The sequence below is a fragment of the Arachis stenosperma genome, chromosome 6, assembly GCF_014773155.1.
Source record: "Arachis stenosperma cultivar V10309 chromosome 6, arast.V10309.gnm1.PFL2, whole genome shotgun sequence".
NCBI lineage: Eukaryota > Viridiplantae > Streptophyta > Magnoliopsida > Fabales > Fabaceae > Arachis > Arachis stenosperma.
The window spans coordinates 65,294,899-65,366,987 of NC_080382.1; the positions used below are offsets into that span (position 1 = coordinate 65,294,899).

Sequence of the window (72,089 nt, forward strand, 5' to 3'; positions counted from 1 at the left end):
CTGGGTCGTCCAAGTAATAAACCTTACGCGTGTAAGGGTCGATCCCACGGAGATTGTTAGTATGAAGCAAGCTATGGTCATCTTGTAAATCTTAGTCAGGCAGACTCAAATGGATATGGTGATGAACGAAAATAACATAAAAGATAAAGATAGAGATACTTATGTAATTCATTGGTAGGAACTTCAGATAAGCGCATGAAGATGCCTTCCCTTCCATCTCTCTGCTTTCCTACTGTCTTCATCCAATCCTTCTTATTCATTTCCATGGCAAGCTTGTGTAGGGTTTCACCGTTGTCAATGGCTACCTCCCATCCTCTCAGTGAAAACGATTGCAAATGCTCTGTCACAGCACGCGGAATTCAGCTGTCGGTTCTCGGTCAGGCCGGAATAGAATCTATTGATTATTTTGCGTCTGTCACTAACGCCCCCGCCTGCTAGGAGTTTGAAGCACGTCACAGTCATTCAATCATTGAATCCTACTCAGAATACCACAGACAAGGTTTAGACCTTCCGGATTCTCTTGAATGCCGCCATCTGTTCTCGCCTATACCACGAAGACTCTGATCTCACGAAATGGTTGGCTCGTTTGTCAGGCGAGCACTCGGTTGTCAGGCAATCAACCATGCATCGTGCAATCAGGAATCCAAGAGATATTCACTAGAGCCTTGGTTGCTTGTAGAACAAAAGTGGTTGTCAGTCACCTTGTTCATAAGTGAGAATGATGATGAGTGTCACGGATCATCACATTCATCAAGTTGAAGAACAAGTGATATCTTAGAACAAGAACAAGCGGAATTGAATGGAAGAACAATAGTAATTGCATTAATACTCGAGGTACAGCAGAGCTCCACACCTTAATCTATGGTGTGTAGAAACTCCACCGTTGAAAATACATAAGCATAAGGTCTAGGCATGGCCGAATGGCCAGCCTCCCAATGATCTAAGATAGCATAAAACACGAAGATAGCTACCCAGATATCTCAATACAATAGTAAAAGGTCCTACTTATAGAAAACTAGTAGCCTAGGGTGTACAGAGATGAGTAAATGACATAAAAATCCACTTCCGGGCCCACTTGGTGTGTGCTTGGGCTGAGCAATGAAGCATTTTCGTGTAGAGACTCTTCTTGGAGTTAAACGCCAGCTTTTATGCCAGTTTGGGCGTTTAACTCCCATTTGGGTGCCAGTTCCAGCGTTTAACGCTGGAATTCCTGAGGGTGACTTTGAACGCCGGTTTGGGCCATCAAATCTTGGGCAAAGTATGGACTATCATATATTGCTGGAAAGTCCAGGATGTCTACTTTCTAACGCCGTTGAGAGCGCGCCAATTGGGCTTCTGTAGCTCCAGAAAATCCACTTCGAGTGCAGGGAGGTCAGAATCCAACAGCATCTGCAGTCCTTTTCAGTCTCTGAATCAGATTTTTGCTCAGGTCCCTCAATTTCAGCCAGAAAATACCTGAAATCACAGAAAAACACACAAACTCATAGTAAAGTCCAGAAAAGTGATTTTTAACTAAAAACTAATAAAAATATACTAAAAACTAACTAAATCATACCAAAAACATACTAAAAACAATGCCAAAAAGTGTATAAATTATCCGCTCATCAAAGCCCCCCCACACTCATTCGTCAAAACGCGTCATGCTAGGGAGAGGTATCCACACCCTTATAAGGCATGCTTCGTTCCCCTCCCCAACCGATGTGGGCCTTACATTTGCTTTTTATATTCTTAATTTACTGTTTAACATTTTTGAACCCCAAAACACCAATTTGTGCTTGTCTGACTAAGTGGATCATTCAATTGTTGTTGCTTGGTCTATCAATCCTTGTGGGATCGACCCTCACTCACCTGAGGTATTACTTGGTACGATCCGGTGAACCTGTCGGTTAGGATTTGTGTATTATGAGTATATGAATTTGTATGTGGTGGGTTCTGAGTTTATGAAGTATAGGATAATGATAATAATTGTTGGGTTGTTGAGAATTGATGATGATTTTGTGATATTGACTTGAAATGAATTGGTTGGTTGGGATGAGAAGCTGTGATATGTGTATGTATATGTATTTAAGGGAAAAAGATTGATGATTCGTTGATGTTTGTGAGGAACGGTGATAATCATGAATGTCAATTGTGATCAAGGGTAAAAGTTGAGACTCCAAGTAAGATACAGTGGCGTTGTCCACTTGTTCCGGGTAAGAGTTGAGATATCGGGTAAGATGCAGTGGCGTTGTCCACTTGCTCCCGGTAAGCGATGAAGAAGGAGAATGATGAGAATTGAGTTTAATTTTGAATTTTGAATGAATATGATGATAATAATGAAAAGTAATGATGAGTAACTTGAGTATGGTTTTTGAAGTGAATTGGAACATGTTTGATAAAGAAAAAGAACTAGAAATTGAAAATGTCTGTGGGATCGTAGTGGTGTACCGCTCACAAATGGTGGAGATCGTGGTTATTTACCGCCTACGGGTGTGTGTTTTCTAATTGAAAATCTTGCGAGGATCATGGTGGTGTATCGCTCGCAATAGTGGGGATCATGATGGTGTACCTCTCACCAGGTAGGGATCGTGGTGGTGTGCCCGCCTACCGGTTTTCAAGAGGACAATATCCGGGTTAGCTACCGGATGTATCAGATTTTGGTAAAGTAAGTGACACGTGAGCTCATGGGCTCACACCCAGTAGGATAGCCATGCATCATATGCATTTGTATGTTTTGCTTGAGGGTACATTATTTTGGTTTGCTTAACTGCTTAGCTCTGAATATCTGCTATTTGTTCTACTTCTGTAATTGCCATCTATATTTGTCCCTTCTTTGTCTGCTTTGTATGTGTTTGTAATTGAAAAATTCCTCATACTGGCAGAGTTGATGATGAAGGTAGTTCCACCGGTGATTCGGAGGGTTGGAGGAGACGAAAAATAAAGTGTTAGGTTAAAGTTAGGCTTAGAATTGAATACCTTAGATAGTTTTATCTAATTTTTGGTTTAGTCGGATCTTAAGTTTATTCTAAGTGTCGAAGTGTTAGGATTGCCTCTGACTTTTCCGAGACCTTTTATATTAACTATGCGGACACCTTTACCATATTGAGAACACCCGGTTCTCATTCTATACATATACTGTTGTTTTTCAGATGCAGGTCGAGAGGCACCGCACTGAGCATTCTAGAGACTCGTGGAAGCGAAGAACTCTTGGGACTTAGTGTTTGTATTATATATATATATATATATATATATATATATATATATATATGAGAGAGAGAGAGAGATTCTCCGTATTGTATATTTTGTACCTTCCCAGAGGTCGACATGGAGAAACAGGTGTGTGTTTTATATTTTTGGGATGCTTTCGGGTTATATATATATATATATATATATATATATATATATATATATTCTGACCGGCCTTTGCTTCACAGGTCAAGTCCAGAGCTTGTTATTTGTATCTTTTGGAATTCTGGTTTTATATTTTATCCTTTTCCATTCGATTTTTCTACCTTTCTGCATTGATCCGATTGTGAGTGATGCGCCTTTCTGTTAGTGTTTTGTTCAACTTCTTTTTCAAGGCTCATAATTATAATTTATTTCGACTATATTTATATACATATTTTTATTTTTAGAGGTCATAACGCTTCGCCACCTCTTATTTACGTCCTAGGTATAAAGTTCCATATAATAAAATGTTACAGCCAGGATAACTCATTTTTACAAAAATAATTATATTTTTGCGCTCTAAATAATTTTTCGAATTAAAATCTTATCTGTAAATTTTTAAATTAAAAACTTTAAATATTTAATCAATTAACTCAAAACGAGTGGTTTAAAGCATCTTAAATCCAAATTTTAATAAATAATTGACTAAACAATTTTTCAAGTTTTACACGAATCTACTTGCATCTATTTTTTTTCCCCAATAACTTTCATCAATGGCATATCCATTCTCCAATTTTCTCTCTTTTCCTCCACTTCGGTACCCCCATTAGCTCCCGATCCTCGTAGTTTGATTCCTCCTTATGCAATTGAAGATCATCAATTTCTTGCTTTAAGTTTGATTTATTTTGCACTTAGTTCAAACGACATTGGTTAAGAATGTGAAAGTGAAAAAGTTTTTTTTTTTATGTATTCAATGCAAAAAAAAAAATTAAAGAAATTTATCTCCAATGAATAAGAAAAAATTATTATAAAAGACCATAAAAAAATTTAATTATTAAAAAAATTAATATTAAAATTATTAAAAATAATTAATTTTTATAATATTTAAAAAAATACCAAATACTTTTTGTAAAAAGACAAATATGCCTTAGATTATTTTCTTTTTAACTCTTCAATTTTGATTTCACTTAAATTTTAAATTAGTACCATGTTAACAACAAAAGAAATTCAATTAAAGAAAGAGAGAAGGATTCAAACTTGTTGCGTGATACCACATGGATCAGAGGGAAAAAGTTATGTGCCCCCCACACTGGTATGAGTTTTAATTATTGTTAACTGTTACATAGTTACATTCCATTTTCTAGACTGAATTTTCTCCAGTGCCATTTGTTTTTCCGCCGAACAGGTATTGGTGATTGGTCTTTCCGGGTGATTTGAGTTATATTATTCTTTTTTTTTTTTTTCATTGCAGTTGAAACTCCTATGGAAATAAGCAAATTATATTGCTCAGTAAAAAACAAAAAATTGTTCACTCTATGCCATAAGTAAATTAATTAATATTCTTTTTTTCTCTCTCTTAATTCTTGTCCTGCCTTTAATTTGTTGTGCAATGCTGGTTTTAGATTTGTACCCTCTACATTTTCAATTTTCTTTTAGAAGGTAAAGTGCAATTCTTCGCCTTTGAATAGTTTTTTTTTCATATTTTTTTTTGTTCGATTTATAAAATAAATTGTGAGAGATTATATTTTATTCTCTAAAGTGAAAATTCAAAATTTAGAGGATACAAATTCGCTGGCTTTTGGGGTAAGAAGTGAAATAATGAAGTTATTTATAATGCAAATTCAAATAGAACTCAAAAAATAAGGTTCATAAATTGAATTGACCCAGAAAAAGACATCGTTGCAAGAAAGAGAAAGAGGGAGAAAAAAAGATTCCACAGTCATAACAAGATTTTCAAATCACATTGCTCATACATTTTATCACAATGATGATTAAAGAGTTATAAAAGAGTTAAATAAAAGTTACAGAATTTACTAACGGTGAATTGGTGGATTGGAACAATAAATTTATGTTATTAATAAAAAATGTATCAAAGATTCCTTTTAATAATTAAAATTTTTAACTATCTTAATAAAAAATTCAAACACTAATTATCTTCCTGAAAAATGAGGACAATAACACATGAATAAAGAAAAAAGATTTATTGTCATTTTTAGATTTTTTTTTAAAGGAAAAAATTTAGTGTAATAATTTACTAATTTTTTTACATTTATAAATTCACTTTACAAGCATATAAATGCACCTGTTTATATTTAACTGGTTGATAATAAGGTAGTTTTATATTGTTGGATACTAATTAAAGTCAGTAATTACCAATTTGAAACAATAATAATAATACACATTGCATGTCCACTCATATCCAACCCAACCATGATATTTGTAGCTTGGATAATTTAAGGATGGGGTTTCAAGTATCAACCACTCATCATGAAGGAATAATCTTTTGTACTTCCACCTTTGTTTATTTATCATCAAACTAACCCTAGTGGTGCTTGTATGATATGATCTACCTCCGTATTGTTCGATGCTATATAATCTGATTATACATGAAGTTCTGTACTTGAGATGCCCATAGGTTTTGATTTGAGGGGTAAGGATTGCCAAGCAAGTAACTTTCATTTTTAAAAATATTTCTTTCTTTTTTAACTAAGTGTCACGGCTTGGGCCTTAAACCATCAACATCAAGTATTTTGGGTGGAAATTGTCGTCTCTAGCTAATCCAAATTACAGGGGGCCTACATATCGGAATCTTTAAGATATTAATTGCCTGCAGTTTTTCACTATGGTTGTTACCTTCGTTATTGCTTGGTTACTTTGGAAATTTTAGTTTTTAATAAAATACATTTCAAAAAAGGAAAGCAATATTTTAAACCTCTCAAAATTATTTTTACATGATAAAATACACTAGATATAAAAAGGGATATTTTATAAAAGACCCAAAATTAGATCATCATGCCATTTTGTTTTTGTAAACTTGATTAAAATGTTTTAATTTAAGTATAGAACTCCAATTTAATAAGCTTAATTATTTTATGGATTCTTATAATTTTACTAAATTTTTAATTAATTTTTTACGGTTTAAATATTTGTAATTGAGTCTCTATATTTTAGATAAAAATTGTCAATTTGACCCCTATTAACTATGATTTTGTTAAAAAATACGAAATATTCTTGGAATATTGTTTTTCTAATCGATTTAAGGTTGATTGTGAAATATTCTAGAAGCAAATAATCTAAATTATTGCATGTTTTTCTAAAAAATCACAACTAGCAACGAGTTGATGATTAAACATTTTTATTTAATATAGAGATTCAATTATACGCTACAAAAAATTTATTGGATATTATTGGATTTACTAGTGAATTTATCAAAAATATCCACTAGTAATATGTTTATCGTTGGAATAAATTCGATTGTATAAGGTAAATTTTTTCATCCGCTGCTGATTATCATCCAAAAATTTTTATCAGTAATTCTTAGATTTATCTCCCGATAAATTTGCTAATAATTAAATTAATAACTAGCGGCGTATTTAATCCACCGTAAATTTATTGATAAACTTAAATTTTAAATTTTTTTTTAAACAATCCAATCCAATCCGATTTAATTTCAAGTAATGCGGTTTGGATTGGATGTGAATTTTTTAAATTATATTTTTAACAACAAAAAATAAGTCTTAATGCAAATATAAATCTAACATATTAAATCTTGTAAGTGACTTTGTTATGGCATTTATCTATATCATACAATGAATTGACCTAAGTCAATACATTCATATTACTTCACTTAATGAATATCATACGACATTGCATTTTAATGGACCCTCAATCCATTTTAGTAACAAATTGACATTTAAATAATGGACAAAACCATTAATTACACCCACTGCAGCAACATAATGTAATTTAATATTATAGAAACTTATGCGAAAGACATTATGGCAGGGAAACAAACTACTTGATACACTTGCAATGTAGACTAATGGAATAAACAGAGAAATTGTAGCTCAAATTCTAGAAATCACATCATGAGAATCTTTAACTTAAGCTTGAAGATTGATAGACTTATACCACTTAGCACAGATCAAGTAAAGCACAAAATCAAAAGTAGGTATGCTAGCAAGGAAAAAGAAGAACCTATCCAACAAAAAAATAATAGGAAAAGGGAGGAGGACAACCTATTTGAAGGGAAGAAGGAGACAGCTCCGACGACATAGAGAGTAGTGGTGGCAGCAGCTGTGGTAGGAGTGGCGAAAAGAACGACAATAGAGTAACTAATATGGCGTAGAGAGCACCAGCCGAGTTTACGCAGTTTTTGGACGTTGTTAGTGGTAGTCAACATTGATGGAGGAAGCTGCCAGAGGTGGTTTGGCGCGAGGGGGGGAGAGAGAGGGGTAGAAAGAGGAAAATGTTAGAGAGAGTAGTTCAAAAATGAGGGGAGAGAGAGTTTATGATTTGAATTTAGAGTAAGATTACCGGCAGATTAATTCGACGATAATGCTTTGTGAGTGACCAAAACACAGCGTTGCACTAATTAGGATTATTGGCTGATATATCTGCCGGTAAATTCAATGGTAAACGTGCGCGCCAATTTTTTTCTTTTTCCTCCAATTATTACTGACGAATTTACCGTTGGAAAATCGAATTCGACAATTATTATTTTATCCGACAAATTTATTGTCAAATTCGCCAAAAAATCTGCTGGTAAACCTACTGCTAACGTCCGTTACTAAATCTGACGATATTTAACGTTTTTTTGGTAGTGATAAACATTAAATTGTAAAAACCTAATTCAAAATTTTGTAAGACTATATATATATATATATATATATATATACACATAAAAATCACACTCTTTCTTACTCATTTTGTAATCACACACACACACACACACTCTCTCTCTCTCTCTCTCTATATATATATATATATAGCTTAATGTAATATGTAATTAAATAATTAATTCATGTATCATCTGACATGTCATAAATTTATGTAGAGTTAAATTAATCTTTAAAAATATTAAATTAGTGAGGTGTAATATATAAGATTAAAATTAATAAAATTCAAAATTCAAAATTATGAAGGAAAAATAAGAGAAATTTATCCAATAACTAATTGACTCACTATTTAAAATTGTGGATAAAAATGAATATGTATATTTTCAAAGATTATTTTGACTCTACATAAATTTATGACACATCAAACAACAATAATAATCTTAATAAAAAGATAAAAAAAAACATTAAAAAAGAGCAAATAAAAAAGATGGTCCTACAAAGTTTCAGAAAGTCTTTATGAGAGAACTGAGTAAAGGTCTTTTATAGTTCCAACTTGGTGACCAATATATTATGAAAGGAGAACACCCTCCTCCATGTTGACAAGGACATATTTACCCTACTCTTCTCTTATGTATAAACTAGTCATTAAATGGGATAATGTTCACCGAGTGCTTTTGAGTCTTCTCTCTTATTTTAAGTTTTTTTAATCCAAAATGGCGAAAAAAATGAAATTGATCTTCACTTTCTTACGTTTCTTTGGAAGGATATTCAAAAAAAATTATACTCATGACATATGACATTAATAAAAGAACATATACAATACAAGACGCGTAAATTTTACTAATGACCATATCGACAACCAAAACAGGTAATTAATTTTATCGACGGTCGTGCTGTTAGTAAAAGATCGTGAGCAAATATTATCGATGGCCTTGAGCCTTCAGTGATAATAAAAATAATATCACCGATGGGGATGTCGTCGGTAAATTAGAGCGTGGATAAAATTATAAATTTTGTATTACCTGTCGTCGGTAAATTATGTATGAAAAAATACTAAAAAAGCAATTTAATGTTACTACTGGTAAATCACTTTTTTTATATATTCAAATATTTGATATACCATTTAAATATCTAAATAAAATTTTACACCAATAAATAAAAAAATTGAAACTAAACAAATAGTATATATACAACCATATTCCGAATTCAAATACAACAAAACAAAATAAAAACAAAAAATGTCATGAAAATTGAAAATATAATTAAAAATGAAAATCATATGGACTACATATAATCGTCTGAGATGAAGGTGTCGTCATCATCATTATTGCCCCCAGTCTATCATACCCCTCCAATGATGTTGATGGTGCTAATGGCGTCGGCGGTCGAAGACCAGATAAACGATGTAGAGGCAGCGGCATGGCAGGCACATTACTGGATGAGCTGCTCCCAAACTTCTCCCGCATGAACGAGTACATGTTGGAGAGCTAGATGTTGATGATCTACCGGAGGTTGTTGATCTCCCCCTCATATAATTTGGTTCATAACTAGATGATATTTTCTACTGTTCAAATCTAACTAATCCACTTTCATTAATTTAGTTCTCATTTAAAGAGATGAGCTCAATTTTTTAGAGTGTTATTTTAGGTTTTATCTTTTTAGTCCAACACTTATATGATGAATTTTATTCTTTTTTAGTCATATTTTAATATCATCTTATAATTATTCACATACAATAAAATTATATTTTAAGTGTATATTCATAAATTTCAATAAAACCTTTGAGGATACAAAGTATCAAAACTGTATTGAACCCTTTGCACTTCATGATATTATATTTTTTTATTATTTTTAAGATATTATTCCTTCAAATAATCAATTCTCTCCTCTTTTATTTATTTTGGTTACATATATATATATTATGATATTAAAATGCATTTATATTTATATGGTTTGAACATAATTATGTACTTATATAAAAAATGAATAAAAGAATGTGATTGTGCATAAAACTTGTTTCTTTAAAATATTTGTTCATTTTTCATAATACTACCTCATCCTATGTTTTATTTATGTTTATCATATCATTTTAGATCGATCGGATCGCTTTTTTTAGAGAGATAATTGTCCCCAAATTTAGTTGCTATAGAGTTGATGACAATACTCTCCTATGATACAATAAAACTTAAGAATTTCTTAATTAGTAATAGTAAAAAATTCTTAACTCTCTAAAACAAAGAAAATCTCTTGATAGTTGAGCAAAATATACACTTAATACATGTGTTTCTGAAAGAGTGGACAAGAACTTATTTATTATATTGCACGTAGCAATTATAATTAGTTACGTACACAAATGGTTGTGTCTTTTCTATTGCCAATAGATACAATGTTTTGAAGATATACAATTCTTAAAGAGTTGTCTCTCTTTAGCCAATAGACACAATGTTTTGAACATATACAATTCTTAAAAGGTCGTGTCCTTTCAGCCAAATGGTACTAAACGGTTAGTAACCATTTATTAATATTAATAATAATATTAATTAATCAAATTTGTAAATGCCCTTCAATCTCCCACCATTTACAAAATTTAAATGTCATACAAGTATATGCATAAAGAATGTGTCACTAAGATTAAATATTCTTTTTGTGTAAATTTTTAGAGTTCTAACGAAGTAATAGGTGTCTAATCGATTAAACCTATACTCTATATGTTAGTACCAAAAATCACACACATTACTTATACCCTCCAAGTTCAAGAGTTTATAATTTAAGCACTTATATGGCCTTGTACTCATTCTAGTTTCATGAATATTTACGAGAATAAAACATCTAAAATTCTCGATTAGAGCGGCACCACTCCTATATTCATATAGATGGAATCTTTTGATAAATAAAATTATCATTTCATTAAGAGTTTTAACTCACCCTCCTAATTTATTGTAAATAGCACTAAATCCTATATCTTAGTGCTCCAATTGCTAAATAACTTGTTATTACCCACTAAACCTTAAAACTAGTGGTCTACTAGAATAAGGTTGGGCTCCCATCATTTAGCAATAATAGGTTTTAATCCCATTTTAGCAGTAGTCTCTTTTATTTTATCCTTTGACAAACTTTTAGTCAAAGGGTCTGCTAAATTTTCTTGAGCTCTTACATAAGTGATGGTCATTACATCATCATCTATTAGTTTCCTCACAAACTCATGTTTCAAACTTATATATCTAGACTTTCCATTATAAACTTTATTATATGCTCGAAACATGGTTGATTCACTATCACAGAAGATTGAAATGGCTATCATCTGCTGTAGCCACAGCTTTATATCATATAACAAATTTCTTAACCATTTTGTTTCTTTAATGCAGCTGATAAAGCTACAAACTCAGCCTCCATAGTAGAATGTGTAATACATGTTTGTTTCTTTGAGGCCCAACTTATTGTTCCACCACCTATGGTGAAAATCCATCCTGAAGTGAATTTGTTTTCACTAAGATTTGTAATCCAACTTGCGTCAGAATAACCTTCTAAAATTGCGGGATAATCACTATAATGTAATCCCAAGTTTATGGTTTTCTTGAGATAACCAATAACTCTTGTTATAACTTTCTAATGTTGATTGCTAGGCTTTCCTGTAAACCTTGATAATTTGCACATAGCAAATGCTATATCAGGTCTAGTATAATGCATTGTATACATTAAACTTTCTATAGCATTAGCATATTTTAATTGTGCTATAGGTCTTCCCATGTTTCCTTCTAATTTAAGATTAGGATCATAGGGCTTATTGGATTCTTTAATTATGAGATGATCAAACTTTTCCAATACCTTTTTGATATAATGAGATTGACTTAAAGTAAAGACAACTTCATTCTTATGCACCTTTATACCACTACAAGAAACAGTGTAATTATCGACGCCAAAAATCGACGGTTAAGTTTTCCGTCGATATTTTTCGACGGCTTGCCGTCGATAAAATGAAAAAGAGATGACCAGAAATAAAATATTAAAATCGACAGCGATATCGTCTATTATTTTAGTAACTTTCTAACCCTTGGATTCTATCGTCACATTATCGACAAAAAAGCGGTTAAAAATTTTTTTTCTTTAAAATCGACAGACTAGTTGTCTATTTTAATAATTAAAATATCGACACTTTTTGCCGTCAATAAATTTAGACGATAGAGATCTCTTTTCTAACTTAGATGGATGGTATAGATTTATTATATAAAATAGACGACTAGGATGTTATTTTTATTTTAACAAAAATCGACGGAAAGAGCCGTCGATTTTTATCATAAAAAAACCACTCTCGCGTTTGGCTTCCCGCGTCCTTCGTTTCACTCATTTTCCCAAAATTTAATCCCAAACCTTCATTGAATCAGAGTTCAGACTTTAGAGTAAGGCTTCTTCTTCTCCTCTTTCACCTGAGAATAGAGATCAGAGCTCCTTCTTCTTTAACGCCTAAGAAAACCCGCCGGCCTCCACCTGAGCGCAGAGCGTCGTCTTCTTCTTCTTCTCCTCCGCCGAACCCGCTGTCACTCCTTTTCATGTGAGTTCCTCTCTCTAGCTCGCTCTCTCTCTCTCTCTCTCTCTCTCTCTCTATCACATTGTAATTTGTGAATCTGCATGTAAGTTCTTCTTCTTCCACAGACTCGTCGTTGCAATGTCTTTGCTGATCGCCGTCCCTGTGAGCCCGATGCCAGAGTATGTCGCCATTGCAGCTTCTTGTAAGTTCCTCCCTGTCTCTCTTTGATTATTATATTTATTTTTGTAATTTTTGTATCTACTATTTTTATCATGAAATTCTAAATTTGCGTTTGTTAAACCTAATTAGCATAATCAATTCATCACATTACTTCAGCTTAACTAGTTTGTCACAGTTTTACAATGTGATTAGATAAAATAAAATTTAAAAGAAAGAGTATTGCAGTTCTTGTGATAATCTTGAATTTGTTTTCCGACCAAAATCATAATAATAAAATCTTGAATTTGTTTATCAAAGAAAATAGTTATTATTTCTATTACAAACCAAATAAATCATTGTTTATTTTTATAAAAATCCAGATGCCTTTACAAATACATGGTGGCAGATTAGGGTACGACGAAGAGTATTGCGGTTCTTGTTATGGTGCTGATGGCAATTGTTGTAATTCTTATGAAGAAGTTCAAGAAGCGTATAACAAAAAGGAATGGGCATTGCCGGAGAACTTGGACTTGTTTGATCAGTGTCAAAGAGAAGGGTATGTTCCGAGGGTAAAGGATGAAGAAGGTGAAGGATGCAATATTCATGGATCTCTTCAAATTAATAAGGTTGCTGGAGATTTTCATTTTGCAATTGGGAAAAGTATTCTTAACCATTCAAATTCTTCATTTCTTGTTGATTTGCTTGCTTTACGAGATAATAATCATTTGGGAAAAGTATTCTTAACCATTCAACTTTCTGCGGATTATAGTAATAGACAAAGATATATGAAAGAAAATTTTGATAATTGAAACAGAGGGGTATTCTGCAACCTGCAGTTGTGTTGCTTTGTTTCACATTTGAATTAATTATTTTCTACTCTTTTCCTTTCAGGGGCATTCTAGTCATCATTCATGGGCTTAACGAACACAGGTAGTCTACTATGCTTTCTATTTTTTCTGATATATCCATTTTCAAGTGATTGTTATTTGTTAAGGCATTTGTAAGATGATAATAATAATATTAATGGTGATTGTAAAACCCGGTTAATTAACGGCTAATTAACCCATAAATGAGAATTTATTCTAGAAAGCCTAAAATGTGATTTTTATGGCTAAATGTGATAGAGGAGATTGAGACGAGAATTTTGGTACCAATTTTGTAGAATTCGGACCAAGATTGGACCGAACGGGCCAAACCGGGCCAACCGGACCCAAAGTGGGCCCTTGGCCCAACATAACTTAACCAAAACCCTAGTTTTCAGCACTCTCTCTCCTCATTTGTTACACACACAAGCTGAAATGGTGGAGAGGAAGGGAAGAACATTCTCTCAACTCCTCTCTCTCACTTGATCTTCAAATCACCATAACTTTTGATCTAGAGCTCCGATTGCCGCCCCGTTTGCGGCCACGCGTTCACCGCGGAGAGCTCTACAAAACCCATATAATCAATCTTGAGGTAAGCCACACCTTGCTGTTCGAAATCTCAGCCCCTATTTTCGAGTTTCATGGGTTAAATGTTGAGATTTTGGGTTCTTTGATGTTATAGGACCCAACTCTCTTGAAGGAGAAGGTTAATCTTGTCTCCTTGGACCTTGGAGGTGGTAAGATTCTCAACCCTAGTGTATTTTGTTGTTTTATGATGTTTGGGTTTTGAGATGTTGTGTATGGGTGTGATGGTTGTGGCTTAGGTTGTGTGTGTGTGGATATTGGAGCTTGATTGGTGATTTTGAACAAGCTTGGAAAGGGCTTGGTGGTGAAAAATCTGCTCTTGGAGGTGTTGAGGCCTTGTGAGCTTGAGGATAAGTGGTTTAGAAGTGCTCCGGTGGAGCTTGGGAAAATTGGCTAAGGTATGGTTTCGGTTTCCCGTATCTAATATGTAATGTGGTAGGAAATACTTAGGCTAGAGGCCCTAAGATAGGCATTGAATGGTTGATGTTGTTGAATGATTGAGATATATGATGTGGTCATATATGTGATGATGATTATTGATGCCTTGGTGGTATGATGTATGAGAAATATGCATGTTGTGATATATGCTTGATGATTGGTTATGGTTGAATTGTGGGTTGAACCATATTGTTGGTGAGTATGATGTTGATTATGTAAAATGATGATTTATTGGAATTGATGTTGTTGAGAATTGGCATGAGGAATAGTATATGATATGTCAATATGTTTGAGTTTGAGCCACTTGGGTGAAGTGGGCTAAATTGGTGAGATAGTGATTTTGTATATTGTGGTAAAGTGTCAATGTGTGAGTTGAGGAGGCTTGATGTTGAATTTGATACATTTTGATTGATTTCAAAGAAAAGGGATGAAATTGGTATGTTTTGATTGATTTTGGAAAGAGTTGAAAATGGTTTGTTTGAAAATGGCATATTGTGGTTTTGTATGAAATTATGGTTTTTGGGCATACTTTGACGGGACATAACTTGGACTACGGATCTCCGTTTTGTACCAAATCTGTTTAAAAATGAAATTGGATCCGGGATGTCCATGCCGTTCGAAGAACGGGTGAAAAATGATTTGAAATGATGAAGTTATGTCCGTTGGAAGATTGGGGTCTAAATCTGTGAAATTCTGCAGCTTTTAACTTAGAAAATTTTTAGCAGAATGACCCCTTGCGCGTGGGCGCACCTGGCGCGTGCGCGCCGATCTTCCGAAACATGCCATCCACGCGTACGCGTAATGTGCGCGGGCGCGCCGATTGTGCTGCACCCAATGCCAGTCATTTTCCCGAGAGTTATGCCAGAACTGTGCCGGTGTTGTGCCTGGGGCACAAGAACACCCGCGCGTACGCGTGGTTGACGCGTGCGCGTCGATGGGCAAGTTTGGAATCCACGCGTTAGCGTGCATGACGCTTACGCGTCGATGAGTTGTTGAGGCCATCCACGCGTGCGCGTGGAGTGCGCGTACGCGCGGCCCTGTTTTCATCCCAAAGTTGATTTTTGAGTTTTAAAAGCCAAATCTCATACTTCTAAGCCTCCGATCTCACCATGTATGTCTTAAATCATCCTACAATGCCTAGCTATTAGTAAGGGGCTAGTGAATGTGATAACTTGCAAGTGAAGCAAGGGGAAAATGTATGATCAATAAGGATCAAGATGATTCTGTGAGATGCGGAGGATGGTGGTGGAAGTGTTTGTTATGCCATGGGCCGAAAGGCTATAATTGTTAATGAAATGGCTGGTTATGGATTTAACCATGAGCCGGAATAGCTGTGTATGCTATGAATATTGGCTGGTTCTGGATTGAACCGTGAGCCGGAATGGCTGGTATGGATGTTGATCCATGGATGAGAATTCATGCATGTTGATGCTGAATTATTGATAATTGTGAAATTGCACTTCCACTATCTGAGTACGAGTTTCCTTGGGTAGTAGCAGTGGCTAGCCACCACGTGCTCCAGGTTGAGACTCGAAGCTCTGTTAACCCTATGTTGTAAGTGTGGCCGGGCACTGTGAAAGGCCCGGATGAGCTCGAACCCCCGTAAATATTCACCAGTGAGGGTGAAGGATATGGATCATGTTTATGATCACGTTTATAACGAGTATAACTCGAGTTTGGGGATGCACGACAGAGGGACAGTCCAATGGTTAGCGACCAGGACTTGTCGGGTTGGCTATATAACCGACAAGATGATATCATCGGCCACTAGGGACAGGCATTCATCATATGCATACTATGTGAATTGTTTGAGATTGCCTATTTGACTGCATATTACTTGCTAATTGTCTAAATGTCTTAACTGCTATTATTTGTATATTCTTTGTTTGATATATCTGTGTTTGTTATAATATACTCCTGCTGGTGGTTGGGAGGTTTGAAGGAATTGGAAAGGGAAGTATTAGTTAGACTGAAGAATCTTTAGTCAGATGCCCTTACATGGTTTAGCTTGTTTATAAGCTTTGATATTATCTGGAGGGAGTTATAGGATTGCCTTTGGCTTTCCTCTATTATTATATATTATATATGTGGAAGCTGTTACCATGCTGGGGACCTCTGGTTCTCGCCCATGCGGATTTTGTGGTTTTCAGATGCAGGACGTGAGGTTTCCCGCTGAGGCATGCTGGAGACTTCTATACTTGCGAAGATCCTTTGTTCTCGGGGCTATTTTTGGTTTATATGTTTTGTTTAGATACTTTTATCTCCATTAAATAATACAAACTGTGATGACTCCTTTTATGGGAGAATTTTGGAGAATAGGTTTTATGTATTTGTGTCCCTTTGGGTTTCCTTGGGGTTTTCCTTATTTTATCATATGTGTATATTGTTATGCTCGGACCGGTTATCTTCGCAGCCGGATCTTGAGTCTTGATATTCCTGTTTTTGACACTCTCTTGTATATATATAATCTCGCGTTGGTTTATCCTTGTGCGTTACGTTATCGATCGGAGTGTTGCGCTTTTGAGTTGCGGTTTTTGTTTACCACTTTTTCTACAAAGGCTCCTAGTTATAATCAATCATTCATACTACTATACGTACTAAATTTTTATTTTAGAGGTCGTAATACCTTGCCATCTCTGAATTATGACTTAAGCATAAGGCTAAGTATGGTAGGGTGTTACATTATGGTATCAGAGCAGTTCGTTCCTGTAGAGCCTGAGGGATGGACTGACTATGCTTCTGTGCATTCTCTGTGTGTGTTATGTGCTATTAGTATATCTACTTGATATAATTGGCATAAACGTTCATGAGCATGCATTTGGGACTTTGAAGTACTAGACTTCCGATATTGAGACTGATCAACTTAATATCGATTGTTTGGTATGTATAGGAACCAGATGGCGCCTCGTGGACGCGGTAGAGGTAGTGCGAGAGGTCGTACGAATGCTCGTGCACCGGAGAATAACCCTCATGACCCGGTGAACTTCATGACTGCGTTGGAAAACATGGCTGCTGCTATGCAAGCCACTGCTGAGGCTCTTGGTCAACAGATGAACAACCATGGTAATGATGGAGGTGGAGTTCAGGGCCCGATGACACTGGCAAACTTTTTGAAGGTTAATCCACCTAAGTTCAAGGGAACTACTAGTCCGACTGAGGCTGATACATGGTTTCAGGCTATAGAGCGAGCTTTACAGGCACAAGTGGTACCTGAAGGACAGCGTGTCGAGTTTGCCACTTATATGCTCACCGGTGAAGCGTCGCATTGGTGGCAAGGCATCCGACGTCTTCTGCAGCAGGGTGATGACTATGTCACCTGGAATGTCTTTCAAGAAGAGTTCTATAAGAAGTACTTTCCGACTTCTGCTAGGACGGCTAAGGAACTTGAGTTGTTATAGCTGAAGCAGGGTGCTATGTCCATATCAGAGTATACTGACAAGTTTGAGGAGCTGTTCAGGTTCTCTCGAATGTGCCAAGGAACTCCGGTGGAATATGAGGAATGGAAGTGTGTTAAGTATGAAGGAGGACTCCGGAGTGATATCTTCAGTTCAGTGGGACCAATGGAGATTAGGACTTTCTCCGAGTTGGTGAACAAGTGTAGGGTTGCTGATGAGTGTGTAAAAAGGGCAACCGCTGAGAGAGGGGGTCAAAGGGGATCATTCCCACAGAATCGAGGGAAGAGCTTTGCACCTAGGGGTTCGTCTTTCAAGAGAGGAAGCTCTTTCAGGAGGCCCAACAACAACAACTCCCAAGGAAAGAAGTTTGGGAAACAGCCTCAGAATGATCAAGCTTGCACTAGGTGCGGGAGTCACCATCCGGGAGCTCCATGCAAGGCCGGATGGGGTTTGTGCTACACTTGTGGAAAGGCAGGGCATAAAGCTGTGAATTGTCCTGAGAAGCAGAAACAAGGTGCTGGAAAGGCACAACAGACTGGTCGGGTGTTCACCACTTCAGCTGTAGGAGCTGAGGGATCCGAGACACTTATTCGAGGTAACTGTGAAATGAATGGTCAAATTTTAAATGCTTTATTTGATTCGGGAGCATCACATTCATTCATTGCATTTGAGAAAGCTCATGAGTTAGGATTGAAGGTTGTAACCTTAGGTTATGACCTAAAGGTATATAATGCTACCCATGAAGCCATGGTAACTAGGCTAGGATGTCCGGAAGTTTCCCTTAGATTCAAGCAGCGTGATTTTGTTCATGATTTAATCTGCTTGCCGATGATTGGTCTTGATCTTATTTTGGGATTGGATTGGTTATCTAAGAACCATGTTTTACTAGATTGTTCTACAAAGTCGGTGTATTTTATGCCAGAAGATACTGAAGGACCGGTCGTGGTGAATAATTATTACGTGAATTCGATGATGGTGAACTGTTCTGGATTCGAATGTCAGGGTATCATGTTGTTAACCGCAGGCGTTTCGGGTGATGATCAAAGGTTGGAACAGATTCCGGTTGTGTGTGAGTTTCCGGAAGTGTTTTCCGATGATATTGATGAGTTCCCACCTAACCGAGAGGTTGAGTTTGCTATTGAGTTGGTGCCCGGGGCGGGACCAATCTCAAGTGCTCCTTATAGGATGTCACCGTTGGAGATGAACGAGCTAAAGTCTCAGTTAGAGGATTTGTTGGGAAAGAATTTTATACGACCAAGTGTTTCTCCGTGGGGTGCTCCAGTGTTACTGGTGAAGAAGAAGGATGGGAGTATGCGGCTCTGTGTGGACTACAGGCAGTTGAACAAGGTGACAATAAAGAATAAGTACCCATTGCCGAGAATCGATGATCTCATGGATCAGTTACAAGGAGCTGGAGTTTTCTCTAAGATTGACTTGCGATCCGGTTATCACCAGATAAGGGTGAGGGGCGAGGATATCCCTAAGACCGCTTTCAGGACTCGTTATGGTCATTACGAGTACACTGTGATGTCCTTTGGGTTGACGAACGCTCCTGCGGTATTCATGGATTACATGAATAGAGTCTTCCGTCCGTTTCTGGATAAATTCGTTGTTGTCTTCATCGATGACATACTGATTTATTCCAAGACTGAAGAAGAACATGCGGAACACTTGAGGACCGTATTGCAGATTCTAAAGGAGAAGAAACTCTATGCAAAACTGTCTAAGTGTGAGTTTTGGAAGAGTGAGGTGAAGTTTTTGGGTCACGTGGTGAGTAAGAAGGGAATAGCCGTAGATCCAACTAAGGTGGAGGCGGTGATGGATTGGAAACAACCAACCACCATAACAGAGATAAGGAGTTTTCTGGGTTTAGCTGGCTATTACCGAAGATTTATCAAGGGCTTTTCACAGATAGCTTTGCCAATGACAAAGTTAACCCGCAAAGACACTCCGTTTGTTTGGACTCCTGAATGCGAGGAGAGCTTTCAGACATTGAAGAAAAAGTTGACTACTGCACCTGTGTTAGTGTTGCCCGAGCCGAATGAGCCATTTGAGGTGTATTGTGATGCCTCATTGAAGGGTCTAGGGTGCGTGCTGATGCAGCACCATAATGTGGTGGCGTATGCCTCACGACAGTTGAGACCTCATGAGGTTAGTTACCCTACGCACGATTTGGAACTCGCTGCGGTCGTGTTTGCCTTGAAGGTGTGGAGGCATTATCTCTATGGGGTTAAGTTCCAAGTTTTCTCTGATCATAAGAGCTTGAAGTATCTCTTTGATCAGAAAGAGCTCAATATGAGGCAGAGGAGGTGGATGGAATTGTTGAAGGACTACGACTTTGAGTTGAATTACCATCCGGGAAAAGCGAACGTAGTGGCGGATGCGTTAAGTCGGAAGTCGTTATATGCGGCTTGGATGATGCTTCAGGAGGAGAAGTTGCTCAAGGGATTCGAGAGTCTGAATATTGGTGCTCGAGAAGTATCCGGAACCTTGTGTTTGAGCCGATTAGAAATCTCAAGTGATTTTAAGTCCGAACTCCTAAAGGCTCATCAAAATGATGAAGCATTATGGAAAGTGTTACCGGCCATTGAGCAAGGGAAACAGTGGAGAGTGTCGGAAGAAAAAGATGGGTTATGGAGATTCAAGGGTAGAATCATTGTGCCGGATGTTGGCACTTTGAGGCAAGATATTTTAAAGGAGGCACACAAAAGCGGATTCTCCATTCACCCGGGAAGTACTAAGATGTACCATGATTTAAAGGCGATGTTTTGGTGGCCGGGTATGAAGAATGATGTGGCGGAATATGTTTCAAAGTGCTTAACTTGTCAAAAGGTAAAGATTGAACATCAAAAGCCTGCCGGTATGTTGCAACCTTTAGAGATTCCCCAATGGAAGTGGGAAAGTATTGCAATGGACTTTGTGTCGGGATTGCCAAGGACTAGGGCTGGTTTTGATGCTATCTGGGTGATTGTGGACCGACTGACGAAGTCAGCTCACTTTTTACCCATTCGGATGACTTACACCCTTGAGGAGCTAGCACGGTTATACATAAAGGAGATTGTGAGACTTCATGGTGTAACTGCTACTATAATCTCTGATAGAGATCCTCGTTTCACTTCAAGGTTTTGGGGTGCATTTCAGAAAGCTTTTGGAACCCGATTAAGCTTGAGCACGGCTTACCATTCTCAAACAGATGGTCAATCTGAGAGGACGATCCAAACACTAGAGGATATGTTGAGAGCTTGTGTTTTGGACCAACCGGCGAGTTGGGATCGGTATATGCCATTAGTGGAGTTTGCATACAATAATAGTTATCATGCGAGCATTGGAATGGCTCCGTATGAGGCCTTGTATGGGAGGAAATGTCAATCTCCACTATGTTGGTATGAAGCTGGAGAGAAAAGCTTATTGGGGCCAGAAATGATAGCTGAGACTACTGAACAAGTCAAGAAGATCCGTGATAGGATGCTTACGGCGCAGAGTCGTCAAAAGAGTTACGCCGATCAAAGGCGAAAGCCCTTAGAATTTGAGGAAGGAGACCATGTTTTCCTTAAGGTTACTCCGACTACTGGAGTAGGTAGGGCGATTAAGGCAAAGAAGTTGAATCCTCGATACATTGGTCCATTTCAGATCCTAGAGAGGATTGGACCGGTGGCGTATCGGATGGCTCTACCACCTCATCTTTCGAACCTGCACGACGTGTTCCACGTGTCGCAGCTTCGGAAGTACACTCCTGATGCTAGTCATGTGTTGGAACCTGAATCGGTTCAGTTAAGGGAAGATTTGACGCTTCCAGTGGCTCCAGTCAGAATTGATGATACTAGTATCAAACGGTTGCGTGGAAAAGATGTTTCACTAGTCAAAGTGGCATGGAGTCGAGGCGGTGTTGAGGAACACACTTGGGAACTTGAGTCAGAGATGCGATCGGATTATCCGCATTTATTCTCAGGTAATCGCATTTGAATTTTGTGGGCAAAATTCCCAATTAGGTGGGTAGAATGTAAAACCCGGTTAATTAACGGCTAATTAACCCATAAATGAGAATTTATTCTAGAAAGCCTAAAATGTGATTTTTATGGCTAAATGTGATAGAGGAGATTGAGACGAGAATTTTGGTACCAATTTTGTAGAATTCGGACCAAGATTGGACCGAACGGGCCAAACCGGGCCAACCGGACCCAAAGTGGGCCCTTGGCCCAACATAACTTAACCAAAACCCTAGTTTTCAGCACTCTCTCTCCTCATTTGTTACACACACAAGCTGAAATGGTGGAGAGGAAGGGAAGAACATTCTCTCAACTCCTCTCTCTCACTTGATCTTCAAATCACCATAACTTTTGATCTAGAGCTCCGATTGCCGCCCCGTTTGCGGCCACGCGTTCACCGCGGAGAGCTCTACAAAACCCATATAATCAATCTTGAGGTAAGCCACACCTTGCTGTTCGAAATCTCAGCCCCTATTTTCGAGTTTCATGGGTTAAATGTTGAGATTTTGGGTTCTTTGATGTTATAGGACCCAACTCTCTTGAAGGAGAAGGTTAATCTTGTCTCCTTGGACCTTGGAGGTGGTAAGATTCTCAACCCTAGTGTATTTTGTTGTTTTATGATGTTTGGGTTTTGAGATGTTGTGTATGGGTGTGATGGTTGTGGCTTAGGTTGTGTGTGTGGATATTGGAGCTTGATTGGTGATTTTGAACAAGCTTGGAAAGGGCTTGGTGGTGAAAAATCTGCTCTTGGAGGTGTTGAGGCCTTGTGAGCTTGAGGATAAGTGGTTTAGAAGTGCTCCGGTGGAGCTTGGGAAAATCGGCTAAGGTATGGTTTCGGTTTCCCGTATCTAATATGTAATGTGGTAGGAAATACTTAGGCTAGAGGCCCTAAGATAGGCATTGAATGGTTGATGTTGTTGAATGATTGAGATATATGATGTGGTCATATATGTGATGATGATTATTGATGCCTTGGTGGTATGATGTATGAGAAATATGCATGTTGTGATATATGCTTGATGATTGGTTATGGTTGAATTGTGGGTTGAACCATATTGTTGGTATGATGTTGATTATGTAAAATGATGATTTATTGGAATTGATGTTGTTGAGAATTGGCATGAGGAATAGTATATGATATGTCAATATGTTTGAGTTTGAGCCACTTGGGTGAAGTGGGCTAAAATGGTGAGATAGTGATTTTGTATATTGTGGTAAAGTGTCAATGTGTGAGTTGAGGAGGCTTGATGTTGAATTTGATACATTTTGATTGATTTCAAAGAAAAGGGATGAAATTGGTATGTTTTGATTGGTTTTGGAAAGAGTTGAAAATGGTTTGTTTGAAAATGGCATATTGTGGTTTTGTATGAAATTATGGTTTTTGGGCATACTTTGACGGGACATAACTTGGACTACGGATCTCCGTTTTGTACCAAATCTGTTTAAAAATGAAATTGGATCCGGGATGTCCATGCCGTTCGAAGAACGGGTGAAAAATGATTTGAAATGATGAAGTTATGTCCGTTGGAAGATTGGGGTCTAAATCTGTGAAATTCTGCAGCTTTTAACTTAGAAAATTTTTAGCAGAATGACCCCTTGCGCGTGGGCGCACCTGGCGCGTGCGCGCCGATCTTCCGAAACATGCCATCCACGCGTACGCGTAATGTGCGCGGGCGCGCCGATTGTGCTGCACCCAATGCCCAGTCATTTTCCCGAGAGTTATGCCAGAACTGTGCCGGTGTTGTGCCTGGGGCACAAGAACACCCGCGCGTACGCGTGGTTGACGCGTGCGCGTCGATGGGCAAGTTTGGAATCCACGTGTTAGCGTGCATGACGCTTACGCGTCGATGAGTTGTTGAGGCCATCCACGCGTGCGCGTGGAGTGCGCGTACGCGCGGCCCTGTTTTCATCCCAAAGTTGATTTTTGAGTTTTAAAAGCCAAATCTCATACTTCTAAGCCTCCGATCTCACCATGTATGTCTTAAATCATCCTACAATGCCTAGCTATTAGTAAGGGGCTAGTGAATGTGATAACTTGCAAGTGAAGCAAGGGGAAAATGTATGATCAATAAGGATCAAGATGATTCTGTGAGATGCGGAGGATGGTGGTGGAAGTGTTTGTTATGCCATGGGCCGAAAGGCTATAATTGTTAATGAAATGGCTGGTTATGGATTTAACCATGAGCCGGAATAGCTGTGTATGCTATGAATATTGGCTGGTTCTGGATTGAACCGTGAGCCGGAATGGCTGGTATGGATGTTGATCCATGGATGAGAATTCATGCATGTTGATGCTGAATTATTGATAATTGTGAAATTGCACTTCCACTATCTGAGTACGAGTTTCCTTGGGTAGTAGCAGTGGCTAGCCACCACGTGCTCCAGGTTGAGACTCGAAGCTCTGTTAACCCTATGTTGTAAGTGTGGCCGGGCACTGTGAAAGGCCCGGATGAGCTCGAACCCCCGTAAATATTCACCAGTGAGGGTGAAGGATATGGATCATGTTTATGATCACGTTTATAACGAGTATAACTCGAGTTTGGGGATGCACGACAGAGGGACAGTCCAATGGTTAGCGACCAGGACTTGTCGGGTTGGCTATATAACCGACAAGATGATATCATCGGCCACTAGGGACAGGCATTCATCATATGCATACTATGTGAATTGTTTGAGATTGCCTATTTGACTGCATATTACTTGCTAATTGTCTAAATGTCTTAACTGCTATTATTTGTATATTCTTTGTTTGATATATCTGTGTTTGTTATAATATACTCCTGCTGGTGGTTGGGAGGTTTGAAGGAATTGGAAAGGGAAGTATTAGTTAGACTGAAGAATCTTTAGTCAGATGCCCTTACATGGTTTAGCTTGTTTATAAGCTTTGATATTATCTGGAGGGAGTTATAGGATTGCCTTTGGCTTTCCTCTATTATTATATATTATATATGTGGAAGCTGTTACCATGCTGGGGACCTCTGGTTCTCGCCCATGCGGATTTTGTGGTTTTCAGATGCAGGACGTGAGGTTTCCCGCTGAGGCATGCTGGAGACTTCTATACTTGCGAAGATCCTTTGTTCTCGGGGCTATTTTGGTTTATATGTTTTGTTTAGATACTTTTATCTCCATTAAATAATACAAACTGTGATGACTCCTTTTATGGGAGAATTTTGGAGAATAGGTTTTATGTATTTGTGTCCCTTTGGGTTTCCTTGGGGTTTTCCTTATTTTATCATATGTGTATATTGTTATGCTCGGACCGGTTATCTTCGCAGCCGGATCTTGAGTCTTGATATTCCTGTTTTTGACACTCTCTTGTATATATATAATCTCGCGTTGGTTTATCCTTGTGCGTTACGTTATCGATCGGAGTGTTGCGCTTTTGAGTTGCGGTTTTTGTTTACCACTTTTTCTACAAAGGCTCCTAGTTATAATCAATCATTCATACTACTATACGTACTAAATTTTTATTTTAGAGGTCGTAATACCTTGCCATCTCTGAATTATGACTTAAGCATAAGGCTAAGTATGGTAGGGTGTTACAGTGATGTTGTGAGAGGCTTACCTGGTCAGCCTGCTATGGATTTTGAGCACTATGCTGGCTATGTTACTGTCAATGAAACCAATGGAAGAGCACTCTTTTACTGGTTCTTTGAGGCCATTACCAACCCAGATGATAAGCCTTTGGTCCTATGGCTTAATGGAGGTAATTAATCATAATCATAATATAATTAAAATCATGATGATGTGTTTAATTAATTGAATTTGTTGCATGCAGGACCTGGATGTTCTTCTGTGGGATATGGAGCAACACAAGGGATTGGTCCATTTTTAGTGGACTCTGATGGGCAGGGACTCAAATTTAATAACTTGTCTTGGAACCAAGAAGCCAACATCCTCCTGTTGGAGTTGGTGGTGGACGAAATTGTGATTCATATGTTCTAGGCACTGTTAAAGAAGCTTTTTCTTTCCACAACTCCGTTCAACTTAACCAGCAAGTGTACTGGGTCATCCAAGTAATACCTTACGTGAGTAAGGGTCGATCCCACAGAGATTGTTGGTATGAAGCAAGCTATGGTTACCTTGTAAATCTCAGTTAGGCAGATTAAATAGTTTTGGGTTTCGAAAATTAATAATAAAAAGAAAATAAAATAGGATAGAAATACTTATGTAAATTAATAGTGGAAATTTCAGATAAGTGTATGGAGATGCTGTGCTCCTTTTGAATCTCTACTTTCCTATCACATTCATCCAATCCTTCTTACTCCTTTCCATGGCAAGCTGTATGTAGGGCATCACCGTTGTCAATGGCTACATCCCATCCTCTCAGTGAAAACGTTCCTATGCTCTGTCACAGCACGGCTAATCATCTGTCAGTTCTCAATCGGGTGGGAATAGAATCCCTTGATTCTTTTTCGTTTGTCATCACGCCCAGCCTTCAGGAGTTTGAAGCTCGTCACAGTCATTCAATCCCAGAATCCTACTCGGAATACCATAGACAAGGTTTAGACTTTCTGGATCCTCATGAATGCCGCCATCTATCTAACTTATACCACGAAGATTCTGTTGGGGAATCTAAGAGATATGCGCCCGGCCTAAGGTAGAACGGAAGTGGTTGTCAATCACGTGCGTTCATAGGTGAGAATGATGATGAGTGTCACGGATCATCACATTCATCAAAGTTAAGTGTAACGTATATCTTGGAATAAGAATAAAAGAGAATTGAATATAAGGTAATAGTAATTGTATTGAAACTTGAGGTACAGCAGAGCTCCACACCCTTAATCTATGGTGTGCAGAAACTCCACTGTTAGAAATACATAAGTAAAAGGTTCAGGCATGGCCGAATGGCCAGCCCCCTGAGTGATCAAGAGACCGAATTATCAAAGACTGAACAGTCAAAAGATTAAACTGTCAAAAGATGTCTAATACAATAGTAACTTATCCTATTTATACTAGACTAGCTACTAGGGTTTACATGAGTAAGTAATTGATGCATAAATCCACTTCCGGGGCCCACTTGGTGTATGCTTGGGCTGAGCTTGATCTATCCACGAGCTGAGGCTTTTCTTGGAGTTGAACTCCAAGTTATAACGTGTTTTGGGCGTTCAACTCCGGATCATGACGTTTTTCTGGCGTTTAACTCCAGACAGCAGCATGTACTTGGCGTTCAACGCCAAGTTACGTCGTCAATTTCCGAATAAAGTATGGACTATTATATATTGCTGGAAAGCTCTGGATGTCTACTTTCCAACGCCGTTAAGCGCGTGCCAATTGGAGTTCTGTAGCTTCAGAAAATCCATTTTGAGTGCAGAAAGGTCAGATTCCAACAGCATCAGTAGTCCTTTTGTCAGCCTTTTTTCAGAGTTTTGCTCAAGTCCCTCAATTTCAGCCAGAAATTACCTGAAATCACAGAAAATCACACAAACTCATAGTAAAGTCCAGAAATGTGAATTTAACATAAAAACTAATGAAAATATCCCTAAAAGTAGCTTGAACTTACTAAAAACTACCTAAAAACAATGCCAAAAAGCGTATAAATTATCCGCTCATCACAACACCAAACTTAAATTGTTGCTTGTCCCCAAGCAACTGAAAATCAATTAGGATAAAAAGAAGAGAATATAATATAAATTCCAAAATATCAATGAATATTAATTCTAATTAGATGAGCGGGACTTGTAGCTTTTTGCTTCTGAACAGTTTTGGCATCTCACTTTTTCCTTTGAAGTTTAGAATGATTGGCTTCTCTAGGAACTTAGAATCTCGGATAGTGTTATTGACTTTCCTAGTTAAGCATGTTGATTCTTGAACACAGCTACTTATGAGTCTTGGCCGTGGCCCTAAGCACTTTGTTTTCCAGTATTACCACTGGATACATAAATGCCACAGACACATAACTGGGTGAACCTTTTCAGATTGTGACTCAGCTTTGCTAGAGTCCCCAGTTAGTGGTGTCCAGAGCTCTTAAGCACACTCTTTTGCTTTGGATCACGACTTTAACCACTCAGTCTCAAGTTTTTCACTTGGACCTTCATGACACAAGCACATGGTTAGGGACAGCTTGGTTTAGCCGCTTAGGCATGGATTTTATTTCCTTAAGCCCTCCTATCCATTGATGCTCAAAGCCTTGGATCCTTTTTACCCTTGCCTTTTGGTTTTAAGGGCTATTGGCTTTTTCTGCTTGCTTTTTCTTTTTCTTTCTAAATATTTTTTTTTCGCCATTTTTTTTCGCAAGCTTTCTTTTTCACTGCTTTTTCTTGCTTCAAGAATCAATTTCATGATTTTTCAGATCATCAATAACATTTCTCTTTGTTCATCATTCTTTCAAGAGCCAACAGTTTTAACATTCATAAACAGCAAGATCAAAAATATGCACTGTTCAAGCATTCATTCAGAAAACAAAAAGTATTGTCACCACATCAATATAACTAAATTAAATTCAAGGATAAATTCAAAATTCATGTACTTCTTGTTCTTTTGAATTAAAACATTTTTTTCATTTAAGAGAGGTGAAGGATTCATGGAATTATTCATAACTTTAAGACATAGTTACTAAACTAATGATCATGGAAAAGACACACAAAACATAGATAAACATGAAGCATAAAAATCGAAAAACAGAGAAATAAGAACAAGGAATAAGTCCACCTGAGTGAAGGTGGCGCCTTCTTGAAGGTCCAATGGTGCTTTTTGAGCTCCTTTATGTCTCTTCCTTGCTTCTGTTGCATGATTCCTAGTAATTTTGGTGTTCCTATCCTTAGTTGTTCCCAATAATTGTGTGGAGTACAATTTATCCCCTGAGGTATCTCAGGGATCTCTTGATTTACAGTCAAATGTTCTACCACTGAGCTATAAACCCTTTACATGAGTCTTTCCATCTCCCATGACTCAGAGGTGGAAGCTTTTGTCTTCTCTTTTTTTTTGGATGTCTCTGGCCTTAGGTGCCATTAATGGTTATGGAAAAGCAAAAAGCTATGCTTTTACCACACCAAACTTAGAAAATTGCTCGCCCTCGAGCAAGAGAAGAAAGAAAAGATGAAGAATAAGAAGAAGATATGGAGGAGATTGAGGGATGTGTGTACTCGGCTATATGGGTGGGATTGGGTGGGAAAGAGAATTTGAATTTTAAAGGTAGGTGGTGTATGGGGAAGAGTGGATATATGTAGGTGGTGAATGAAAAGCAGAAGGGATGACCATGAATGGAGAGAGAGAGGGCGAGGTAGGTGGGGATCCTGTGAGGTTCATAGATCCTGAGGTGATCCTGTGGGGTCCACAGATCCTGAGGTGTTAAGGAATTCTATCCCTGCACCAAATAGGCATGTAAAATGCCTTTGCACACCATTCTGGCGTTTAAACGCCGAGTGGTGCACATTCTGGGCGTTCAACGCCCATGTAAAGCATGTTTCTGGCGTTGAACGCCAGTTTCATGCTTGTTACTGGCGTTCAGCGCCAGAATGATGCTCTGTTCTGGCGTTGAACGCCGGCCAGATGCATCTTACTGGCGTTGAACGCCAGCCTGTGCTTCCTCCAGGGTGTATTTTTTTCTTCTGCTGTTTTTGATTCTGTTTTTAATTTTTATGATTTTTTCGTGACTTCTCATGATCATGTACCTAATAAAACACAAAATAACAATAAAATAGAATAAAATAAAAATTAGATAAATAAAATTGGGTTGCCTCCCAACAATCGCTTCTTTAATGTCAATAGCTTGACAGTGGCTCTCATGGAGCCACAAAGGTGATCAGGTCAATGTTTTATAGTCCCAACACCAAACTTAGAGTTTGGATATGGGGTCTTAACACCAAACTTAGAGTTTGGTTGTGGCCTCCCAACACCAAACTTAGAGTTTGACTGTGGGGGCTCTTCTTGACTCTGAACTGAGAGAAGTTCTTCATGCTTACTCTCTTTTGTCACAGAGGGATGGCCATGTGCCTTAAACACAAGGTAGTCCCCATTCAATTGAAGGACTAATTCACCTCTGTTGACATCTATCACAGCTCCTGCTGTGGCTAGGAAAGGTCTTCCAAGGATGATGCATTCATCCTCTTCCTTCCTAGTGTCTAAGATTATGAAATCAGCAGGGATGTAAAGGCTTTCAACCTTTACTAGCACGTCCTCTACTAATCCATAAGCTTGTCTCAATGACTTGTCTGCCAATTGTAATGAGAACAAGGCAGGTTGTACCTCAATGATCCCCAGCTTCTCCATTACAGAGAGTGGCATAAGATTTATCCCTGACCCCAGATCACACAGAGCTTTTGCAAAGGTCATGGTGCCTATGGTACAAGCTATCAAAAACTTGCCAGGATCTTGTTTCTTTTGAGGTAGAATTTGCTGAATCCAGGTATCTAGTTCATTAATGAGCAAGGGAGGTTCACTTTCCCAAGTCTCATTACCAAACGACTTGGCATTCAGCTTCATGATAGCTCCTAAATATTGAGTAACTTGCTCTCCAGTCACATCTTCATCCTCTTCAGAGGAAGAATAGTCTTCAGAGCTCATGAATGCCAGAAGGAGATTTAATAGAATCTCTATGGTCTCTATATGAGCCTCTGATTCCTTTGGATCCTTAATAGGGAACTCCTTCTTGCTTGAGGGACGTCCCAGGAGGTCTTCCTCACTAGGATTTTCGTCCTCCTCCTCCCTTGTGCATTCGGTCATATTGATTATATCAATGGCCTTGCACTCTCCTTTTGGATTCTCTTCTGTATTGCTTGGGAGAATACTGGGAGGAGTTTCACTTTCTTACTCAGCTGGCCCACTTGTGCCTCCAGATTTCTGATGGAGGATCTTGTTTCACTCATGAAACTAAAAGTGGCCTTTGACAGATCAGAGACTATATTGGCTAAATTAGAAGTGTTTTGTTCAGAATTCTCTGTCTGTTGCTGAGAAGATGATGGATATGGCTTGCTATTGCTCAGCCTATTGCGTCCACCATTGTTAAAGCCTTGTTGAGGCTTTTGTTGATCCTTCCATGAGAAATTTAGATGATTTCTCCATGATGAGTTATAGGTGTTTCCATAAGGTTCACCCATGTAATTAACCTCTGCCATGGCAGGGTTCTCAGGATCATAAGCTTCTTCAGAAACTGCCTCTTTAGTACTGTTGGATGCATGTTGCCATCCATTCAGATTTTGAGAGATCATGTTGACCTGTTGAGTCAACACTTTGTTCTGAGCCAATATGGCATTCAGAGCATCAATTTCAAGAACTGCTTTCTTCTGAGGTATCCCATTATTCACGGAATTCCTCTCAGAAGTGTACATGAATTGGTTGTTTGCAACCATGTCAATGAGTTCTTGAGCCTCTTCAGGCGTTTTCTTTAAGTGAATAGATCCACCTGCAGAATGGTCCAATGACATTTTCGAAAATTCAGATAGACCATAATAGAATATATCTAATATGGTCCATTCTGAAAACATGTCAGATGGACATCTTTTGGTCAGCTGCTTGTATCTTTCCCAAGCTTCATAGAGGGATTCACCATCTTTTTGTTTGAAGGTTTGAACATCCATTCTCAGCTTGCTCAGCTTTTGAGGAGGAAAGAACTTATCCAAGAAGGCTGTGACCAGCTTATCCCAGGAGTCCAAGCTATCCTTAGGTTGTGAATCCAACCATATTCTAGCTCTGTCTCTTATAGCAAAAGGGAAAAGCATGAGTCTGTAGACTTCAGGATCAACTCCATTCGTCTTTACAGTCTCACAAATCTGCAAGAACTCTGTTAAAAACTGATAAGGATCTTCAGATGGAAGTCCATAAAACTTGCAGTTTTGTTGCATTAAGGCAACTAGTTGAGGCTTAAGCTCAAAATTATTGGCTCCAATGGCAGGAATGGAGATGCTTCTTCCATTAAATTTGAACGTTGGCTTTGTGAAGTCACCAAGCATTCTCCTTGCATTATTATTATTTTTGGCTGCCATCTCCTTCTCTTGTTCGAAATTTTCTGAAAGGTTACTTTTGGATTGTTGTAATTTAGCTTCTCTTAGTTTCCTCTTCTAAGTCCTTTCAGGTTCTGGATCAATTTCAACAAGAGTGTCTTTTTTCTTGTTCCTGCTCATATGAAAGAGAAGAAAACAAGAAAAGAAGAGGAATCCTCTATGTCACAGTATAGAGATTCCTTTATGTTAGTAGAAAAAGAAGGGGGTAGAAGAAATAAAAGTGAAAAATCCAAACACAAGGGATATATTGGGTTCGGATTTTTAGATGAAGAGAGGTGAAGAGAAGTGTTAGTAAATAAATAATTAAATAGAATAAGAAAAGAGAAGGGAACTTTCGAAAATAATTTTTAAAAAGGGATTAGTGATTTTCGAAAATTAGAGATAAATGTAATTAAAATTAAAACATGAAACATTTAGTTAATTAAAAAGAATTTTTGAAAAAGAGAGAGATATTTTCGAAAATTGAAGAGGGAAAAGTAGTTAGGTGGTTTTGAAAAAGATAAGAAACAAACAAAAAGTTAGTTGATTGAAAAAGATTTGAAATCAAATTTTAAAAAGATAAGAAGATAAGAAGTTAGATAAGATATTTTGAAATCAAATTTTGAAAAAGATAAAATTTTTGAAAAAGATAAGATAAAAGATAAAAAGATCTAATTTTTAAAATGACTTAGCTAACAAGAAACTACAAGATAAGATTCTAGAAATTAAAGATTGAACCTTTCTTAACAAGAAAGTAACAAACTTCAAATTTTTGAACCAATCACATTAATTGTTAGCTAATTTTCGAAAATTTGATATAAAGATAAGAAAAAGATTTTGAAAATAATTTGAAAAATATTTTTAAAATTTTCGAAAATGATAAAAAAATGAAAAAGATATGATTTTTGAAAAAGATTTTAAAAAGATAAGATTTTTAAAATTGAAATTTTGACTTGACTTGTAAGAAACAACTAATTTTAAAAATTTTTGACCAAGTCAACCCAAAATTTCGGAAATTTGGAGGGAAATAAGGAAAATATATTTTTTTATTTTTGAATTTTTAATTATGAGAGAGAAAAACATAAAAATGACCCAAAATATGAAAATTTTGGATCAAACACATAATACATGCAAGAACACTATGAATGTCAAGATGAACACCAAGAACACTTTGAAAATCATGATGAACATCAAGAACACAATTTTGAAAAATCTTTGATGCAAAAAAAACATGCAAGACACTAAACTTAGAAATCTTTAATGCATGGACTCTAACAAACGAAAAATGCATATGAAAAACAACAAACAACACAAAACAAGAAAACATCAAGATCAAACAAGAGGACTTATCAAGAACAACTTGAAGATCATGAAGAACACTATGAATGCATGGAATTTTCGAAAAATGCAAGAAAAATTTTTAAAGCATGCAATTGACACCAAACTTAAAAGTTGACCCATGACTCAAACAAGAAACACAAAATATTTTTGATGTTTATGATTTTCTAATTTTTTTGGATTTTTATTAATTAGTTTTTTCAAAAATAAAGCTTGGAAAAATGAAAAATAAAAGAAAAATTTTGAAAAAAGATTTTTGAAAAGAAAATTACCTAATCTGAGCAACAAGATGAACCGTCAGTTGTCCATACTCGAACAATCCCCGGCAACGGCGCCAAAAACTTGGTGGACAAAATTGTGATTCATATGTTCTAGGCACTGTTAGAGAAGCTTTTTCTTTCCACAACTCCGTTCAACTTAACCAGCAAGTGTACTGGGTCATCCAAGTAATACCTTACGTGAGTAAGGGTCGATCCCACAGAGATTGTTGGTATGAAGCAAGCTATGGTTACCTTGTAAATCTCAGTTAGGCAGATTAAATAGTTTTGGGTTTCGAAAATTAATAATAAAAAGAAAATAAAATAGGATAGAAATACTTATGTAAATTAATAGTGGGAATTTCAGATAAGTGTATGGAGATGCTGCGCTCCTCTTGAATCTCTACTTTCCTATCACATTCATCCAATCCTTCTTACTCCTTTCCATGGCAAGCTGTATGTAGGGCATCACCGTTGTCAATGGCTACATCCCATCCTCTCAATGAAAACGTTCCTATGCTCTGTCACAGCACGGCTAATCATCTGTCGGTTCTCAATCGGGTTGGAATAGAATCCCTTGATTCTTTTTCGTTTGTCATCACGCCCAGCCTTCAGGAGTTTGAAGCTCGTCACAGTCATTCAATCCCAGAATCCTACTCGGAATACCATAGACAAGGTTTAGACTTTTCGGATCCTCATGAATGCCGCCATCTATCTAACTTATACCACGAAGATTCTGTTGGAGAATCTAAGAGATATGCGCCCGGCCTAAGGTAGAACGGAAGTGGTTGTCAATCACATGCGTTCATAGGTGAGAATGATGATGAGTGTCACGGATCATCACATTCATCAAAGTTAAGTGTAACGTATATCTTGGAATAAGAATAAAAGAGAATTGAATATAAGGTAATAGTAATTGTATTGAAACTTGAGGTACAGTAGAGCTCCACACCCTTAATCTATGGTGTGCAGAAACTCCACTGTTAGAAATACATAAGTAAAAGGTTCAGGCATGGCCGAATGGCCAGCCCCCTGAGTGATCAAGAGATCGAATTATCAAAGACTGAACAGTCAAAAGATTAAACTGTCAAAAGATGTCTAATACAATAGTAACTTATCCTATTTATACTAGACTAGCTACTAGGGTTTACATGAGTAAGTAATTGATGCATAAATCCACTTCCGGGGCCCACTTGGTGTATGCTTGGGCTGAGCTTGATCTATCCACGAGCTGAGGATTTTCTTGGAGTTGAACTCCAAGTTATAACGTGTTTTGGGCGTTCAACTCCGGATCATGACGTTTTTCTAGCGTTTAACTCCAGACAGCAGCATGTACTTGGCGTTCAACGCCAAGTTACGTCATCAATTTCCGAATAAAGTATGGACTATTATATATTTCTGGAAAGCTCTGGATGTCTACTTTCCAACGCCGTTGAGAGCGTGCCAATTAGACTTCTGTAGCTCCAGAAAATCCATTTTGAGTGTAGGAAGGTCAGATTCCAACAGCATCAGCAGTCCTTTTGTCAGCCTTTTTTCAGAGTTTTGCTCAAGTCCCTCAATTTCAGCCAGAAATTACCTAAAATCACAGAAAAACACACAAACTCATAGTAAAGTCCAGAAATGTGAATTTAACATAAAAACTAATGAAAATATCCCTAAAAGTAGCTTGAACTTACTAAAAACTACCTAAAAACAATGCTAAAAAGCGTATAAATTATCCGCTCATCAGTTGGCTTTTCCTATTCAAACACAACTAGTGATTGTGATCAATTGGGTGATCAAATGGCAGGTCCATTACTTTAAACTTAACATAATTAATACTATTTGATTTGTTACATGCAAACACATGCATGCATATCTTTGATTTGTAACTTGTTTGTAACAACTAATGATGCTTACACTTTTCTCCACAACTGGTTCCTCAAGTTCCCATCATATAGAACAAGGACTTTTTACATAGCAGGGGAGAGTTATGCAAGTATTTATTCTATATATTCATTCATTCCTACATCTTACTTATTTGTTAAGCATCTATGTGGAGCCAACAATTCTTTTCTTGCTTTATTCACTCTCAATTTACCCCTCTGTTATATATTTTCTTTCAATTTTTTGTCTCTTTAATATATCATGCCTTGGCAATGTTAGCAATATGAATTGTGATCTTAAGCTGGAGCTTGACAAGTTGAGGAAAAGGTTCGAGTTGACAGAAGCAGAGAATGTTTATCTGAACAAGTCAATTGAGAGAATGGACAAAGAGTTGCATGAAGCCAAAGACACAAGTTTCCATTTAAGTCATCAAATTGAAAACTCAAAATCTGGTTAAAAAGAAAGAAGTAGAACTATTAGCAATGGAGAAAAGGCTAAAGGCATCAGAGACATTAAACACCGAGTTCTGCAGAGCTATTGGGGAGCTGAAGATGGAACAAGAAGAATCAAGAATTATCAAAGAAGATATGGACAGAAAGGTATAAAAACACTTGAATTGAGTTAATTGATTGAAGAATAATAAGATTCTGTGAATAGTATTTGTTCATGTTATAGCTATTCCTAGCTCTCGAATGCTTAAAGTCCCTATCATCAATTGAAAAATTATTAATTTAGAGCATTTGGTTTGTCTCCTTGTTTGCACTGTTCCCACTAATGTTTCTTATAATTATGTTATCTTTAGGTGTGAGGATTATGCAATTTGCTTTTTGCTTTCAACCAAAATGGCATCACACAATTACATGGCAAGTGCCAAATCTGTATCTCTTTATTGTATAAGTTCAGGAGTTTCTCAATCTGCCATTGCTGCACTCTTTTGTAAAATCAATTTCAGACAGAAGCAATTCTCTACTTGTTGTTTTGGTTTCACTCAACCTTGTTTGATTGACAAGTTCAGGTAAGTCAGTGGTGGCATTTCGATTATCCTTATGCTAGTTGATCATATGGATAATCTGGGAATATATGTGACAACTTTGAAGATTTGGAGGTTTTTACAGAGCCTGTTTCTAACCGTTTACACCATTATCATCTACATTCCCTAAAGAAGTTTTCATACTATGTAGTATCACTGTATCAACCATATATTACTAATAATCTAATATGATATTGTTGAGATTTTTTCTCTTTTTTTTCTGTTGTTTGACAAATGATTGTTTACTATCCAGAGTTGGCAGAGATAGATGGTGCCAGAAATTGGGCTTGTAAAAGTGGCTGGATACCAAAAAGCATGGAGATTTGACCCCTTAACATCACAAACTAGTGGATTTTTTGTCGCCAAGTTCACAAAAATAGCCATTGTATCTTTCCTCAAAGAATTTATAATTATTTATTTCAGTTGCCAAATAGTTTTAGATATGCTATTGCATGTTCCTTTGATTATTATCATCATGTAGCTAATTAGTTACAGGAATTTAAATATTGTTGTCCAATCATACGGTTCTTGAGAGACTGGCTTGCTGTATCTTTTTCCAAAATTGAAATTGATTTCAAATTTTTACATATATGATCATTATTAGTTATGATTATATTTAAAAGTTTATTTGCATTAATTGTTTACTATTTTTTAAATAGAAAAAAATAATTGAAACATATAACTATTAAAATCGACGGCAGAGTTGTCGCTTTTTAAGTTTAAAATATACAAAAAAGCCAAAATATAGACACAGAATTTGTCGGTATCTAAATAATTAAATTGACGGCAAATGTGTCGATTTTATTGAATCAAATATCGACGGCAACGTTGTCGATTTTATTAAGCATATTATAGACGTAAATATTGTCAATTTTATTGAATCAAATATCGACGAAAATGGCGTCGATTTTATATAATAATATCGACAGTAGTGTTGTCGATTTTAATAAGAAGGTAAAATTCTCACACCCATATTATAGATAGAAACGCTGTCGATTTTATTAGAATTTTAAAAAATCGACAAGCTTAATAGCGACCACCTCTATCGTCTATTTTGCCGTTGAATTTTAATATTATCGACGGCTAAGCCATCGATTTTGCCGTCGATTTTAACAATGTTTCTTGTAGTGTACCTAATATTGTATCAACTTCATTTAAATCCTTCCTCTTGAATTTAGAAGTTAGATACCCCTTCGTTACACAAATTCCTTCTAAGTTTGTTCCGATGATCAACATATCATCCACATATAGACAAATGATTACTCCATAATCTTTAGTAAATTTTGAGTAAATACATTTATCCGCACTATTATGAGAGAATCCATTTGATAATATCACTGAATCAAACTTCTCATGCCATTGTTTAGGCACTTGTTTTAGTCCATACAAAGACTTAATTAATTTACATACTTTATTTTCATTTCCAGATAGCACATAGCCTTCCGGTTGCTCCATATAAATTTCTTCATTAAGATCTCCATTTAGAAAAGCCGTTTTAACATCCATTTGATGTATATGAAGCTTGTGAATGGATGCTAATGCTATAAGAGTCATAACAGAAGTCATTCTTGCCATCGGTGCGTAGGTATCAAAATAGTCTAGACCTTCTTGTTGCCTAAACTCCTTGGTCACTAACCTTGCTTTAAAGGTTTGTAATGAACCATCAGTGTTATACTTTCTTCTAAATACCCACTTACATCCTACAAGCTTTGATCCTGGAGGCAAATTAACCAAGACGCAAGTATTATTTGATAATATTGAGTCCATTTCATCATTTATTGCTTCTTTCCAAAAAACAAAATCTCTTGAAGCCATAGTCTCTTTGAACGTTTGAAGATCACTCTTTATGTTCATCACAATAGGAATCTTGTTTGTCACAAAATTCCTAGTTCCTTCTACCAAAAAGGTGATAGCCTAAGAAGAATAAAATCTGGACCCATGTCCTTTTCATTTCTTACTCTCAAGCTCTTCCTTGGTTCAATCAACTCTTTGTCGCTTAGACATTTATTATTTTGATTATTTATTTCTTGTGAAATATTAGTATCATTTTGGAGATGTTCTGATTTAGAAGTTGAATCATTGATAAATTTATTTTCAATAAATTTTATCTCTCTTGATTCAACAACTACATTGGACACTAAGTCTAATATTCTATATGCTTTATAATTTTGAGCATATCCTATAAAAGTTCCTTTTATACCTCTTGGCCCCAATTTCGTTCTCTTTTGATTAGGAACTTGATAAAAGGCTAAACACCCCCACACTTTAAGATAATTTAAATTTGGTTTCCTTCCTTTCCAAATTTTATAAGGAGAAACCTTTCTATGTCTTGATAGTATCCTATTATAGATATGACATGATGTCAACAATGCTTCACCCCACAAATTGTAAGGCAAGTTTACATTTAGTAACATTGAATTAACCATATCCATTAAGGTACGGTTTTTCCTTTCTGCCAAACCATTTTGTTACGGAGCATATGAGCGGAAGATTCATGCACAATACCATGTAATTCACAAAAGTTGTCAAATTCATTAGAACAATATTCTCCACCTCGATCAGTACGAAGAACTTTTATTTTCTTATCATGCATATTTTCTACTTCCATTTTGTATTTCTTAAACATTTCAAAAGCTTCATCTTTATTTCTAAGCAAATACACATAAGTAAATATAGAACAATCATCAATAAAAGTTATAAAATATCTTTTTTCCTCCTCTTATAATATTGCCATTTAATTCACAAATATCACTATGAATCAATTCTAATAAATGTGTATTTCTTTCAACTTTAGGAAAAGGTTTCTTAGTAATTTTGGATTGTATGCAAATATCACATTTGTTATTAAAATCCTTGTTACAAAAATCAATATAGTTATTTTTTGCATATATTCAATTGATTTGTAATTTAAGTGTGCTAATCTACTATGCCATAAATCACAAGAATCAACACTATACAAGGAAACATTCACTTTATTAAAACTATATTTAAACATGTCTTTAGTACAATATTCTTTTCCTATGAATACATCACTCTTAAACAAGATCACTTTATCGGATTCCATTACAACTTTGAATCCTTTCTTACACAAGAGACTAACGGAAACTAAATTTTTTCTCAAATCCGGAACATGAAGTACATTTATTAAACTTAATTTTTTTCTAGGCGTAAAATTTAATTGCACAGTTCCTTGACCACAAATTTTGGCTAAGTTATCATTGCCCATCAAAACTTCTCTATTATTCACTTTTTCATATGTTTTGAATTGGTTGCGATCATTGCAAATGTGAATAGTGGCCCTAGAATCTAACCACCACTCAAGTGATTTTTCTTATGTTGCTATGTTGACTTCTATAACCATGCCAATATGCATATTTTGTATTTTTTTTCTGCAACCATAGCAATTAGATCCTTCTCTTCCACTAAGTTGGTCTTTGGTGCTTCCTTTTTCAAAAGTCTACATTCTTTGATGTAATGTCCTTTCTTGTGACAATGATAACACTCTCTTTGTCTCTTCTTATCTTGCTTTGAATCTTTAGAGAACTTTATTTTCTTCTTATTGGTGATGTTTTCACCAATATGATTCACTTTAGGACTTTGAGAAAGATACACAGGATCATGTTTTCGAGTTTCCTCCTCGACACGTATATGCCTTAGTAATTTCTCAACTGTGAAATCCTCACCAAGATGTAAAAGTTTCTTCCTATAACTATTCCAAGATGAAGGCAATTTTGAAATAATTGCTCTAGCTTGTAATGATTTAGGGATCACCACTTGTAAATCACAAAATCTACTTACAAGGATTTGTAATTCATGAATTTGATCCATGACAGGCATAGTATCATTCATAATAAATTCAAAATATTTCATCAAAATATATTTATCCGTTCATGGTCATTCAGTATTGTACTTTTCTTCTAAAGATTTTCAAATCTCCAATGGTGATTGAATTAACATATAGAGATCATAGAGTCGGTTGGATAAAGTATTGAGAATATGACCTCGACATGCAAAAGCATCTTCATCACGTTTCTTCTTCAATTAAACAATCTTTTCTTTCTCTTCCGATGTAGAATTTTCAGCTCCATCAGCAATTGGTATAGTCTTTCGGTCAATCACATATGCAAGATTGAGAACTGAAAGAAGAAACATCATCTGTCCTTCCAACCGTTGAAGTTCGTCCCATCAAAGTGATGTAACTTGACAAACTGTTGATTCATGACTTTAAACGTGGTGTTTTGATCTTGTGCTATCTTCAAGTAATATCTATCTAAAATTGTTGGGTATATGAAGATGGTTTCAAAGCACGATTAGATTGCTTTCTTTAGAGGGATATTTGTCCCCACACTTAGTCGCTATAGGATTGATGACAATACTCTCCCAGGATACAATAAAACCTAAGAATTTCTTAATGCGCAATAGTAAAAAATTCTTAACTCTCTTGAACAAAGAAAACCTCTTGATAGTTGAGTAAAATGTATTCTTCATACTTGTATTTTTGAAATAGTGGACAAGGACTTATTTATATATATTACACATAGCAATTATAATTAGTTACGTACACAAATGATTGTGTCTTTTCTATTGCCAATAGATACAATGTTTAAAGATACACAATTCTTAAAGAGTTATGTCCCTTTAGCCAATAGACACAATGTTTTGAACATACACAATTCTTAAAAGATTGTGTCTCTTCAGCCAAATGGTACTAAACGGTTAGTAACCGTTTATTAATATTAATTAATCAAATTTATAAATACCCTTCATATTTCTAATTAGATAGCTTTTTCTATACTTTAAATCTAATCAATTCACTTTTACCAATTTAGTTTCAATTTAAAAAGATGAGCTCAAATCCTTAAAGTGTTCTCTTGAATTTCATCCTTTTAACCCGACATTCATATGAAGAATTTTATTTTATTTTTTTAGCCATATTTAAGTCATCTTGTAGTTATTCACATACAATAAAATTATATTTTTAGTGTACGATCACTCTTCAATATAACTCATAAGTTGATATTAAACTTGACAATGTAAGTGACTTCAAACACCTTTCTTATGTGGAGAGATACTCAAAAAATTTTTTATTATAAATTAAAATAAATATTTATTTTTTAAAACAAATAAAAAAATCTTTAACTATGCAAATTCATTTTTTTTAGTTGGAAGACGTTAGGCAATCTAAGTCTTAGGATAGTCCCCACATAAAAAAACATCATTTTTTATGGATAATTAAAAAAAATTAATAAATACTTTTTTATTATTTTAAAAGATTATATTTTATACCTACAAATATCTATATGTCATTTATAGATGTATGTTTACACTGTAAAAGATATATAGATATTTATAGATATTAAAATATAATACCTCATTACAAGAAACATTGTTAAAATCGACAGCCAAATCGACGGCAAAGCTGTCGATAATATTAAAAATTGAAAGTAAAATCAACAATATTAGCTGTTGCTTTAAAACGTGTCAATTTTTCAAAAAAAAAAACTAATAAAAGCGACATCTTTTCAGGTTGTCGATAAACTTTCAATAAAATCGACAGCTACCGTGTCGATAATATAGGTTAAAGAATTTTACATATTTAATAAAAGCGACACCTTAGTTGTCGATAATGTTATCTAAAATCGACGACACTTGTGTCGATATGATTTATTAAAATAATTGACAAATTAGCCATCGATTTAATTATTAAATTACTGACATATTTTTCGTTTTCTTTTGTCTATTTTACATTAAAAATCGACAACATTGTCGTCGATTTTTGTCTATATTAAATTTAAAAAGAAACAACATTGCCGTCGATTTTAATAGCCATATATTATTAGTTTTCTCCATATCTTGTTTCTCCTTTTACAAGATCTCTAATATATTTTGCTTCTACTATTAATATTTGGATACATTCCTTGCTTCACTAGTAACCAAAGAATCCAATCATCTTAATATATAAATAAGTGTGTCCAATGTTTTTAGAAATAAAAAAGTCTTATAAGATGAAAATGAACTACTCACAAGATATACTTTTACAAATAATTCAGAATAACCCATTGTCTTTATGAATTGCTCTAAGGTCTCATTACGCTCCATATCCAGTTTGTTATCTAGCATATCAATATAGCTTCATTTTTTAGTATCTCTAAATATTCAAGACCATAAACCTAATTTGGGAATGTGATTAACCTATCTAAATATTCAATATAGTTGCATTTTTTAGTATCTCTAAATATATCAAACATATCAATATTGCTATCAATATATCAATAAAGCTATCACATTGCTATCAAGACCATCACCATCTCTACTATCTGAGAGAAAAATTACACCAGTTCTGTCAATGGACACCATGTCTACTTTTTTTGGTCTTCCCCATCCAAAATCACTTCCATAAACCTCAAACCTTGGTGTGCCAGCAGCACCAGTAATCTTCATTTCTTCATCACTGTGTAGCCCATCATGCAAAAATGAAGACCAAGTCTTAGCTTCATTCAAAACCCCATCCTTTAGTGTCTCCAAAGAAAAACTCAGTGATTCTACAGCCACAACTACTCCACCATCTTCATCCAAGAATTCTCTTGTTTTAGCAAATGCAATTCTTGCACCAATGCAGTTTTCAAAGTATGTTTGAGGAACAGGTGGATCTAATCGTTTCCTGCAATCAACATTTATAGCCATACCAACTTTCTTGCTCTTAGTTTCTTCAACTTTCACCTTGCAAACCCAAGCATATGCAAGAGATACAACAAAACTTGACAAGTGAAGATTATGACTTCCTTTCTGTCTTGAACATACAAAGTTCTTGAGCTTCTCAATGTTTGATCTAGACAATTTGAACAAACCCCTTACAAAATGCTATTCTTACAGAAAAGTCACAAGACATGAGAAATCTTAGTAACAATAGCCATTTTCTCTTATATCAGTGTCCTTATCATTGAACTGTATTTCACTTCAGAACCAAAAAACAAGAGAGAAGAGAGAGATGGATCAATAAAAATAGTAAATGTCATGTTAATACCAATAGCAAAGAAAAGAAAAACCACCATACCAAACTTATAGAAGAAATATAAACTGCTCAAGATCTAGCATTAGCCATTTAAATAAAGGTAGATATCAATAGGATAAAGTACTATTATCATGTTTATTGAGAATCAAGTTATGAAGAGTTACCTCACTTGTTTCTCTATAATGCACAAGAACAATATGCTCATATGCCCTACCATGAAACAACAGAACATCAGTTATTCTGAACAACTGTTACAATAACATATGCACAAACATATCTCAAAGAGCAGTTATGTATATATTAGGTTCATTATTCCAGAGCTAAGAAAGGTTAATTTCAGAAGTTCTTCTTCAACATTTAATTATCCCCAGTATAAACTTTTCCCCCACAATGGTGCTGATTGGTGAAGTAATAGTTGAAATTTACTCACGGATCCAACATTCAATAGCTCCATCTCTAGAAAGTAGGGTTCTGCTCTCCATGTGTATGGTAACAATTTAAAGGTGCGACAGTTCCAACCTAATGATGCAAATAATTATAATTGAAGATTGTGGAAATCAATATAGGGATCAAAAGGCAAAGAAGTATTCTATAAATGAAAAGTTGCAAATCACCTTAAGGCGTTCGTGTGCCTCTCCGACATTCCTTCCGTCTTTCTTCTTGCGCCAGTTATGGCCATCTCTACAAAAGAAGCGCGGGACTCTTTTGTTAAAAAGAAAAAGTGATCCACCAGTTGTGGAGAAAAATGAAACAAGATTAAATCATTTAAAAGAAACAAGATTATGAAATTGATGAGCATAATTTTGATGCCAAGTTGCACAATCCATCTATAGAATCCATATATAAATAAGACACCTGATGAGCATAATTTAAACCACCTGTTTGATCTAGACAATTTGAACAAATCCCTTACAAAATTCATAATCTTAACAACTTAACCGCATAGAAGACTAATCATAAATAATAAATTTGACTTGAATGCTAGACATTAGACAACTTTGTTTAAAGCATATCTCCCAAATTATTATAGACAATTAAAAAGATATTTCAATTAGTTTATAATAGTTTTTAAAAAGGTAACTACTATTAGTTGTTTTCGAAAAGAGTGTCATAGAAGAATTAACTATCTAAGTTTTAAAAATAAGTTACTACTTGCATCAAAATCAAGGTTGATACCAATGTGATAGCTTTATTTAAATCTCTAAATATTCAAGAAAGAAAACTCTCAGAAAGAGTATTGAGTACACATGCTCTTCTATTCCAATGATGACACTAAGTGAAGTATGTAACACCCTACCATACAGAGTCTTATGCTTAAGTCATAATTCAGAGATGGCAAGGTATTACGACCTCTAAAACAAAAATTTAGTACATATAGTAGTATGAATGATTGGTTATAACTAGGAGCCTTTGTAGAAAAAGGGGTAAACAAAAATCGCAACTCGAAAGCGCAACACTCCGATCGATATCGTAACGAACAAGGATAACCAACGTGAGATTATATATATATACAAAGGAGTGTCAAAAACAGGAATATCAAGACTCAAGATCCGGCTGCGAAGATAACCGGTCCGAGTATAACAATATATACATATGATAAAATAAGGAAAACCCCAAGGTAACCCAAAGGGACACAAATACATAAAACCTATTCTCCAAAATTCTCCCATAAAAGGAGTCATCACAGTTTGTATTATTTAATGGAGATAAAAGTATCTAAACAAAACATATAAACCAAAAATAGCCCCGAGAACAAAGGATCTTCGCAAGTATAGAAGTCTCCAGCATGCCTCAGCGGGAAACCTCACGTCCTGCATCTGAAAACCACAAAATCTGCATGGGTGAGAACCAGAGGTCCCCAGCATGGTAACAGCTTCCACATATATAATATATAATAATAGAGGAAAGCCAAAGGCAATCCTATAACTCCCTCCAGATAATATCAAAGCTTATAAACAAGCTAAACCATGTAAGGGCATCTGACTAAAGATTCTTCAGTCTAACTAATACTTCCCTTTCCAATTCCTTCAAACCTCCCAACCACCAGCAGGAGTATAATATAGCAAACACAGATATATCAAACAAAGAATATACAAATAGTAGCAGTTAATACATTTAGACAATTAGCAAGTAATATGCAGTCAAATAGGCAATCTCAAACAATTCACATAGTGTGCATATGATGAATGCCTGTCCCTAGTGGCCGATGATATCATCTTGTCGGTTATATAGCCAACCCGACAAGTCCTGGTCGCTAACCATTGGACTGTCCCTCTGTCGTGCATCCCCAAACTCGAGTTATACTCGTTATAAACGTGATCATAAACATGATCCATATCCTTCACCCTCACTGGTGAATATTTACGGGGGTTCGAGCTCATCCGGGCCTTTCACAGTGCCCGGCCACACTTACAACATAGGGTTAACAGAGCTTCGAGTCTCAACCTGGAGCACGTGGTGGCTAGCCACTGCTACTACCCAAGGAAACTCGTACTCATATAGTGGAAGTGCAATTTCACAATTATCAATAATTCAGCATCAACATGCATGAATTCTCATCCATGGATCAACATCCATACCAGCCATTCCGGCTCACGGTTCAATCCAGAACCAGCCAATATTCATAGCATACACAGCTATTTCGGCTCATGGTTAAATCCATAACCAGCCATTTCATAAACAATTACAGCCTTTCGGCCCATGGCATAACAAACACTTCCACCACCATCCTCCGCATCTCACAGAATCATCTTGATCCTTATTGATCATATATTTTTCCCTTGCTTCACTCGCAAGTTATCACATTCACTAGCCCCTTTCTAATAGCTAGGCATATTATGATGATTTAAGACATGAATGGTGAGATCGGAGGCTTAGAAGTATGAGATTTGGCTTTTAAAACTCAAAAATCAACTTTGGGATGAAAACAGGGCCGCGCGTACGCGCACTCCACGCGCACGCGTGGATGGCCTCAACAACTCATCGACGCGTAAGCGTCATTCACGCTAACGCGTGGATTCCAAACTTGCCCATCGACGCGCACGCGTCAACCACGCGTACGCGCGGGTGTTCTTGTGCCCCAGGCACAACACCGGCACAGTTCTCGCATAACTCTCGGGAAAATGGCTAGACATAGGGTGCAGCACAATCGGCGCGTCCGCGCACATCACGCGTACGCGTGGATGGCACCTTACGGAAGATCAGCGCGTACGCGCCAGGTGCGCCCACGCGCAAGGGGACATTCTGCTAAAAATTTTCTAAGTTAAAAGCTGCAGAATTTCGCAGATTTTGACCCCAATCTTCCAACGGACATAACTTCCTCATTTTAAATCGTTTTTCGTCCGTTCTTCGAACGGCACGGACATCCCGGATCCAATTTCATTTCTAAAAAGATTTGGTACAAAACAGAGATCCGTAGTCCAAGTTATGTCCCGCCAAAGTGTGCCCAAAAACCATGTTTTTCATAAAAACCACAAAGTGCCATTTTCAAAACAAGCCATTTCCATTTCTTTCCAAAATCAATCAAAACATGCCAATTTCATCCCTTTTCTTTGAAATCAATCAAAATACATCAAATTCAACATCAAGCCTCCTCAACTCACACATTGACACATAACTCACAATTTACCAAAATCACTATTTCACCATTATATCACACTTCACCCAAGTGGCTCAAACTCAAACATATTGACATATCATATACTATTCCTCATACCAATCCTCAACAACACCAATTCCAATAAATCAACATGGTACACAAACAACATCATACTCACCATCAACATGGTTCAACCCACAATTCAACCATAACCAATAATCAAGCATATATCACAACATGCATATTTCTCATACATCATTCTATCAAGGCATCAATACTCATCATCACATATATGACCACATCATATATCTCAATCATTCAACAACATCAACCATTCAATGCCTATCTTAGGGCCTCTAGCCTAAGTATTTCCTACCACATTACATATTAGATACGGGAAACCGAAACCATACCTTAGCCGATTTTCCCAAGCTCCACCGGAGCACTTCTAAACCACTTATCCTCAAGCTCACAAGGCCTCAACACCTCCAAGAGCAGATTTTTCACCACCAAGCCCTTTCCAAGCTTGTTCAAAATCACCAATCAAGCTCCAATATCCACACACACAACCTAAGCCACAACCATCACACCCATACACAACATCTCAAAACCCAAACATCATAAAACAACAAAATACACTAGGGTTGAGAATCTTACCACCTCCAAGGTCCAAGGAGACAAGATTAACCTTCTCCTTCAAGAGAGTTGGGTCCTATAACATCAAAGAACCCAAAATCTCAACATTTAACCCATGAAACTCGAAAATAGGGGCTGAGATTTCGAACAGCAAGGTGTGGCTTACCTCAAGATTGATTATATGGGTTTTGTAGAGCTCTCCGCGGTGAACGCGTGGCCGCAAACGGGGCGGCAATCGGAGCTCTAGATCAAAAGTTATGGTGATTTGAAGATCAAGTGAGAGAGAGGAGTTGAGAGAATGTTCTTCCCTTCCTCTCCACCATTTCAGCTTGTGTGTGTAACAAATGAGGAGAGAGAGTGCTGAAAACTAGGGTTTTGGTTAAGTTATGTTGGGCCAAGGGCCCACTTTGGGTCCGGTTGGCCCGGTTTGGCCCGTTCGGTCCAATCTTGGTCCGAATTCTACAAAATTGGTACCAAAATTCTCGTCTCAATCTCCTCTATCACATTTAGCCATAAAAATCACATTTTAGGCTTTCTAGAATAAATTCTCATTTATGGGTTAATTAGCCGTTAATTAACCGGGTTTTACATTCTACCCACCTAATTGGGAATTTTGCCCACAAAATTCAAATGCGATTACCTGAGAATAAATGCGGATAATCCGATCGCATCTCTGACTCAAGTTCCCAAGTGTGTTCCTCAACACCGCCTCGACTCCATGCCACTTTGACTAGTGAAACATCTTTTCCACGCAACCGTTTGATACTAGTATCATCAATTCTGACTGGAGCCACTGGAAGCGTCAAATCTTCCCTTAACTGAACCGATTCAGGTTCCAACACATGACTAGCATCAGGAGTGTACTTCCGAAGTTGCGACACGTGGAACACGTCGTGCAGGTTCGAAAGATGAGGTGGTAGAGCCATCCGATACGCCACCGGTCCAATCCTCTCTAGGATCTGAAATGGACCAATGTATCGAGGATTCAACTTCTTTGCCTTAATCGCCCTACCTACTCCAGTAGTCGGAGTAACCTTAAGGAAAACATGGTCTCCTTCCTCAAATTCTAAGGGCTTTCGCCTTTGATCGGCGTAACTCTTTTGACGACTCTGCGCCGTAAGCATCCTATCACGGATCTTCTTGACTTGTTCAGTAGTCTCAGCTATCATTTCTGGCCCCAATAAGCTTTTCTCTCCAGCTTCATACCAACATAGTGGAGATTGACATTTCCTCCCATACAAGGCCTCATACGGAGCCATTCCAATGCTCGCATGATAACTATTATTGTATGCAAACTCCACTAATGGCATATACCGATCCCAACTCGCCGGTTGGTCCAAAACACAAGCTCTCAACATATCCTCTAGTGTTTGGATCGTCCTCTCAGATTGACCATCTGTTTGAGGATGGTAAGCCGTGCTCAAGCTTAATCGGGTTCCAAAAGCTTTCTGAAATGCACCCCAAAACCTTGAAGTGAAACGAGGATCTCTATCAGAGATTATAGTAGCAGGTACACCATGAAGTCTCACAATCTCCTTTATGTATAACCGTGCTAGCTCCTCAAGGGTGTAAGTCATCCGAATGGGTAAAAAGTGAGCTGACTTCGTCAGTCGGTCCACAATCACCCAAATAGCATCAAAACCAGCCCTAGTCCTTGGCAATCCTGACACAAAGTCCATTGCAATACTTTCCCACTTCCATTGTGGAATCTCTAAAGGTTGCAACATACCGGCGGGCTTTTGATGTTCAATCTTTACCTTTTGACAAGTTAAGCACTTTGAAACATATTCCGCCACATCATTCTTCATACCCGGCCACCAAAACATCGCCTTTAAATCATGGTACATCTTAGTACTTCCCGGGTGAATGGAGAATCCGCTTTTGTGTGCCTCCTTTAAAATATCTTGCCTCAAAGTGCCAACATCCGGCACAATGATTCTACCCTTGAATCTCCATAACCCATCTTTTTCTTCCGACACTCTCCACTGTTTCCCTTGCTCAATGGCCGGTAACACTTTCCATAATGCTTCATCATTTTGATGAGCCTTTAGGAGTTCGGACTTAAAATCACTTGAGATTTCTAATCGGCTCAAACAGAAGGTTCCGGATACTTCTCGAGCACCAATATTCAGACTCTCGAATCCCTTGAGCAACTTCTCCTCTTGAAGCATCATCCAAGCCGCATATAACGACTTCCGACTTAACGCATCCGCCACTACGTTCGCTTTTCCCGGATGGTAATTCAACTCAAAGTCGTAGTCCTTCAACAATTCCATCCACCTCCTCTGCCTCATATTGAACTCTTTCTGATCAAAGAGATACTTCAAGCTCTTATGATCAGAGAAAACTTGGAACTTAACCCCATAGAGATAATGCCTCCACACCTTCAAGGCAAACATGACCGCAGCGAGTTCCAAATCGTGCGTAGGGTAACTAACCTCATGAGGTCTCAACTGTCGTGAGGCATACGCCACCACATTACGATGCTGCATCAGCACGCACCCTAAACCCTTCAATGAGGCATCACAAATCACCTCAAAAGGCTCGTTCGGCTCGGGTAACACTAACACAGGTGCAGTAGTCAACTTTTTCTTCAATGTCTGAAAGCTCTCCTCGCATTCAGGAGTCCAAACAAACGGAGTGTCTTTGCGGGTTAACTTTGTCATTGGCAAAACTATCTGTGAAAAGCCCTTGATAAATCTTCGGTAATAGCCAGCTAAACCCAGAAAACTCCTTATCTCTGTTATGGTGGTTGGTTGTTTCCAAACCATCACCGCCTCCACCTTAGTTGGATCTACGGCTATTCCCTTCTTACTCACCACGTGACCCAAAAACTTCACCTCACTCTTCCAAAACTCACACTTAGACAGTTTTGCATAGAGTTTCTTCTCCTTTAGAATCTGCAATACGGTCCTCAAGTGTTCCGCATGTTCTTCTTCAGTCTTGGAATAAATCAGTATGTCATCGATGAAGACAACAACGAATTTATCCAGAAACGGACGGAAGACTCTATTCATGTAATCCATGAATACCGCAGGAGCGTTCGTCAACCCAAAGGACATCACAGTGTACTCGTAATGACCATAACGAGTCCTGAAAGCGGTCTTAGGGATATCCTCGCCCCTCACCCTTATCTGGTGATAACCGGATCGCAAGTCAATCTTAGAGAAAACTCCAGCTCCTTGTAACTGATCCATGAGATCATCAATTCTCGGCAATGGGTACTTATTCTTTATTGTAACCTTGTTCAACTGCCTGTAATCCACACAGAGCCGCATACTCCCATCTTTCTTCTTCACCAATAACACTGGAGCACCCCACGGAGAAACACTTGGTCGTATAAAATTCTTTCCCAACAAATCCTCTAACTGAGACTTTAGCTCGTTCATCTCCAACGGTGACATCCTATAAGGAGCACTTGAGATTGGTCCCGCCCCGGGCACCAACTCAATAGCAAACTCAACCTCTCGGTTAGGTGGGAACTCATCAATATCATCGGGAAACACTTCCGGAAACTCACACACAACCGGAATCTGTTCCAACCTTTGATCATCACCCGAAACGCCTGCGGTTAACAACATGATACCCTGACATTCGAATCCAGAACAGTTCACCATCATCGAATTCACGTAATAATTATTCACCACGACCGGTCCTTCAGTATCTTCCGGCATAAAATACACCGACTTTGTAGAACAATCTAGTAAAACATGGTTCTTAGATAACCAATCCAATCCCAAAATAAGATCAAGACCAATCATCGGCAAGCAGATTAAATCATGAACAAAATCACGCTGCTTGAATCTAAGGGAAACTTCCGGACATCCTAGCCTAGTTACCATGGCTTCATGGGTAGCATTATGTACCTTTAGGTCATAACCTAAGGTTACAATCTTCAATCCTAACTCATGAGCTTTCTCAAATGCAATGAATGAATGTGATGCTCCCGAATCAAATAAAGCATTTAAAGTTTGACCAGCTAATTCACAATTACCTCGAATAAGTGTCTCGGATCCCTCGGCACCTATAGCTGAAGTGGTGAACACCGGACCAGTCTGTTGTGCTTTCCCAGCACCTTGTTTTTTCTTCTCCGGGCAGTTTAGGGCCTTATGTCCCGCCTTACCACAGAAGTAGCACAAACCCCAACCGGCCATGCGCGGGACTCCCGGATGGTGACTTCCACACCTAGCGCAAGCTTGCTCATTCTGTGGCTGCTTCCCAAACCTTTTTCCTTGGGAGTTGTTGTTGGGCCTCCTAAAGGAACCTCTCCTCTTGAAAGGCGGACCTCTAGGTGCAATGCTCTTCCCTCGGTTCCGTGGGAATGATCCTTTGTGACTTCCCTTCTTAGCGGCTGCCCTCTTCACACACTCTTCAGCAACCCCACACTTGTCCACCAACACAACGAAAGTTCTAATCTCCATTGGTCCCTGAGCTCCATTTCTGTCGCTGCCATGGCTGTTCATCTGTTGATCAAGGGCCTCAGCAGTGGCTTGCATAGCAGCAGCCATGTTCTCCAACGCAGTCGTAAAGTTCACCGGGTCGTTAGGGTTATTCTCCGGTGCACGAGCATTCGTACGACCTCTCGCACAACCTCTACCGCATCCACGAGGTGCCATATGGTTCCTATACACACCAAACAATCGATATTAAGTTGATCAGGCTCAATATCGGAAGTCTAGTGCTTCAAAGTCCCAAATGCATGCTCATGAACGTTTATGCCAAATATATCAAGCAGATATACTAACAGCACACAACACACACACAGAGAATGCACAGAAGCATAGTCAGTCCATCCCTCAGGCTCTACAGGAACGAACTGCTCTGATACCATAATGTAACACCCTACCATACAGAGTCTTATGCTTAAGTCATAATTCAGAGATGGCAAGGTATTACGACCTCTAAAACAAAAATTTAGTACATATAGTAGTATGAATGATTGGTTATAACTAGGAGCCTTTGTAGAAAAAGGGGTAAACAAAAATCGCAACTCGAAAGCGCAACACTCCGATCGATATCGTAACGAACAAGGATAACCAACGTGAGATTATATATATACAAAGGAGTGTCAAAAACAGGAATATCAAGACTCAAGATCCGGCTGCGAAGATAACCGGTCCGAGTATAACAATATATACATATGATAAAATAAGGAAAACCCCAAGGTAACCCAAAGGGACACAAATACATAAAACCTATTCTCCAAAATTCTCCCATAAAAGGAGTCATCACAGTTTGTATTATTTAATGGAGATAAAAGTATCTAAACAAAACATATAAACCAAAAATAGCCCCGAGAACAAAGGATCTTCGCAAGTATAGAAGTCTCCAGCATGCCTCAGCGGGAAACCTCACGTCCTGCATCTGAAAACCACAAAATCCGCATGGGTGAGAACCAGAGGTCCCCAGCATGGTAACAGCTTCCACATATATAATATATAATAATAGAGGAAAGCCAAAGGCAATCCTATAACTCCCTCCAGATAATATCAAAGCTTATAAACAAGCTAAACCATGTAAGGGCATCTGACTAAAGATTCTTCAGTCTAACTAATACTTCCCTTTCCAATTCCTTCAAACCTCCCAACCACCAGCAGGAGTATAATATAGCAAACACAGATATATCAAACAAAGAATATACAAATAGTAGCAGTTAATACATTTAGACAATTAGCAAGTAATATGCAGTCAAATAGGCAATCTCAAACAATTCACATAGTGTGCATATGATGAATGCCTGTCCCTAGTGGCCGATGATATCATCTTGTCGGTTATATAGCCAACCCGACAAGTCCTGGTCGCTAACCATTGGACTGTCCCTCTGTTGTGCATCCCCAAACTCGAGTTATACTCGTTATAAACGTGATCATAAACATGATCCATATCCTTCACCCTCACTGGTGAATATTTACGGGGGTTCGAGCTCATCCGGGCCTTTCACAGTGCCCGGCCACACTTACAACATAGGGTTAACAGAGCTTCGAGTCTCAACCTGGAGCACGTGGTGGCTAGCCACTGCTACTACCCAAGGAAACTCGTACTCAGATAGTGGAAGTGCAATTTCACAATTATCAATAATTCAGCATCAACATGCATGAATTCTCATCCATGGATCAACATCCATACCAGCCATTCCGGCTCACGGTTCAATCCAGAACCAGCCAATATTCATAGCATACACAGCTATTCCGGCTCATGGTTAAATCCATAACCAGCCATTTCATAAACAATTACAGCCTTTCGGCCCATGGCATAACAAACACTTCCACCACCATCCTCCGCATCTCACAGAATCATCTTGATCCTTATTGATCATACATTTTTCCCTTGCTTCACTCGCAAGTTATCACATTCACTAGCCCCTTTCTAATAGCTAGGCATATTATGATGATTTAAGACATGAATGGTGAGATCGGAGGCTTAGAAGTATGAGATTTGGCTTTTAAAACTCAAAAATCAACTTTGGGATGAAAACAGGGCCGCGCGTACGCGCACTCCACGCGCACGCGTGGATGGCCTCAACAACTCATCGACGCGTAAGCGTCATTCACGCTAACGCGTGGATTCCAAACTTGCCCATCGACGCGCACGCGTCAACCACGCGTACGCGCGGGTGTTCTTGTGCCCCAGGCACAACACCGGCACAGTTCTGGCATAACTCTCGGGAAAATGGCTAGACATAGGGTGCAGCACAATCGGCGCGTCCGCGCACATCACGCGTACGCGTGGATGGCACCTTACGGAAGATCAGCGCGTACGCGCCAGGTGCGCCCACGCGCAAGGGGACATTCTGCTAAAAATTTTCTAAGTTAAAAGCTGCAGAATTTCGCAGATTTTGACCCCAATCTTCCAACGGACATAACTTCCTCATTTTAAATCGTTTTTCGTCCGTTCTTCGAACGGCACGGACATCCCGGATCCAATTTCATTTCTAAAAAGATTTGGTACAAAACAGAGATCCGTAGTCCAAGTTATGTCCCGCCAAAGTGTGCCCAAAAACCATGTTTTTCATAAAAACCACAAAGTGCCATTTTCAAAACAAGCCATTTCCATTTCTTTCCAAAATCAATCAAAACATGCCAATTTCATCCCTTTTCTTTGAAATCAATCAAAATACATCAAATTCAACATCAAGCCTCCTCAACTCACACATTGACACATAACTCACAATTTACCAAAATCACTATTTCACCATTATATCCCACTTCACCCAAGTGGCTCAAACTCAAACATATTGACATATCATATACTATTCCTCATACCAATCCTCAACAACACCAATTCCAATAAATCAACATGGTACACAAACAACATCATACTCACCATCAACATGGTTCAACCCACAATTCAACCATAACCAATAATCAAGCATATATCACAACATGCATATTTCTCATACATCATTCTATCAAGGCATCAATACTCATCATCACATATATGACCACATATATCTCAATCATTCAACAACATCAACCATTCAATGCCTATCTTAGGGCCTCTAGCCTAAGTATTTCCTACCACATTACATATTAGATACGGGAAACCGAAACCATACCTTAGCCGATTTTCCCAAGCTCCACCGGAGCACTTCTAAACCACTTATCCTCAAGCTCACAAGGCCTCAACACCTCCAAGAGCAGATTTTTCACCACCAAGCCCTTTCCAAGCTTGTTCAAAATCACCAATCAAGCTCCAATATCCACACACACACAACCTAAGCCACAACCATCACACCCATACACAACATCTCAAAACCCAAACATCATAAAACAACAAAATACACTAGGGTTGAGAATCTTACCACCTCCAAGGTCCAAGGAGACAAGATTAACCTTCTCCTTCAAGAGAGTTGGGTCCTATAACATCAAAGAACCCAAAATCTCAACATTTAACCCATGAAACTCGAAAATAGGGGCTGAGATTTCGAACAGCAAGGTGTGGCTTACCTCAAGATTGATTATATGGGTTTTGTAGAGCTCTCCGCGGTGAACGCGTGGCCGCAAACGGGGCGGCAATCGGAGCTCTAGATCAAAAGTTATGGTGATTTGAAGATCAAGTGAGAGAGAGGAGTTGAGAGAATGTTCTTCCCTTCCTCTCCACCATTTCAGCTTGTGTGTGTAACAAATGAGGAGAGAGAGTGCTGAAAACTAGGGTTTTGGTTAAGTTATGTTGGGCCAAGGGCCCACTTTGGGTCCGGTTGGCCCGGTTTGGCCCGTTCGGTCCAATCTTGGTCCGAATTCTACAAAATTGGTACCAAAATTCTCGTCTCAATCTCCTCTATCACATTTAGCCATAAAAATCACATTTTAGGCTTTCTAGAATAAATTCTCATTTATGGGTTAATTAGCCGTTAATTAACCGGGTTTTACAAAGTAAACAATATAACTTAATCTTTTTACCATGGATTAATCCAATAATAATTAACACCAACTAAAAAAGGACAAAGAAACTAAGGATTTGAACCTTACCCTCACAGGCCAGCTGGTTTTTTTACATGACTAGCATTTTGTGAAGTTGGAGAATCGCTTTGGCTTGAGTCTTCCTCTCATATGAATTTGGATCGTCCCATTGTAGCATACCCAAACTTGGCAATGTCATTATACCTGATAGCATTATTAGAAAGTCTAATTTTTAAGACAAACTCAAACATGACTTGAAGCACCTTCTTATGGAACAACCAAACACTGGCATTATTAATGTACTTAATTTGCAGCAGTGTAAATCTTCATCAACAATGAAGATTCTAACATAAGAAGATGATTAGAAAGTGAATGTTACCAGATGGTGCTTAGAACCATGCTAAAGACATATAGCGGGTAAAACCAAAGCAAATGCAGGGAAGAATCAGAAACTATGAGATATGGAGCAAGCATATTACAAGATATGAAGATTCTACACAAGGTTATTAAAAACAGATAAAATTTTCTATAAAGAAACCAGAAAACAAAAATTAAAACATACACTCTGAAATTTCCCATGCCAAGCTAGATTTCACATTAACAAAAGCAAAATAAACAACAAATTAGTAAATTCAGAGCATAAATTCACCAAAACAAATGTCAAATCAAATAGGAATCCGATAAAACCACAGTGACTAGCAGAAAAGATGAAAATTCAATAAGTAAATCAAAATAAATAGAGCAATTAATATTATGAGCAATATTCATAAAGATTAATTAAATAACACACAGTACTTTCCTTACTTACTTGAAATCTGTAACTGAATCTGAAATTAGTACTCTACCTTTTTCTAATACTAAGCAAGCAAGTGTTTTTTTCTTTCTTTTAAATTTTGTTTTATCTAATCACATTCTAAAACCAATGTGTCAAACTAGTTGAGCTGAAGTAATGTGATGAATTGATTATGCTAATTAGGTTTAACAAATACAAATTCAGAATTTCATGATGAAAATAGTAGATACAAAAATTGCAAAAAAATATAATAATCAGAAAGAGACAGAGAGAAACTTACAAGAAGCTACGACGGCAACGTGCTATGGTGACAGGCTCACAGCAACAGCGATTGGAAAAGACGTTGCAACGACAAGTCTATAGAAGAAGAAGAACTTACATGCAGATCCACAAATCACAATGAGAGAGAGAGAGAGAGAGAGAGAGAGAGAGAGAGAGAGAGAGAGAGAGAGAGAGAGGGGGGGGAAATTACATGAAGAGGATGGCGCGGCGGCGGACTCGGCGAAGAAGAGAAGAAGAAGAAGAGGACAACGGGTATTCTCTGGAGTCAGAGAAGAAGAAGCTCTGCTCTCTGCCTCTCTCCGTGACCTGACTCTATTCTGGTCTCTAATCTCAGGCGTTGGAGGAGAAGAAGAAGCGTCACTCTAGACTCTGAATCTCTGAAGGTTTGGTGTTAAATTTTGGGAAAACAAGTGAAACGAGTAAGGATGCGGAAAGCAAACGCGGGAGTAATTTTTGTTAATAAAAATCGACGGCTATTTTGTAGATATTAGTTAAAATAAAAATCAATATTCTATCCGTCTATTTTATATAATAAATCTATACCGTTCATTTAATTTAGAAAAAAGATCTCTATCGTCTAAATTTATCGACGACAAAAGTTGTCGATATTTTAATTATTAAAATAGACAACCAGTCCGTCGATTTAAACAAACAAAAAAATTCAACTCCTGTTTCGTCGATAATGTGATGATAGTAGGAAGGAGTTAAAAAGTTGTCAAAATAATAGATAACATTGTCGTCGATTTTAATATTTTATTTTTAATCATCTCTTTTTCATTTTATCAACGACAAGCCATCGAAATATATCGACTAGAAAACTTAACCGTCGATTTTTGGCATCAATAATTATACTATTTTTTGTAGTGTTTCAAACTAATAAAAAAATTATTTATAGAATAATTTGGACCGATTTAAAATAAAAATTAATATAATTTATTATTATTTATTCTATCAAAATTTAAATTTTAAATTTTAAATTTATATAATTTTAAATTTTGTATTCTTAATTTTTTTAAATTATTCGTATAAAAATGATATTTTTATGTGGAGACCGCGTCGACACGTTGGACGTAGGTCGTCCAATGGCCCAAGTATTAGACAACTTGCTTGTTTGTAATATGCAGGTTGTCTAATGTCTAAGTGTGTGTTTAAATTGTGTTTTGTTAAATTAAAGTTTGAATAAAAATAATTTTATAGAATTGATTTTGGATAGAAGTAAATTTATGTCAATATAATTTATATTTGGTAACTTTATATTAAAATTGATTTTAATAAAATAAATATTATTTAAATAATATTAATTAAAATCACTTTTAAATAAATAATTACTAAAAAAGACATGACATTAAATTATAATGTTATTTTTTATACATGTTTAATTTTTTTATATATTTTTATATAGCATACTTTTAGTATTCTTTTTTAGTACGCTATAATTTTTTATTATTATTATTATTTATAATTAATTTTTTATTTAATTTATTTTACCTAATAGGATCAATAAATTTTATTAGAAAAAGATAATAATAAATATAATGTACAAAAATTATAATTATAAAAATATATAATGTGAAACAAAAAATTAATAAAAAATAAATAATAAATAATAGAAAAAAAGCTCATATAAAGAAAAATAATAAAAATTCTATAATAATACAATAATACGTATAAAGGATAAAGTTGGTAAAAGAAAAATAAATGTTGAAATCAATGGATAAAAGTTCGTTAGTGCAACACAAAAATTAGAAATTGTTGCTTTTTGTAAACGTGATTTTGTGAACAAAATTACATCTACATTTATAGAGAGAAAAATTAGCCAAATCAAAAATTAAAGCTTTCAAGAAGTTAACGTGCTTTTTACCTTTCAACATATTTATATAATTAAAGATGTTTTTATTTATTTTAAAAATAAAAACTATTTTAATTTATTTCAAAAGAAATTCTGATATACCATATCCCCTCCTACCATGAGATAATTCATAATTTCATATTATATGTCGTGTGGTTATACAAGCGGTAATTATAAACTAGACATTAAGTTTGTAATATTACTTTAAAAAAAAATATAATATTAAATAAATGGAGAATCAGTAAAGATTGAAAATTTGAATTGTTATGGTAAAGAATAGGAAAAAAAATATTAACAAATTATTAATAATTTTTTAAATTTTATACATTATTAAAATTTTATAAATTATTTTAAAAATTTAATTTTAATATATTGATAATATAAAATATTTTATATAATTATTTAATTATATTTATTCTTTTAAATAATTATATAAGTGATTAATATAAAAATAATTATTTTTATTCATATAATTTTAAATAATCAAATATATATATATAATTATTTTATATTAATTGTATATTAAAAATTAAATTTTTGTTTTAATCGGTGTGGTCTCTTGTCCTAATTTGCCCAGTTATAAGAGAATTGTCGAAACAGGTTGTCAAAAAGCATTTTCGTGATTTATCATAATTTTTTTCTCTTTAATAATTACTAATGAATTGACAAGGAAACCGGATTTTTTTTAAATAAATAAAAAATTATTTTATTTATTAAAATATATCATTTATAGTATTTTTACGAAAATTTATTTTATCTTTTATCTCATTTATAATGTAAACGAAATAAAAAATATACGTATTTTATTTATATTGTAAACGAGATAAGGTACAAAAAGAAGACGTGTATATTTCGATTACCGTGTAAACAATATACATAAAGAGTTATGACGTTTACAATGTAAATAAGATATGTTACGACAAATTTTCACTAACTATAAAAGGATATACAATCTTTTGTATTCTCTACAAACATTTTGTTTTTTTTTTTTTGTTTTTATTTCAAAAAATAAACTAAAATGTCTAGTAATAATAAATATATGATTGTAAATATGTATTCAGACACGGACCTATGTGCAATGAAGAAGAAATATTTGTCCTCATAAAAGTTTTAAAATATACATATATATGTTATTATATTATGTTTATTTTAAAATAAAATATAAATGATTTTCTTGTGTTTTATGTTAAAATTTTGTTATTAAACTTAACATATAATAATAATTATATTATATATATTATTAAATTTGAGTTAGTATAATAATAAAAAATAAATAAACTCAAAAAATAGTGATAATTAATTTTATTATATTAGTTAATTAGTTGATAATTAAATTAAAACTTAATTTTTTAATTAAATACAACTTAAATTATTAGTAATATTTTAAAAATTTATTTAAGATAAAAAATATATTATCTATATATTAATTTTTTTATTAATATTCATTATTAAAATAGTCTTAATTATAGTAATAACTTTGTTTAAAAAAAATTATTTATACTATAAAGACTATAATAAATAGACTTAACAGTTAAATATGAGATAATAAAAAATAAAATAATTTTTTAAAAATATATATAAAAAATAATATTGTCATGTTAAAAATAAAAGAAAGCTATTATAAGTAATTGTGTGTATATTTTTAGTTTTTATCAATATGTATAGATAGTTATAATTTAAAATTTTAAATATATCTAAATCAATTTAGATTAGTCCAGTGATCAGCTTAGTCATTGTCCGTTTTAGCAAGTGTTGGGAGTTCGAATTCCATCTCGTATGTGTAGCAACTCATTGGCCAATTGCAGACTTTTAAATGAAATTCAAATTCATAAAGGATAAGTCCTTAACTTGTTGAGTGTTGTAGAAAGCCAAAAAAAAATATATATTTATACTTAAATTTTATTATATTTTTTTCCACTGCAAAGTTTTTTTGGGTCTATCACTGTATGTATTCCAATTGCCATATGAAAAACAGTAACACTGTGGTGATATTTGAGTGCGATAATCCTATTCAGCTGCGCACCGACGAGTAAGTTCTTTGTCCTAGCTGAAGAGTCTAATATTGAGTAGCATTGGTGGTAGCGGGAGAAAAGGAATAAGAAAGGTGAGGTGTAAACTACTAGCACAGGTGGAAAATTGAGTTTTTCACTTTCGTCTATTTTGGCTCCATGACGACGAACATGTGTACCTCATGTTTGACATCCATAAGAGAATTATGGTGGAATAAGTGATGGAGTTTTTGCAGAGAATCTATGAGAGAATTATGTCGGTTGATGTCCGCATCATGTGCATTTGCGCACGCTATAATCGCCGGATAATTCGATAATATAATTAGAAAAAGGTAAAAGTTAGAGAAAAGGTGAAGAAATAGATGAAATATCTAACCAAATGGTGTAACAACTCAAATTTTTAAAACTTCTATTATAAATTATTTATGGCCTATTTATTAGTTTGAACTATTTATTTAGAAACTATTTTGTTAGATATCATCAAATTGATTTTATGACTATTGAAGTTTAAATTGACTAGAATTATCATATATAATCTTATTATAATGAAATATTTTATAATCGAAATTAGAATTTCAGTAACTAATAGACAATAAAAATTATATGATTTAAATTAAGTAATTAATATTTTGCTAAATATCTTATTTTAAATTATTAATTATGAATAACTTGTAACTTATTTTATTGGAGTTTTTATTTTTGAAAAACTGCTTTATGCAAGGTTTTGAGAATCGGATTAGTCATCGAACTGTTCTAATTATTGGTTCACTGGTTCACTAGTCTAATCGATCAAACCGTAGTTCAATCGAAAAAATCGTTTTAAAATAAAATAATAAATAAATTATAAATAAACATCCTAAAATATCATTATAGTCAAATATAAATCTTAAAATATCTTCTAATTTAAAATACTACATGAAATATCATCAACCAAAAATTAAAAAATAACAGTAGCAGCATAAGTGCATAACAATGTTAGAGACAAGCAAAGTAGACGGTATGACTTGTTAATTTCAAACACATTAATTTTAGAAATTATTAATATCATAGTTGATCAATCAACATTCATTAGTCTCCAAGAAATATTCTATCCTGCAGTAGTTAAAAATTACCAGTAATAGATGAAATTTCCTCTACTTGGTCATAGGAAGGTACCTTCCATAGGAGAAAAGAATATTCCTCTTGAACACTTCCTTTTGAATAATTGAAACTGTAAAACCCGGTTAATTAACGGCTAATTAACCCATAAATGAGAATTTATTCTAGAAAGCCTAAAATGTGATTTTTATGGCTAAATGTGATAGAGGAGACTGAGACGAGAATTTCGGTACCAATTTTATGGAATTCGGACCAAGATTGGATCGAACGGGCCAAACCGGGCCAACCGGACCCAAATGGGGCCCTTGGCCCAACATAACTAGACCAAAACCCTAGTTTTCAGCACTCTCTCTCCTCATTTGTTACACACACACGCTGAAATTAGAGAGAAAGGGGGAGAAGAACACTCTCTCAACTTCTATCTCTCACTTGATCTTCAAACCACCATAACTTTTGATCTAGAGCTCCGATTGTCGCTCCGTTTGTGGCCACGCGTTCACCGCGGAGAGCTCTACAAAACCCATACAATTAATCTTGAGGTAAGCTACGTTTTGCTCTTCGAAATTCCAGCCTTATTTTCGAGTTTTATGAGCAAAAATATTGAGATTTTGGGCTCTTTGATGTTATGGGACCCAACTCTCTTGAAGGAGGAGGTTAATCTTGTCTCCTTGGACCTTGGGTGTGGTAAGATTCTCAACCCTAGTGTAATTTGTGATTTTATGATATTTGGGTTTTGAGATGTTGTGTATGGGTATGATGATTGTGGCTTAGGTTGTGTATATGTGTATATTGGAGCTTGATTGGTGATTTTGAAAAGCTTGGAGAGGGTTTGGTGGTGAAAAATCTGTTCTTGAAGGTTTTGAGCCTTGAGAGCTTGTAGATAAGTGGTTTGAAAGTGCTCCGATTGAGCTTGGGAAATCGGCTAAGGTATGGTTTCGGTTTCCCGTATCTAATATGTAATGTGGTAGGAAATACCTAGGCTAGAGGCCCTAAGATAGACATTGAATGGTTGATGTTGTTGAATGGTTGATATATATGATGTGGTCATATATGTGATGATTATTATTGATGCCTTGGTGGTATGATGTATGAGAAATATGCATGTTGTGATATATGCTTGATGATTGGTTATGGTTGAATTGTAGGTTGAACCATGATGATGGTGAGTATGATGTTGATTGTGTACAATGATCCTTTATTGGAATTGGTGTTGTTGAAAATTGGCATGAGGAATAGTATATGATATGTCAATATGTTTGAGTTTGAGCCACTTGGGTGAAGTGGGTTAAAATGATGAGATAGTGATTTTGTAAATTGTGGTAATGTGTCAATGTGTGAGTTGAGGAGGCTTGATGTTGAATTTGATATATTTTGATTGATTTCAAAGAAAAGGGATGAAATTGGCATGTTTTGATTGATTTTGAAAAGAATTGGAAATGGCTTGTTTTGAAAATGGCACTTTGTGGTTTTTATGAAAAATATGGTTTTGGGCATACTTTGGTGGGACATAACTTGGACTACGGATCTCTGTTTTGTACCAAATCTATTTAGAAAAGAAATTTGATCCGGGATGTCCATGCCGTTCGAAGAACGGGTGAAAAATGATTTAAAATGAGGAAGTTATGTCCATTGGAAGATAGGGGTTTGAATATGTGAATTCTGCAGCTTTTAACTTAGAAAAATTTTTAGCAGAATGACCCCTTGCGCGTGGGCGCACCTGGCGCGTACGCGCCGATCTTCCAGAAAGCGCCATCCACGCGTGCGCGTGATGTGTGCGGGCGCGCCGATTGTGCTGCACCCAATGCCCAGCCATTTTCCAGAGAGTTATGCCAGAACTGTGCCAGTGTTGTGCCTGGGGCACGAGAACACCCACGCGTACGCGTGGTTGACGCGTGCACGTCGATTGGCAAATTTTTATTCCACGCGTTAGCGTGCATGACGCTTGCGCGTCGATGAGTTTTTGAGGCCATCCACGCGTGCGCGTGGAGTGCGCGTACGCGTGGCCCTATTTTCATCCCAAAGTTGATTTTTCAGTTTTAAAAGCCAAATCTCATACTTCTAAGCCTCCGATCTCACCATTTATGTCTTAAATCATTATGACATGCCTAGCTATTAAAAAGGGACTAGTGAATGAGGTAACTTGCGAGTGAAGCAAGGGAAAAATGAATGATCATTGAGGATCAAGCATGATTATGTGAGATGCGGAGGATGGTGGTGGAAGTGCTTGTTATGCCATGGGTCGAAAGGCCGTATTTGTTAATGAGATGGCTGGTTATAGATTTAACCGTGATGCCAATGGGCTGGTTATGGATTTAACCGTGATGCCAATGGGCTGGTTATGGATTTAACCGTGAGCCGGAAGGCTAGATTATTGCCATGTTACGGCAGAGCCATGATTATGGCCATGTACAAATGCATATATGCTGTTGAATGAATTGTGAATGTTGCACTTCCACTGTTGGAGATGAGAGTTTCCCTGGGAGGAAGCAGTGGCTAGCCACCACGTGCTCTAGGTTGAGACTCGAAGCTCTTTTGACCCTATGTCATAAGTGTGGTCGGGCACTGTGAAAGACCCGGATAAGCTCGCCCCCGTAAATATTCACCAGTGAGGGTGATGGATATAGATCATGATTATGATCAAGTTTATAACGAGTATAACTCGAGTTGGGGATGCGTGACAGAGGGACAGTCCAATGGTTAGCTACCAGGACTTGTCGGGTTGGCTCTATAACCGACAGATGATATCATCAGCCACTAGGAATAGGCATTCATCATATGCATACTATGTGAACTGTTTGAGATTGCCTACTTGACTGCATACTATTTGCTAATTGTCTAACTGCCTTAATTGTTTCTATTTGTATATTTCTTGTTTGATATAACTGTGTTTGCTACATTATATCCTGCTGGTGGTTGGGAGGTTTGAAGGAATTGGAAAGGGAAGTATTAGTTAGACTGAAGAATCTTTAGTCAGATGCCCTTATATGGTTTAGCTTGTTTATAAGCTTTGATATTATCGGGAGGAAGCTTTAGGATTGCCTTTGGCTTTCCTCTATTATTATGTATTATATATGTGGAAGTTGTTACCATGCTGGGGACCTCTGGTTCTCACCCATGCGGATTTTGTGGTTTTCAGATGCAGGACGTGAGGTGTCCCGCTGAGGCATGCTGGAGACTTCTAGTTTTGCGAAGATCCCTTGTTCTCGGGGCTATGTTTTGGTTTATATATTTTGCTTAGATACTTTTATCTCCATTAAATAATACAAACTGTGATGACTCCTCTTATGGGAGATTTTGGAGAATAGGTTTTATGTATTTGTGTCCCTTTGGGTTTCCTTTGGGGTTTTCCTTATTTTATCATATGTATATATTGCTATGCTCGGACCGGTTATCTTCGCAGCCGGATCTTGAGTCTTGATATTTCTGTTTTTGACACTCCTTTGTATATATATAATATCGCGTTGGTTATCCTTGTTCGTTACATTATCGATCGGAGTGTTGCGCTTTCGAGTAGCGATTTTTGTTTACCCCTTTTTCTTCAAAGGCTCCTAGTTATAATCAATCATTCATACTACTATACGTACTAATTTTTATTTTAGAGGTCGTAATACCTTACCATCTCTGAATTATGACTTAAGCATAAGACTCTGTATGGTAGGTGGTGGACGAAATTGTGATCCTTAAAATTGATCTCCTTGTACTTATATGGAATTTGAAATTGGCACGAGTGAACACAACTCCGTTCAACTAACCAGCAAGTGTACTGGGTCGTCCAAGTAATACCTTACGTGAGTAAGGGTTGATCCCACAGAAATTGTTGGTATGAAGCAAGCTATGGTCACCTTGTAAATCTCAGTTAGGCAGATTAAATTGATTTATGGGTTTTCGAATAATTGATAATAAAATAGAAATAATAAAAGGGATAGAATACTTATGTAGATTAATAGTGGGAATTTCAGATAAGTGTATGGAGATGCTGTGCTCCTCTTGAAACTCTACTTTACTACTCTCTTTTCCAATCCTTCTTACTCCTTTCCATGGCAAGCTGTATGTAGGGGTTCACTATCATCAATGGCTACTTTCAATCCTCTCGGGAAAATGGTCCTATGCGCTGTCACTGCACGGCTAATCGTCTGGAGGCATCACCCTTGGTTGATAGCTACATCCCATCCTCTCAGTGAAAACGTTCCAAATGCTCTGTCACAGCACGGCTAATCATCTATCGGTTCTTAATCAGGTTGGAATAGAATCCATTGATTCTTTTGCGTCTGTCACTAACACCCAGCCTTCAGGAGTTTGAAGCTCGTCACAGTCATTCAATACCGGAATCCTACTCGGAATACCACAGACAAGGTAGACTTTCCGGATTCCCAGGATCCTACTCAGAATACCACAGACAAGGTTAGACTTTCCGGATCCTCATGAATGCCGCCATCCATCTAGCTTATACCACGAAGATTCTGTTGGGGAATCTAAGAGATATGCGCCCGGCCTAAGGTAGAACGGAAGTGGTTGTCAATCACGCGCGTTCATAAGTGAGAATGATGATGAGTGTCACGGATCATCACATTCATCAAAGTTAAGTGCAACGTATATCTTGGAATAAGAATAAAAGAGAGTTGAATAGAAAGGAATAGTAATTGTATTGAAACTTGAGGTACAGCAGAGCTCCACACCCTTAATCTATGGTGTGCAGAAACTCCACTGTTGAAAATACATAAGTGAAAGGTTCAGGCATGGCCGAATGGCCAGCCCCCAAAACGTGATCACAGGATTCAAAATACAATCCAGGATGAGATTATGATAGTAAAAAGTTCTATTTATAATAAACTAGCTCCTATGGTTTACATGAGTAAGTAATTGATGCATAAATCCACTTCTGGGGCCCACTTGGTGTATGTTTGGGCTGAGCTTGATCTATTCACGAGCTGAGGCTTTTATTGGAGTTGAACTCCAAGTTATAACGTGTTTTGGGCGTTCAACTCCGGATCATGACGTTTTTCTGGCGTTTAACTCTAGACAGCAGCATGTACTTGGCGTTCAATGCCATGTTACGTCGTCAATTTCCGAATAAAGTATGAACTATTATATATTGCTGGAAAGCTCTGGATGTCTACTTTCCAAGGCCGTTGAGAGCGCGCCAATTGGAGTTCTGTAGCTCCAAAAAATCCATTTTGAGTGCAGGGAGGTCAGATTCCAACAGCATCAGCAGTCCTTTTGTCAGCCTTTTTCAGAGTTTTGCTCAAATCCCTCAATTTCAGCCAGAAATTACCTGAAATCACAGAGAAACACATAAACTCATAGTAAAGTCCAGAAATGTGAATTTAACATAAAAACTAATGAAAACATCCCTAAAAGTAGCTTGAACTTACTAAAAACTACCTAAAAACAATGCCAAAAAGCGTATAAATTATCCGCTCATCACAACACCAAACTTAAATTGTTGCTTGTCCCCAAGCAACTGAAAATCAAATAGGATAAAAAGAAGAGAATATACTATAAATTCCAAAATATCAATGAATATTAATTCTAATTAGATGAGCAGGACTTGTAGCTTTTTGCTTCTGAATAGTTTTGGCATCTCACTTTTTCCTTTGAAGTTCAGAGTGATTGGCGTCTCTAGGAACTCAGAGTTCAGATAGTGTTATTGACTTTCCTAGTTAAGCATGTTGATTCTTTAACACAGCTACTTATGAGTCTTTGCCGTGGCCCTAAGCACTTTGTTTTTCAGTATTACCACCGGATACATAAATGCCACAGACACATAACTGGGTGAACCTTTTCAGATTGTGACTCAGCTTTGCTAGAGTCCCCAGTTAGTGGTGTCCAGAGCTCTTAAGCACACTCTTTTGCTTTGGATCACGACTTTAACCACTCAGTCTCAAGCTTTTCACTTGGACCTTCATGACACAAGCACATGGTTAGGGACAGCTTGATTTAGCCGCTTAGGCCTGGATTTAATTTCCTTGGGCCCTCCTATCCATTGATGCTCAAAGCCTTGGATCCTTTTTACCCTTGCCTTTTGGTTTTAAGGGCTATTGACTTTTTCTACTGCTCCTTCTTCTTTTTTTTTTCGCAAGCTTTTGCTATTCACTGCTTTTTCTTGCTTCAAGAATCAATTTCATGATTTTTCAGATCATCAATAACATTTCTCTTTGTTCATCATTCTTTCAAGAGCCAACAATTTTAACATTCATAAACAACAATATCAAAAGACATATGCACTGTTCAAGCATTCATTCAGAAAACAAAAAGTCTTGTCACCACATCAATATAATTAAATTAAATTCAAGGATAAATTCGAAATTCATGTACTTCTTGTTCTTTTGAATTAAAACATATTTCATTTAAGAGAGGTGAAGGATTAATGGAATTTATTCATAGCTTTAAGACATAGTTACTACATACTAATGATCATGAAGTAAAGACACAAAACATAGATAAACACAACATTAAAAACCGAAAAGCAGAAAGAAATAAAAACAAGGAATGAATCCACCTGAGTGAGGGTGGCGCCATCTTGAAAGTCCAATGGTGCTCTTTGAGCTTCTCTATGTCTCTTCCTTGCTTCTGTTGAATGATTCATAATAATTTTGGTGTTCCTACCCTTAGTTGCTTCCAATATTTGTGTGGAGGACAACTTATCCCCTGAGGTATCTCAGGGATCTCTTGATTTGCAGCCACATGTTCTACCACTGAGCTATGACGGCTTTATATGAGTCTTTCCATCTCCCAGGACTCAGAGGTGGAAGCTTTTGTCTTCTTTTTTTTTTTGAATGTCTCTGGCCTTAGGTGCCATTAATGGTTATGGAAAGGCAAAAAGCTATGCTTTTACCACACCAAACTTAGAAAATTGCTCGCCCTCGAGCAAGAGAAGAAAGAAAAGAAGAAGAAGAAGAAGAAAATATAGAGGAGAGGGAGAGGAGGGAGGTTATGTTCGGCCATTTTGGGTGGGAATGGGTGGGAAAATGGTTTTGAATTTTTGAAGGTAAGTGGGGTTTATGGGGAAGAGTGGAAGGATGTGAGTGGTGAAGGGGGTAATTGGGAAGAGGAGTTGAGGTGATTGGTGAAAGTTGTTGGGAAGTGTGACATGGGGAATAGGAGAGTGTGATTAGGATTAAAAGGTAAGGTAGGAATATGGTAGGTGGGGATCCTGTGGGGTCCACAGATCCTGAGGTGATCCTGTGGGATCCACAGGTCCTGAGGTGTCAAGGAATTCCATCCTTGCACCAAATAGGCATGTAAAATGCCTTGGCACACCATTCTGGCGTTTAAACGCCCATTGGTGCACGTTCTGGGCGTTCAACGCCCATGTAAAGCATGTTTCTGGCGTTGAACGCCAGTTTCATGCTTGTTACTGGCGTTCAGCGCCAGTTTTTCCTCTCAGGGCACATTCCTGGCGTTCAGCGCCAGGATGTTGCTTGTTTCTGGCGTTCAGCGCCAGAATGGTGCTCTGTTCTGGCGTTGAACACCGGCCAGATGCACCTTACTGGCGTTGAACGCCAGCCTGTGCGTCCTCCAGGGTGCGAATTTTTTTCTTCTGCTATTTTTGATTCTGTTTTTAATTTTTATGATTTTTTCGTGACTCCTCATGATCATGTACCTAATAAAACACAAAATAACAATAAAATAAAAATTAGATAAATAAAATTGGGTTGCCTTCCAACAAGCGCTTCTTTAATGTCAATAGCTTGACAGTGGCTCTCATGGAGCCACAAGGTGATCAGGTCAATGTTGTATAGTTGTCCACACCAAACTTAGAGTTTGGATATGGGATCTTAACACCAAACTTAGAGTTTGGTTGTAGCCTCACAACACCAAACTTAGAGTTTGACTGTGAGGGCTCTTCTTGACCCTGAACTGAGAGAGGCTCTTCATGCTTACTCTCTTTTGTCACAGAGGGATGGCCATGTGCCTTAAACTCAAGGTATTCCCCATTCAATTGAAGGGCTAATTCTCCTCTGTTGACATCTATCACAGCTTCTGCTGTGGCTAGGAAAGGTCTTCCTAGGATGATGCATTCATCATCTTCTTTCCTAATGTCTAGGATTATGAAATCAGCAGGAATGTAAAGGCCTTCAACCTTTACTAGCACGTCCTCTACTAACCCATAAACTTGTCTCAATGACTTGTCTGCCAATTGTAATGAGACCAAGGTAGGCTGTACCTCAATGATCCCCAGCTTCTCCATTACAGAGAGTGGCATAAGATTTATCCCTGACCCCAGATCACACAGAGCTTTTGCAAAGTTCATGGTGCCTATGGTGCAAGGTATTAAGAACTTGCCAGGATCTTGTTTCTTTTGAGGTAGAGTTTTCTGAATCCAAGTATCTAGTTCACTAATGAGCAAGGGAGGTTCACTTTCCCAAGTTTCATTACCAAACAACTTGGCATTCAGCTTCATGATAGCTCCTAAGTATTGAGCAACTTGCTCTTCGGTCACATCTTCATTCTCTTCAGAGGAAGAATAGTCTTCAGAGCTCATGAATGGCAGAAGGAGATTTAATGGAATCTCTATGGTCTCTATATGAGCCTCAGATTCTTCTGGATCATTAGTAGGAAACTCCTTCTTGCTTGAGGGACGTCCCAGGAGGTCTTCCTCACTAGGATTTTTGTCCTCCTCCTCCCTTGTGCATTCGGCCATGTTGATCACATCAATGGCCTTGCACTCTCCTTTTGGATTCTCTTCTGTATTACTTGGGAGAATACTGGGAGGGGTTTCAATGACTTTCTTACTCAGCTGGTCCACTTGTGCCTCCAAATTTCTTATGGAGGATCTTGTTTCATTTATGAAACTAAAAGTGGCCTTTGACAGATCAGAGACTAGATTGGCTAAATTAGAAGTGTTTTGTTCAGAATTCTCTGTTTGTTGCTGAGAAGATGATGGATATGGCTTGCTATTGCTTAGCCTATTGCGTCCACCATTGTTAAAGCCTTGTTGAGGCTTTTGTTGATCCTTCCATGAGAAATTTGGATGATTTCTCCATGATGAGTTATAGGTGTTTCCATAAGGTTCACCCATGTAATTGACCTCTGCCATGGCAGGGTTCTCAGGATCATAAGCTTCTTCAGAAGCTGCATCTCTAGTACTGTTGGATGCATGTTGCCATCCATTCAGATTTTGAGAGATCATGTTGACCTGTTGAGTCAACACTTTGTTCTCAGCCAATATGGCATTCAAAGCATCAATTTCAAGAACTCCTTTCTTCTGAGGTGTCCCATTATTCACGGAATTCCTCTCAGAAGTGTACATGAATTGGTTGTTTGCAACCATGTCAATGAGTTCTTGAGCCTCTTCAGGCGTTTTCTTCAGGTGTATAGATCCACCTGCAGAATGGTCCAATGACATTTTTGAAAATTCAGAGAGACCATAGTAGAATATATCTAATATGGTCCATTCTAAAAACATGTCAGATGGACATCTTTTGGTCAGCTGCTTATATCTTTCCCAAGCTTCATAGAGGGATTCACCATCTTTTTGTTTGAAGGTTTGAACATCCACTCTCAGCTTGCTCAGCTTTTGAGGAGGAAAGAATTTATCCAAGAAGGCAGTGACCAGCTTATCCCAGGAGTCCAGGCTATCCTTGGGTTGTGAATCCAACCATATTCTAGCTCTGTCTCTTACAGCAAAAGGAAAAATCATGAGTCTGTAGACTTCAGGATCAACTCCATTCGTCTTTACAGTCTCACAGATCTGCAAGAACTCAGTTAAAAACTGATAAGGATCTTCAGATGGAAGTCCATAAAACTTGCAGTTTTGTTGCATTAAAGCAACTAGCTGAGGTTTCAGCTCAAAGTTGTTGGCTCAAATGGCAGGAATGGAGATGCTTCTTCCATCAAACTTGGACGTTGGCTTTGTGAAGTCACCAAGCATTCTCCTTGCATTATTATTATTTTCGGCTGCCATCTCCTTCTCTTGTTCAAAAATTTCTGAAAGGTTACCTTTAGAATAATTTAATTTAGCTTCTCTTAATTTCCTCTTCAGAGTCCTTTCAGGTTCTGGATCAATTTCAACAAGAGTGCCTTTATCCTTGTTCCTGCTCATATGAAAGAGAAGAAAACAAGA

The 72,089-nt window shown here is 36.9% G+C and overlaps 4 protein-coding genes and 1 non-coding gene across 5 annotated transcripts; 3 read left to right on the forward strand and 2 right to left on the reverse strand.

Annotated features, from left to right (window-relative positions):
• Window positions 1–21,484: 21,484 nt before the first annotated feature.
• LOC130936799 (uncharacterized) lies at window positions 21,485–21,889 on the forward strand (the record flags this gene model as incomplete). The annotated part of the gene is made up of 1 exon (XM_057866947.1): window positions 21,485–21,889. A coding segment is annotated over one exon (405 nt), but the record flags the coding sequence as incomplete, so codon positions are not given.
• A 3,575-nt stretch (window positions 21,890–25,464) lies between these two features.
• Window positions 25,465–35,774, forward strand: LOC130934130 (serine carboxypeptidase-like 31). The gene is made up of 6 exons (XM_057863719.1): window positions 25,465–25,642; window positions 25,715–25,851; window positions 29,071–29,077; window positions 35,181–35,234; window positions 35,331–35,425; window positions 35,619–35,774. The coding sequence occupies exons 1-6, from the start codon at window positions 25,465–25,467 to the stop codon at window positions 35,772–35,774; spliced, it is 627 nt and encodes a 208-aa protein (XP_057719702.1).
• On the forward strand, window positions 31,360–31,463 carry LOC130938135 (small nucleolar RNA R71). The gene has a single exon (XR_009069312.1). It is a non-coding gene; the product is annotated as a small nucleolar RNA R71 (small nucleolar RNA).
• Window positions 35,775–42,608: 6,834 nt separating the features above from the next.
• On the reverse strand, window positions 42,609–43,813 carry LOC130934131 (anthocyanin 5-aromatic acyltransferase-like). Its single transcript, XM_057863720.1, has 3 exons — window positions 43,790–43,813; window positions 43,524–43,607; window positions 42,609–43,208 (listed from the first exon to the last, which is right to left on the reverse strand). Exons 1-3 carry the CDS (start codon window positions 43,811–43,813, stop codon window positions 42,609–42,611), a joined length of 708 nt encoding a protein of 235 aa, XP_057719703.1.
• Window positions 43,814–48,243: 4,430 nt separating this feature from the next.
• Window positions 48,244–48,648, reverse strand: LOC130932985 (uncharacterized; the record flags this gene model as incomplete). Its single annotated transcript, XM_057862464.1, has 1 exon — window positions 48,244–48,648. A coding segment is annotated over one exon (405 nt), but the record flags the coding sequence as incomplete, so codon positions are not given.
• Between the last annotated feature and the right edge of the window lie 23,441 nt (window positions 48,649–72,089).

Coding starts and splice junctions, on each gene's coding strand:
- LOC130934130 (XM_057863719.1), top strand. CDS start 25,465: ATGGTAGGGTGTTACAGTGATGTTGTGAGAGGCTTACCTGGTCAGCCT. Junction 35,235..35,330: donor TGATCAATTGGGTGATCAAA/TGGCAGGTCCAT, acceptor GTAACTTGTTTG/TAACAACTAATGATGCTTAC. Junction 35,426..35,618: donor ACATAGCAGGGGAGAGTTAT/GCAAGTATTTAT, acceptor TGTGATCTTAAG/CTGGAGCTTGACAAGTTGAG.
- LOC130934131 (XM_057863720.1), bottom strand. CDS start 43,813: ATGGAGCTATTGAATGTTGGATCC. Junction 43,608..43,789: donor AGCTATTGAATGTTGGATCC/GTGAGTAAATTT, acceptor TTATTGTAACAG/TTGTTCAGAATAACTGATGT. Junction 43,209..43,523: donor ATTATAGAGAAACAAGTGAG/GTAACTCTTCAT, acceptor CTGTAAGAATAG/CATTTTGTAAGGGGTTTGTT.